Genomic DNA, 72,089 nt, shown 5'->3' with positions numbered 1-72,089 from the left:
GGGATGATTACAATGTAATATATGTTCAGATATCCTCTTAGTCTATTAACAACGTACACGCACTTACATGATCTATATAGAAATGAGGCCGCTCAATGAGTTCCAATATCTTGATATTTAAATGTGATTGATGTTAATACGAGTCTTCGAATTATATTTAAGAGCTATTTTAAGGCTTTGGAGACTTTGTGAGGCTTTAACAGCCTCGCTAAATAGCTGATGGCTAAGACTATATTGTCTGGGTTTAGTTACATGGTTTGCTCTGTCTTGGCTTAACAGTGGTCCTCCAATGATCCAGTTGTTAGTTGTTTGAAGGTTTCAGCCAAATTAAACGTGTCAGCTTCTACGAAATGATCTGTTCTCTGATCTAGACAGGACAACAATGTTACCTTTCACACTGTAGTTGGTATCTAATTTATGTCCATATTTAAATCTTTAACTGATAAGTAGCTACCTTCATTTGGCCTGCCTTTTTGTCTCATTTGTGGATTGCCAGAACATCATCAAGCCCCACTTCAAGTTACACATTCACTATCCTCTCAGCAGTTGATGAGGTTACTACTCTTTAGGTTGTGGGGAAAAATATGTGTTTCCCAAAACCCGTCATATAAATCAAAAGAAGGGTAAACGAAATCACCTTTGTGATTTGATATGTTAAAACCTTTAGATGCTATCACTTGATTTGCTTCGAATCTTTAAAAGTGTTGTCTTTTTGGAAAGACACGACCATCCGCTTCAAGTATTCACACTCAACGAACAAAGTCAATAGAAATACTAGTTCTAATTTGTTTTCTCAAAACAATTGTCACTATGAATTTAAATTCTCCATATTAAACTCCAATTCAATAATAACACTACTTGCTTCTTGTTCGATCTTAATGTGTGATCCTATAGGTTTAATTAATATTTATAGTGGGCTTAAATCACATTTGGTCTTACGTGTCATAATTGGCTTTTAACAAGTTTTTGAATAATTCTACCTAGGAGGAGGAGGTGTCAACTTCGAGTTTTTAACTATGTGATCTAGTTTTCAACTATTCAAATTAAATTAAATAAACCTCATAAACAGGGTAAAAGACTCAGCACAGCCAACCAAACGTGATAGGGTTTGGAACCTGACAAAACCAATTAAGCCAGTGGTCACAAGATTCAAACCTACAAAGTGAGTGGTCCCCTCCTTAGGGTTTGGAACCCTAAGCGCCAGTGCTTAGGGTTCTAACCTTTGTGTTTTGTTTTAGGGCAGTTATATGGTACAACAATTTAATATAAAATCAAGAAAAAAATACGACTAAAAATACTATAAAAAATATAATACTTTTTATTGAGCGTAACTTAAATTATTAATTTTTTTTAATATTTTTTGTATGCAAATTTTAATATTTTAGGTTGTAACTGAAAATATTATATTTTTATAATACTTTTAATTGAACCTAAATATTAAAAAATTAACATTTTAGATGCGTTCAACTAAAAATGTTTTACTTATTTATAATATTTTCGATTATATATTTTTTAACCTTCTATTAAGTTGCTGAACCGTAAAACCACTTTTTGGTTTTACCCAAAGTTCATTTGATAATCGGAACATGCCTTTGTTACTCTTAAGGGGGTGTTTGGTTCAAGGATTGTGGGATTCCCATGGGATGGGAATCCCACATTTCCATGTTTGGTTGGTCGGGAATCTCATTCCCGGTAATGTTTTATTACTAATAGTAGATTTTTTAGGGTATATTACCGGGAATGTCATTACCTCTCTTCCCTTAGGTATTGTAACATTACCGGTGTTTTGGACTAAAATGCCCTTAAATTTTTATTTTTTTTTCAAAAATATCATTCTTCTGTCATTGAATAATAAAAATTCTACGAATGTTAAATTATAAATTTATCCTTAAATTATTTTAGATTTACAAAAAACAAAATCTATAATTAAAATTTTATATGAAGTTCAGGGGTTAAAATTTTTTTTACCCTTTCATTAAATCTTTTTTATATTTTTAATTTTGTAAAAAAAGTATATAAATATTATGAATTTAATTTTTTAAAGAAAATATATAAATATTTGACAATTTGTAATATTATACAAATATATAATAAGGTCAATTTGGCCAAATATACATTCCAATAATCTTTTATTCATTTAACTAAGCACGGTAATCTTACATTCATGCTAAACCAACCAAACACAAAATACAACATTCACAGTAATCCTATTCCCTGATAATCTTTTATTCCCACTGATAATCTTTTATTTCCACTAATAATCTTACATTTTGTGAACCAATCGCACCTAAGTATATGTCATGTGTTTCTCTGTAAATAATAATATTATAACGCATCTATCAAAATAAACCATTTTCTATTAGAGAGCTGCCACGTTTCACCTTGGGAAATAAAGAAAAAATAAGTAAGGGCACTCTACGCTTTTTGCTCGTGGTTAGAACTTAAATTTATATAATTATTTAAACAATATTACTTAAATTATTTATTATTAATGAACCTATTAAGTGACATAAGTGATAGAAGAGAAAATTATTTTCCTTAGAGATTTCGGGCTCGAGTAACTGCATTTGTAGAGTGTGTGTACGTTGTCAATTAGTTAACAAAGTTATGAACATATATTGTATTATAATCACTCATATTATTCAAAAAAAGTTGATTTAAATTTAAATTATGGTCAAATTGATAAAATATGTAAATAATGCGGATTAAATATATAATTATATAAATTTAGTTAACTACACGTTGGCTCTTCCATAAAGTTTTAACGACAAGTTACTTGATTCGCATAATTTAAATAATAAAGTATGTGATTGATAAATCAAAAAATTAATGATCAACTTAAAATCCTCTCATAGTTAATTAGTCATAGGTATAATTTACTTAAAAAATCAGGGGCCAAGTGAAATCAAGCCTTTCCCATACGATGGTCACTCCATTAATTTATCATATATTTTTGAATCATCGGAATGATTACAATAAAATATATGATACATAGGATTACGAATTCAAAGTTTGAGTACTTATTTCATCCGAATATGTTTACTTGTTCACGTATACAAATTGAAGTATATTTTTATGTCTCTGTCAGATACAGATGTTAAATAAAAGTACACTGAATGTTCATAATGTAAATGTTTAGTGTCTTGTGTATTTTGGAGCACTTGGATTTAATTAGGCCTGACGTCCTTAACGTACACCCAAAATATGGAGTAAACTTGGTGGCATTGTTCTTCTCTCAACTCAAATAACACTCAAAAGAAATGAGTGTTTCAAAGCAAATGTTTGCTTGGGATGTCTAAAAGTGAATGAAATTATCCACTATTTATAGGCTAAATAGTGAGGGCAAAATAGTCATTTCCAAAGCACAATTTAATTATATTAAACATAGAATTAAAAGCCTTTAAAAGACATTTACTAATTGAGCATTACAAATATTCCCCCACTAATACGAAAGAATTATTTCATAAAGATGAGAGCAATGAAGTTAAAACACGAGAAGAGCAATAGCGAGATTAGTTGCTTAAGCACTAGTGAATGTATCTTGAACTAGTACATAGTGATGATGAGCAATTTTTTTCTTAGATAAGTGAAATTAGTCTTGAACTTTCTACATAAGGTTAAACTCATAACACAAGACTGACCCCTTCATCCACCAAAGTCCTCGATGCGTCTACAAAGAGTATATACAAGAGTGTATATATTTTTAGCCCTTTTTCCTCGGGATTCTAATAAGTGTACTTGTAACATCCTCCATGTCGGGTGAGTGATTGATTTGCAAAGTTTCAACATTTGGGGATTAAAGCAGAATGATTATATAGTTTAAAAATAAAGGTTAGTAAATATGAAATGAAGGTAGGGACCAAATGGTCATTGGTAAGGAAAATTTAATTAAAATAAAATGTTATGGGGTATATATGATACCCACGTGTGATTTTAGGTTCCAGAACCTCCCATTTCTTCTTCATTCTTCCTTACTTTCTCCTCTTACTCCTCCAACCGTGGGCTTGCAATTATAGGTAAGAAACTGAACTTGGTAGTTTCTTGGATTGTTAAGATTGAAAATGAAAGTTGGTATGTTATATAAGATAAAGGAAACCTTATATGACATTAAAACAACAAGATAAGTGATTTAGAGAATGATTTGGAAAATGAGTTTTTAGATGAAATATTGATAGGAATGAGTTTTGATGTTTGAATCAGATTTTTTGACTTGTCAATAAGCTAATTAAGAAGTATGAAGTAATAGAATTGAAATTAGAACAAGTTGAAATTGGAGTAAGATTCTTCAATTCTATATGGATGAGGAGTTTTCTTAGTTTTAGAGGTATTGAATGGTTAATAATTAGTTTAAGTAAGTGTATGAGAGCTAAGAGTGTTAAAGGGATTGAAATAAGTATGTTTGAGCTGAAATTAGATGATTTCCGGGCTCAAATAGGATTTCTGGGTTGGGGGAATCGGTACCCATTCAAGGGGAACCGATACCCCTTCAACGAAATGAATTTCCAGAATGCAAGAGGGGAATCGATACCCCAAGGGGGGAACCGATACCCCCTCATCGTATATGAAATTCCAGATTGCTTGAGGGGAATCGATACCCCCAGGGGGGGGAACCGATTCCCCCATGAGAAAAAGAAGAAGAAAGAAAAGAAAGCAAGACTAAGCTATAAATTCTTTAAATTAGTAAGCTATTAAAGCTTAATTGCAAGACATAGACATCTGATGATCATCTTAAAAATTATGTTTATGTAGATACCGAGCCTACTCGAGTTCGGGAACAATCTACAAGTAGGATCGATCGAGGAAAAGGCAAAGAAGTATAGGTGAGTGCATATGCATAGCATGAATATAGTAGTATATTCAGTTCTAGACTTGTGATAAGTCTAGATTTCATATTTTGACCTATGATTACATTCCATATTATGATACATGACATGAATTTGTATTAAATGTATTACATGACATGAATTCATATTATATGTATTACATGACATGATTATGCAGAAAAGTTATATGCACTATGTGATAAAGGTATGTAAATGATATGCCTATGTGTTAAAGGTATGGAAATACTATGTCTACGCGATATGAACTACGGGAAATGTATAAGCCCATGTTAGGTAGATGAGAACTATAGGTATAGTTGGCATGCCAAGGGTAGAGGGTATACTCGGTTCTTTAGGACATATGTATATCTTTTGGAACCTGTGTGAAGTCTTGAAAGACACATACTTGATCCATAGTATATGTATATGATTCTTAAGGAATTCTACGTGGTCCTTATGGACATAATTCTACGGGCACTTCGGTGCAATTCTACGGGCACTTCGGTGCAATTCTACGGGCACTTCGGTGCATTTATACGAGCTGTGGTGACAGCATAGTGCACAACCTCACATTACTCAAATACCTTAGGTTCTCAATATGCTATCATGGGCCAATAAACTTATTAATACTGAATAATGAATGTTACAGTCATACGCTTACAGGTATGGATATTGATGAAGTATACTACATTGATTAGTTACATGTTTGCATCTCATCTCATATGATCCTGACATTTTCATTACATTACATTGCCTTATTATTGTTGCCTCACTAAGTCGATGACTTAGCGTGTGAGTGTTTCACACGTAGGATCCGAGGAAAATAGAAGAGACAGGCGAAGCAGCTTGACAGTATTACTCCTGCAACCATCAGATCAGAAGCAACTTATCAGTAGGTTATTTTGTTATGTAAATAACAGTTGGCATGTAATTAAAGAGTTAAGTTGTGTATGCTCTGAATATTTTTTGTAAACTTATATTACAGTATGTATATTATTGTATTTTCTTAATACAAGTCCCAATATTTTACTATTATTTATTAAGAGTTGTGTTTTAAAGTCAATGTAGTATCTCTGACTCATATCCGGGTCGGGTATGGGTTGGGGGTGTTACATTTAATGGTATCAGAGCTATGGTTTAGCCGATTCTAGGCATAAACCAGAGTCTATGGAGTCTTTAAATGGAATACATGCCAACAAATAGTGAGAACTTCTGATCTGGTATAGTATGAGTATGCTGTTTTGTTAATAGGATAATGTGTTTATTCTTATTAGATGTCCGGACATAATAGCTCCCGAAGTGAAGCGGGAGAAGATAGGCATGCTGAAAGCAGTAATTCACCTGCCCTGGCCAGGCAAGGTGAAGAACAGGCATCTCAAGGAGTGCCTGTGCAAGATCAAGATACGTTCTTCAGAACGTTAGACTCTATTCTGACGCGTCTTCAACCTCCTGCTCCACTAACTCCAAGAATTAATGTAGCAAAAGAGTTGAGAAGTTTAGGAGCTCCCGAATTTAAGGGAGAAGCTGAGGAAGGTCCGGTGTCAGCGGATCTTTGGTTGAATGATTTGAAAATCATGTTAGATGGTCTCCACTGTTCCGAAGTGGAGAAATTAGATGGAGCTGTGTCTTTATTAAGGGGTCAGGCGAGGATATGGTGGACGAATGTCACCATGAGGATGTCAACCGACCGGTTGACTTGGTCTTTGTTTTTAGAAGAATTTAAAAACAAGTATATTGGAGATCAGTTTATCCGACAAATGAAGCAGGAATTTATGAATTTGAAGCAGATGAGCCGCTCTGTGTATGAGTACGAATGTGAGTTTAATAAGCTGAGCAGGTTTGCAGCTGAGCTTGTGCCTACTGAAAAAGATGCTTGCGAGTGGTTCGTGGAGGGCTTGCGCCCTAGACTTAAAGAAATGTTGATAGTATTAAACCTGTCCTCGTTCCAGGAGGTGATCAATCGTGCAAAAGCTCTTGAAAGGGCTCAGAATGAAAGATTTGGGGACTCGAGAGTTCAGACATCAAAGAGGACGACTACTTATTCTGGTTCAACACCAACAAAAAGGGGAAGAGACTCGGGATTTCGATCACAAACTAGATCAGAATCAGTTGCATCGTCTGCTAGGGGAGCAAGTCAGGCAAGACCTAGACAGATGCAGTCAGTAGAATCTGGTGCTGGGAGATCTACTCCGGGTCAAAGGAAACATTGTGAGCACTGCGGAAAACCCATTATGGGATTGTCGTATGGCAGCTGGGACTTGTTTTCGATGCGGGGATGCTGGACATTTTGTCCGGGATTGTCCCTTGATTGTTGGTGAGCCGGCACCATCTGGAAGAGCTGGTTCTTTCTCACAAAGGGGACGAGGAAGAGGCAGAGGAAGGAACCCGTCTGAATTCTCTGCTCAACCTGAAGTTCGATCCACTGCTCGAGTATACAACCTACAGACAAGTGAAGACCGTGATGACCCTGATATTATAGCAGGTACTTTTCAGTTGTATGATAAATTAGTATTGGTACTGATTGATCCGGGTTCTAATTATTCTTATATTACAAGTAAGTTAGTAAAGGAGTTGGGGATTCCTTAGAAGCTACGAGTAATGAGAATATAGTAACAACTCCGTTAGGCCAGAGTGCCCGGGTGAATAAAGTTTGTAAGGGTGTCCCATAAAGATTCAGGGAATTGAATTCCCTGCTAATCTGATGGAATTACCCTTTGACGAGTTTGAAGTGATTCTGGGAATGGATTGGTTGTTCCGGTATTATGGAGATGTTAGTTGCAGATTGAAAAAGGTAACTCTGAAAAGTCCAGACGGAATAGAGATAAGTGTGAACAGTGAAAAGTTTAATCCGTTAGCGAATGTAATATCAGTGATGTCTGCCAAGAAATTATTGCTACAAGGATGTCAGGGTTTTCTGGCAAATGTGATTGATTCAAGAGCTCAAGAGAAAAGGTTAGAGGAAATTCCAATAGTTCGAGAGTTCCCTGATGTTTTTCCTGCTGAATTGCCAGGATTACCTCCGGATAGAGAGGTAGAATTCCAAATAGAAATAATGCCGGGAACAGCTCCGATTGCAATGGCACCTTATCGAATGGCTCCGAAAGAATTGCAAGAGTTAAAGAATCAATTACAAGAATTGCTAGAGAAGGGATTTATCCAACCAAGTGTATCGCCTTGGGGAGCTCCGGTGTTATTTGTTAAAAAGAAGGATGGATCAATGCGTCTTTGCATTGACTATCGACAGCTCAATAAGGTGACCATCAAGAACAAGTATCCCCTTCCGCGCATTGATGACTTGTTTGATCAACTAAAAGGAGCTTCAGTATTTTCAAAGATTGATCTACGTTCGGGTTATCATCAATTGAAGATCCAGGAGAAAGATACTCCGAAGACAGCTTTCAGAACGAGATATGGTCATTATGAATTCATCGTAATGCCATTCGGAGTAACGAATGCACCTGCTGCTTTCATGGATCTTATGAACAGGATTTTTCAGCCCTACTTGGACCAGTTTGTTGTTGTCTTTATTGATGACATACTGGTGTACTCGAAATCCCCTGAAGAGCATAGCACACATCTGAGGATCGTTTTGCAAATTTTAAGAGATAAAAAAGTTGTATGCCAAATTGTCCAAATGTGAGTTCTGGTTAAAGGAAGTAATTTTCCTGGGGCATGTGATCTCGGCAGTTGGGATTAGAGTAGACCCTCAGAAAGTTAAAGCTATAATGGATTGGGAAGTTCCTAAGAATGTGTCTGAAGTTCGGAGTTTTCTTGGACTTGCCGGTTATTATCGAAGATTCGTTAAGAATTTTTCTATGATTGTGCTGCCTTTAACAAATCTAATGAGAAAGAACGTACCATTTGTTTGGACTTCTGGATGTCAAGAAAGCTTCGAAGTTTTAAAGAGAATTCTGACGGAAACTCCGATATTGGTTCAACCGGAATCTGGCAAGAATTTTTTGTAGTATATAGTGACGCATCCCATAACGGGTTGGGGTGTGTACTAATGCAAGAAGGAAAAGTGGTAGCGTACGCATCGAGACAGTTGAAACCACATGAAAGGAATTACCCCACGCATGATCTAGAAATGGCTGCTGTAGTATTCGCTCTCAGGATTTGGCGTCATTATCTTTATGGGGAGCGTTGTTACTTATATACGGATCATAAGAGCCTGAAGTACCTGATGACTCAAAAAGAATTGAATTTGAGGCAACGTAGATGGGTAGAGTTCTTAAAGGATTACGATGTGATAATTGACTATCATCCCGGAAAGGCTAATGTGGTAGCAGAGATGCTCTGAGTAGAAAGACGTTTGCAGCTTTACGAGCTATGGATGCAAGGTTATCTTTAACGGGAGACGGTGGTCTTTGTGCAGAATTAACCCTTAGACCAACATGGTTGGAACAAATAGGAGAATTGCAAGGTAAGGATGAAATGTGTTTGAAAAGAATTGAGCAAGTAAAGAACAAAGAGATTAAAGACTTTGAGATTAAGTCAGATGGAAATCTTTATTGTAAAGGAAGAATTGTAATACCCGACAATGACGACTTGAAGAAGGAGATATTAACAGAGGCTCATTGCAGTCCGTTAACGATGCACCCGGGTGGAACCAAGATGTATATGGATTTGAAGGATCGATTTTGGTGGTCAGGGATGAAGCGAAGCATCACAGAATTTATGTCTAAATGTTTGATATGTCAACAAGTCAAAGCCGAGCATCAAGTTCCATCAGGATTATTGCAACCGCTTTTCATTCCTCAATGGAAGTGGGAAAATGTTACGATGGATTTTGTTTCGGGGTTACCCTTGACTCCGAACAAAAGAGAATCAATATGGGTAATTGTTGATCGATTAACTAAGTCAGTGCATTTCCTCCCTGTTAGAACGGATTTCTCTATGGAAAAGTATGCAGAGCTGTATATTAGAGAAGTTATTAGATTGCATGGAGTACCTGTTTCCATAGTCTCTGATCGGGACCCTCGATTCACTTCTAGATTCTGGAAATCTTTGCATGGAGCGTTGGGGACTCGTTTAAACTTTAGTACGGCTTTTCATCCTCAGACTGATGGGCAATCAGAGAGAACTATTCAGATATTGGAAGATATGTTGAGAGCGTGCGTAATGGAATTTAAAGGATCATGGGAAAAGTATTTACCGCTGGCAGAGTTCGCTTACAACAATAGTTATCAGTCTAGTATAAATATGGCCCCCTATGAAGCATTATATGGAAGAAAATGTCGTACTCCATTAAATTGGTATGAACTCAAAGACCGAAGTGTTCTTGGTCCGGATTTAATTCAAGATGTAGAACAGAAAGTTCGAGAAATTCAGCATAACCTCAAGTGGCCTCTGATCGGCAAAAGTCCTATTCTGATCTTAAGAGGAAAGAAATTGAATTTCAAGTTGGAGATAAGGTGTTTTTAAAAGTGTCTCCATGGAAGAAGGTGTTGAGATTTGGTCGGAAAGGAAAATTGAGTCCTCGGTTTATTGGACCATATGAGATTGTAAAGAGTAGGACCAGTAGCATATCAGCTAATTTTACCACCTGAGATGGAAAAGATACATGATGTTTTTCACGTTTCAATGCTTCGAAGATATAGATCTGACCCTTCTCATATCGTGACCCCAGAAGAGATTGAGGTTCGTCCTGACTTGACATATGAGAAAGAACCGATTCAAATCTTAGCACATGAAGTTAAGCAATTGAGGAACAAGACCATTCCTTTGGTCAAAGTGTTGTGGAGAAATCACAAAGTAGAAGAAGCAACATGGGAGCGTGAAGAAGATATGCGACATCAATACCCTCATTTGTTCGTGCAATGAAAATTCGAGGACGAATTTTCTTAAGGGGGAGAGATTTGTAACATCCTCCATGTCGGGTGAGTGATTGATTTGCAAAGTTTCAACATTTGGGGATTAAAGCAGAATGATTATATAGTTTAAAAATAAAGGTTAGTAAATATATGAAATGAAGGTAGGGACCAAATGGTCATTGGTAAGGAAAATTTAATTAAAATAAAATGTTATGGGGTATATATGATACCCACGTGTGATTTTAGGTTCCAGAACCTCCCATTTCTTCTTCATTCTTCCTTACTTTCTCCTCTTACTCCTCCAACCGTGGGCTTGCAATTATAGGTAAGAAACTGAACTTGGTAGTTTCTTGGATTGTTAAGATTGGAAATGAAAGTTGGTATGTTATATAAGATAAAGGAAACCTTATATGACATTAAAACAACAAGATAAGTGATTTAGAGAATGATTTGGAAAATGAGTTTTTAGATGAAATATTGATAGGAATGAGTTTTGATGTTTGAATCAGATTTTTTTGACTTGTCAATAAGCTAATTAAGAAGTATGAAGTAATAGAATTGAAATTAGAACAAGTTGAAATTGGAGTAAGATTCTTCAATTCTATATGGATGAGGAGTTTTCTTAGTTTTAGAGGTATTGAATGGTTAATAATTAGTTTAAGTAAGTGTATGAGAGCTAAGAGTGTTAAAGGGATTGAAATAAGTATGTTTGAGCTGAAATTAGATGATTTCCGGGCTCAAAATAGGATTTCTGGGTTGGGGGAATCGGTACCCATTCAAGGGGAACCGATACCCCTTCAACGAAATGAATTTCCAGAATGCAAGAGGGGAATCGATACCCCCAGGGGGGAACCGATACCCCCTCATCGTATATGAAATTCCAGATTGCTTGAGGGGAATCGATACCCCCAGGGGGGGAACCGATTCCCCCATGAGAAAAAGAAGAAGAAAGAAAAGAAAGCAAGACTAAGCTATAAATTCTTTAAATTAGTAAGCTATTAAAGCTTAATTGCAAGACATAGACATCTGATGATCATCTTAAAAATTATGTTTATGTAGATACCGAGCCTACTCGAGTTCGGGAACAATCTACAAGTAGGATCGATCGAGGAAAAGGCAAAGAAGTATAGGTGAGTGCATATGCATAGCATGAATATAGTAGTATATTCAGTTCTAGACTTGTGATAAGTCTAGATTTCATATTTTGACCTATGATTACATTCCATATTATGATACATGACATGAATTTGTATTAAATGTATTACATGACATGAATTCATATTATATGTATTACATGACATGATTATGCAGAAAAGTTATATGCACTATGTGATAAAGGTATGTAAATGATATGCCTATGTGTTAAAGGTATGGAAATACTATGTCTACGCGATATGAACTACGGGAAATGTATAAGCCCATGTTAGGTAGATGAGAACTATAGGTATAGTTGGCATGCCAAGGGTAGAGGGTATACTCGGTTCTTTAGGACATATGTATATCTTTTGGAACCTGTGTGAAGTCTTGAAAGACACATACTTGATCCATAGTATATGTATATGATTCTTAAGGAATTCTACGTGGTCCTTATGGACATAATTCTACGGGCACTTCGGTGCAATTCTACGGGCACTTCGGTGCAATTCTACGGGCACTTCGGTGCATTTATACGAGCTGTGGTGACAGCATAGTGCACAACCTCACATTACTCAAATACCTTAGGTTCTCAATATGCTATCATGGGCCAATAAACTTATTAATACTGAATAATGAATGTTACAGTCATACGCTTACAGGTATGGATATTGATGAAGTATACTACATTGATTAGTTACATGTTTGCATCTCATCTCATATGATCCTGACATTTTCATTACATTACATTGCCTTATTATTGTTGCCTCACTAAGTCGATGACTTAGCGTGTGAGTGTTTCACACGTAGGATCCGAGGAAAATAGAAGAGACAGGCGAAGCAGCTTGACAGTATTACTCCTGCAACCATCAGATCAGAAGCAACTTATCAGTAGGTTATTTTGTTATGTAAAATAACAGTTGGCATGTAATTAAAGAGTTAAGTTGTGTATGCTCTGAATATTTTTTGTAAACTTATATTACAGTATGTATATTTATTGTATTTTCTTAATACAAGTCCCAATATTTTACTATTATTTATTAAGAGTTGTGTTTTAAAGTCAATGTAGTATCTCTGACTCATATCCGGGTCGGGTATGGGTTGGGGGTGTTACAGTACTAGAAAAATGGCCCAACATTTTTCATAGAATGTGGCTAATCCTTCTCACTTACGTAGGTTATTTCATCAGACCTATCTCAACATAAATCACTCAAACTGAGCTATGAAATAATTAAGAGTTTTTACAACAGCTCAACCTCGCAATAGGTAAGGTGAATTTATTCAAGTTCGTTTTAAATGAATCACCCAAACTCTGGGATAAGAAAGCATTAAGAATAAATATTCAACCTCATTATTCGGTGAATTCAATATGTCCTTCTCACTGGGAACTCTCATTCAATATGTCATTCTCACTAGGAACTCCCAAACTCTTGGGTCTGAATTCATTAAGAGTTTAATAAAACTCATCCTCTCAAGCGATAATTTCACCTAGTCCCTCGCTATTAGAACTACCCACTCAACACTGGTTATGAACTTATTAAGAATATATATTTAACCAAAATCGGTAAATTCATTAAGTCTTTCTCACTAAGACTACCCAAAGCCTGAGCTATGGATTTATTAATAGCAATTAAACTCATCTTGTTCATGTACATTATTCGTCATAGGGATAGATGGGTAGAAATGTACACTATGAATCTTTCCATGGCTTCGTTTGACCATATTGAACTTAGAAAACTAAGTTGGGTATCCACCATGAATTCCTTCACAAATGAGCTTTAAACCCATCATCCTCAACGAATCAAGAACCAATTTTTGACTTAACCCTTTTATAAGTGGACCAACTAGGTTCATCTCTAAATTTAATTATCATTTAAGATACACCCACATTTCTAACATTTTAAGATATAAATATATCCATAAGTATCTTGGATAGTGTGTAAACAAATTCTCTTGCTCATTTACTTATTCATACTTGAGTAAAATTTGTTATTAGTTTTAACTACAAAACTATACTTTAACAAACTCAAATTTTGTTCACACATTATTTTATTCTCAAACGAGTATGAAATTCCTTATATCTCATTTAGTCCTCCACGACCTTTTCTCATTCAAAAGGAATTTTTATTTTTTCCTAACTCTTCATAAGAAGTGTTTAGGAAATTATGAATATTATGAAAAAATTTATTGGGAGTTTTCAACTTTTCCTAACAACAGGAAAAATTGATCTCAAGTTTAAAACAAGAGATTTCAACACAAATTCTGAAATAGATAATTTATTTTCTTTTCTCTACTTAGGAAAATCACTCGAAGAGATTTAATAGCTACAACAAACTTTTAGTAGCAATAGAATATATCATATTCTCATTCATGATATTCAACATATTAGCCTTAAAGAGACCATCACATATTTTATTTACTATGACTAAATTTGGTATTCCACTCAACCAAATTAATCTTTACTCGTTTAACTTATGCACTAAGTTTTAAGAGTTTTTAACTTTGTCATAGTATTTTATAAAATTGGAATAGTGAGCATAGTAATGAACAGTGCACCATGTAGGTTTCAATGAAAGAGAGGTGGTGCACTAGGCACGCTTAAGTACAAAGTCTTCATAAAACCAATCCTAGACATGCACTTTCATAATTATCACACTACTTTTCAATAAATCATTTATATATTTTCTCTTTCTTTAATTAAGATCTCTTTAAAGAATTATTCTTGATACTTTTACTCATAATAGTATCTTATTAAGCATACATATTTTATACTAATTCATGCATCATTCTAACCATAAATTAATAAGTAACAAGTCTAAATAGTCTGACCTCGCAGGCAGAATCATAAATTCCAAATATAATTGTTCATCCTCACCATGCATGCAACTTCAGCCTTTGCATTAGGACCCCAAAATCTATCATGACAATCACTTCATTTGAACCATAATCTCTTTTGATTATTCTGAATTCAAATGAATATTATATATGGTTAGTCACAAAAATATTTTACTAATAGTAATAAAATTAAAATAATCTACTGATAGTAATAAGATCCATATGTTTAAGATTTTGGTTCCTTATCTTCAGTAGATTGTGAAAATCAAACCTGAATTTAACAATTATTCGGTTTGAAAAATCTTCTCGTTCAACATCATCATCTTCATGATTCTCCAAAATTACAATCGTTCTGTTATCTTTATAAATTTCTCAAAAGAAATTATTAGTACGACAATAGAGTTGACATTTATTTTCAACTTACTATTCATAAACTGAATAGTCTTACCCCCACATGAAAATAAATAGTTACCCATCTCCACATATTAACCAATCATACATGCATTATCTCACACAAAAATGTTAATCAACATTATAATCATGTCACTTCTTGATTATAGCATATAAGTTTCAAAATTGAACATTTACTAAACACCAAAATTTATATAGCTATTTAATAAATCATTCAACCTCCTATTGAAACTTAAAAACCATTTAAATATAATGGTTATAATTAACATTCATGCTTAAGATTAAAAATCATGAAACTGCAACACTAAATGCTTAAACATAAGTTTCATGTAAAAATTAATGCAAAGCTTTATTGCATTTAAAATGATTAACCTTAATGCACATTAAAGGTTTCTTTCACCATGCATATAACAAATGGGCATTTCAATAACAATTCAAAATTTATTATAAAAAATAATAATTAACCAATTTCAACATTCTTGTGAACCAAGACCCAAACGAGAACGAGTGAAACCACCATCGGCTAATACTTCAATCTGTATATTACTTTGCAAATAAACACCATTAATGCTATAATTTGCACAAGTAATGGCCAATTAAAATTATTCAACGTTTCAATTCAAACTTATTTACAAAGTAATATAAATCCAATATTTAAAGCTATAATAAATGCATATAATTGTTTCAACCCAAACGTATTAGTAAATAAAGATGCTACTCACCTTTAACTCGTGTAACAACACCCTTTATCATGCTCCTTTTAATAGAACAACATAATGATTTACAAAAACCTATATTACTATATTCTAAACTATAGCAATAAAATATAGGTATATATTCAAAAACGTCTTAAACGTTTAAACAATCATGTTCAACCCAAACGTATCAATAAATAAAGATGCTACTCACCTTTAACTAATGTAACAATACCCTTTATCATGCTCCTTCTAATAGAACAATATAATGAGTTACAAAAACCTATTTTACTATATTCTAAACTATAGCAATAAAATATAGGTATATATTCAAAAACGTCTTAAACGTTTAAACAACCATGAATTCTAAAAATCATTTCTCCTTGAATACTATTCAATGGCCTTAAAAAATGTTATTAACTTAAGCACCATAACCATAATCAATTATGGTATCTTAAACAACCAAAAAACCTTAATAAAACTTTTAATAAGGTTTGGAATGGTTCCAACGAATCCTGCAGCATTGATTCTGCCATTTCATATTGAAAATTTTCAATTTGTGAAAACCATGCGATTTAACTTATCTCACCGGTATTGCTACTGAATTTGCTTGTTCAAAGCCCACATCTGCTTTGAATTTCAACTATGTTCGAGCATAGCAGCAGTATGAATTTCGCTTCTAAATTGTTGGAAAAATAGACTGATGCAAAACAAAACGTTAGTATTGACTGAAAAATATTAAATAAAACAATCAATCAGAATGATAACCATGTTGTGGTAATCAACTACCTTAGAAACGAATTCGCACCGATGTGTGTAATCGCTACAATGGACGAATGCCCCCCGAGATTAACACAGCTCTCCAAATTCCGTACACTCGAAAGATGGAGTGAACTTGGTGGTATTGATTTTCTCTCAACACAAACAATACTCTAAAGAGAGAAGTGTTTCAAAGCAAATGTTTGCTTGGAATGTCTAAGAGTGATTGAAATTACCCACTATTTATAGGTTAAATAATGAAGACAAAATAATCACTTCCAAAGCACAATTTAACTCTATTAAACATAGAATTAAAAGCCTTTAAAAACATTTACAAATTGAGCATTTCCAACGGCTACAACCAAGGGTCATTTTCAACTTCCAACAGTCAAAAGCTTCCTACTAGTCTTTTTTGTCTTGTTCAAATAGAAGTTCAATTATTTTGTTGATTATTACCGTCAGAATTTTTTTATTAATTTAAAATAAATATAAGATAATATCTATTTAAAGATAATTTATAATCATTTAATATTAACGCTCACACTTTTGATATTTTTGATATTCGAATTTAATACTTTAAAGAATAACAATAATTTTTTAACTACTAAAATCGTTTGATTTATATATTACCGATAATTTTTTGTGGTCCGTAATTGAAGACGGAAAATATAAGAGAAAGTATTCTTAAAACCATTCGTTGGAACCAAAAATATATACTTATTAAAGTTTAAAGAAAGGTTTATTTCTCCTCCAATCCTTGTACTATTCTAAATTTTGAACTTTAGTAATCCTATTTTAACACATGGAATTTTGTACCCAATTTATCTGATTAAAAAGAATAAAACTCCAACTAATGGATATGTTAATTGAATTTCATTAAATCTGGATGTGTTAATCGATTGTATTTAAAATTTTAAATTATATTTACAAATGAGGGTTTAGCATAATTGACTAAGTTTGCGACTTCCAACACATGAACACCAGCGCTCAAGTTCATGAACGGATATATGATTAAATGTTTAAGGGTGAACATATAAAATTTTAATTGCGACAAAAAGAGATTATCAATAGAAAAATGTAAAAGATAACTAAACTATATAAAAATTTAAAATTATCATAAGAACGATTGCCCCATCAGCCTCTCAGTCTATCCCTACTTGAGTCTCATCTTCTAAGTCATGTGTGAATTTTTGAAAAGTAAAGGGATTTTGGCAAAATTATTATTATTTTATTAAGTTAAAGTGATTATAAAGTAATATCTGTTGTAAATACTTTCAACCATTTGATAATAAACGTTTAATCATCCTACTGTAATAATTGATATTCGAATCCGTGACATCTAAAAATAATAACAATTCATTTAATCAATTAAATAAATTGATCGGTGCTTGTGGCAAAATTAAAGTAGTGGATTGGGTGGGGGCGTGAAGATAAGGGAGGACGTTTACGTTATTTTGAGGTGCAGATTTGGGCACTAAGCCACGCACGTTGCACACCAATCCTTGCCTTAGCCTTTTTTCCCCTCTTTTTTTTCTTTTCATTCTTTAGCTCCCATGATAAGGTGTGACAGTCTTAATATATAGTTAAAAAACGTTATTGATTTTGTTATTATTTAAATAATAAAATTAGTAAAAAATTATCGAAAACAATATTATTTCTACCGATTTTATTATTATTGAGCGTTTTAGTTATTTTTTCTACTAGTTTTGTTATTGTTAGGCACTTTATCGAAAATGTTAAAAACATTGATATTTTAAATAGAAATAATAATGTTTTAATTAATTTTTTACCGATTTTATTATTTAAATAATAACAAAATCAATAATATATTTTTTTAATTGTATATTAAAGATGTTTTACTGTATAACTTCCCAAAACAAAAGACACATTAAAAGTGGAAAGAGATATTAATAATTTAGCAGAGGTGAACACATTAGTTTTCTTTAATATAAAATATGTCTACATTTTGGTGTATTTTCATTTCAAAATAGTTTTTCAATTTAAGAGAGTCGAAATGGTATGCATTGATGGACATGATCGATATTAATACATTAATCATTTCGATAATCATAATTATATTTTTTTATAATTTTTCAAACTAATTTACATAAAATAAATTATGGTACGTTAAAAATGATTAAACTGTGACAAAAATTAAAATATAAATATGATTCTAATATATATATAAGACTATAACTGTGTGTATTTGTATTTTGTTTCAAAAGCGTAGAACATTGGTAGCCCGAGAGTAAACAAGACATCTCCATACGTTTTTCACCCAAAAATCACCTAAATATATATTATTTACCTGTCAGGCATCGTTTCTCCAAATATTACCGATCTAGTATTCATTGGCAGTAAAGCGTGGTTGATCAAAAGCGTCTTGCACACGTAGATGGAAGGCACAGATCATCAAGCGTGCCTTCCGTCCGAGCTGGCGCCACGGGGGTAAAGCACGAATCCTTAGGCGCACCTTCGATGGGATTCTGATGCGTGCTGAAAGACACCGATAATGATCCACGCCTTCTATTATTCCCCAAAATTATTGCCCCTTCAATTATTTACCCGGGCCGACAATCGGCCATCCCCTCCCTTATAAATATGACCCCAAATGTAGATATCGAACCACGCACAAATGCAACGATATTCTTCTTCTTTCAATTCTGTTTACTAAGCTAAGTAGAAGTTTTTATAGTTTTTAAAAGGTAAAATTATTTTTTATTGTATTTTATTTATTTCATGTTGAATTGTTTGACCAAATTTTATTGTATTAATTATGTTTTATTTCTTTTTGCGATTGTAAAATGGAAGGTATGATCATATCTCAAGGTGTTTTGTCGATACTGTAACAATATTAAATTGTGTTATTTAAATTATTGTGAATATTTTAAATTTTTTTAGTATTAGTTTATATTTTAATTCGTATATTAGAAACAATTAATGTAACAACCCAAATTTTTACAAAATAATAGTTAATTGAAATTTGAGGTTAATTGTAAAAATTGGCGAAAATTTGGGGACTAAATTGAAAGATTTTAAAATTTGGAGCTTGTTTTAGAGTCAAAGAAAATTCAGGGACTAAGCCCTGAATTTAACCAAAATAATTAGGTAGATGTTGGTGTTATATGCGTGCATTTGGTTTCTGAAAACAGAAACCAAATGCTCCCAAATTATCTTCCCCCAACGCCTTTTCCGACCACGATTCCGGCGCCGTCCGAATTCCGATCGTCGTTTTGAAAACACCGTTGTGTTCATCATCAAGCGAGGAACAAACCCTTCAAATTAATTGAAGTGAAACGCTGCCAAACGTCGGGAATTTTCAGTCAAAGCATCGTCGTTTTTTTTAGCTCTATCGCCGGGAAAAACTTAAATTCACCGCCGATCGTTGTTCCGTTTACGACACCTCCTGCACCATCGTGTTCTTTGTGTCGTTGCGAGTCCGCCGGTGTCAACCTTGTTCGCCGTCGACGGCGGCGCGTGAGGAGGTAGAGCAGTCAAAGATTCGACCGAGTTGAAATACGAGCTCTCCGCCGTTCAAAAATTTGAACCGATCGTTGTAAGTATCTCGAAATCGCTCAAAATAATTTTTAGAAATTTTTCCGGGAATTTTCCGACACCGTGGCACTGTTCACGCGCCGCCGCAGGGAGAGTGAGCTGCTGGAAAACCGGTTTGACCGGTTCGAACCGGTTTGACCGGTCTGAACCGGGTTGACCCGACCCGACTGTTGACCCGACCCTACTGTTGACCCGACCCGACCGTTGACCTTGACCGTGACCGTTGACCGTTGACTTTCTTTGACTAAAACTTAAAATGGCTTTGACCGACCCTTAAACGACCGTAAATCTTTTCCGAGTATACCTATCCTGATAGTTTTCGACGTGCCAAATCCATTTCCGCAGTCCGTTTTGCCAAATTCAAACCCGAAGATCTCCAAATCGACGATCAAAGTGGTTGACTTTGACTTTGACCAAGAATCTGAATTTTCAAAAAGTCATACTTTATGTTTTTCGACGTCCTGATTTCGATTCCGCAATCCGTTTGGCCAAATTCAGACTCGAAATACCCCAAAATGATAGTCAAACCCGAAAAATGCTTATATACTTAAGAATTCTAGCTTTGAACAATTAAGTAAGATTTGGGGCTGATTAATTATTATTGTTTGAAGGTACAAGAGACTCTCTGGATCGTTCGATAGCTCGACCCAGCTCTTCTAGATCAATTAAACCACGTATACCAGTATTCACTCGTAAGACTCGTAAATTTTATGATTTTAGAGATTTATTTATGTTACCCATTAGTAATATAGTGATATTATAAATTAGGTTCGAAAACTGTAGCAAAGCGTGGTGAAACCAGCAATCAGTAGATCCACGATTTGAACCTATTATCGAGGTGTGTTCCCTATTTATTATTGAACTGTTTTATTTGTTTTAATATGTGGTACACTGAATTCTTTGGTTACCGTATTGTTGATGCACCGATTTAATGTGATGATTTATGGATTATGACTGTTATCTGATATTTGTTTTGAAATGGTATAGAATTACCATGTTTATGGTTTTATGGAATTTATAACACGGTGCAATTGAATTTTTGGAATATGAATTTATGAAGTACAGCTCTGATCAAGCTGGAAAATTTTACGGACCTAATGTGACTCTTAGGTAGGCTCTGCGGCCCTGAGATCATTCTCGGGTAGGCCCTGCGGCCTTAAGATGTGTTCTTAGGTAGGCCCCACGGCCCCAAAATTTATCTTGGGTAGGCTCTCAGGCCCTAAGATGTTCCCTTAGGGTAACGTTTTTTTTTAAAAGAGGTTTACTGCAGTATAATTTTATGAGACTTTTTGGACTATGATATGTTTAGTGTACCTATAGTGATTTTATGGTAATGTTGGGACACACTGAGCCTAGCTCACTTTTCGAAAATGTTTTCCCCCTTTCAGATACTGTTGGTTAGATACCCTGGATTGAGCACTTGGAGGATCAACATATCTCTTGAAGTATATCTGATTGTAATGTTTTTACCTTGCAAGTTGACTTTATTTTGTTGACATGGACCTTATTTTAAAGTATGGGATTTTAATATGATGACACTTTTGCTATTACTATTCGGTTTATCGTGATTTGATTTTTTTTTAAGATATGTTTTAAATTAATTTATTACTTATTGATATTATATTTACAAGTTGGGTTTTGATAGTATGATTTATTATAATTTCATGTCATTTATAATGTGATTTTACATTGATTTAATAACGGTTTCAGAAAAATGTCTTTAAGAATCATAATGTGATCCCACTAGACTTAGTCGAACGCATAGGCCGGGTCTAGGGGGTTACAATTAACGTCGTTTTTTTGCAGATATAAGACTCTCAATCTTTCAAACTCTCAAAAATGAGGCGTATTTCAGTTATTGTTTACTATAATGGAGAAATTCGGGAAGATGGAACTGGCGTTGTCTTCGCATCAAATCATTTTGTAAGCTATCTTTCAAGAGGAACATCACTCTTGAGGAGCTAATCACTAAAATTTCAAAGAATGTCCATGTTTGAAGTACTAGAAGATTGCCCTCACTTTTAGTACATATTTCCAACATCACTATTTTCGTTAACTTATACAGCATTTGAACTCTCCAACAATGACGATGTTGCTATGATGGTTGATGCTCAGAATCAAAATTCAGACGTTGTTACACAAATGTATGCCACATTTGTTGAAGTATTTACGATTCATAGTAAGTCATTATGCTCCCACTATGGGTTGGCTCAACAAGCTGATCAAGTTGACATCCCAGCTCAAGTAATATGTAAAAAAATTTACTCGTTAATGGAAAATACATCTCCTTGTATCATCCCATCAAGTTCAATGGAGAGACATTCATCAGGAACTTGTTAAGATATCTACCGAGGTGGCTCCACAAATAATATGTATATCAACACTGCTTCCAGTTCAAGGGGAAGACATTCATCTGTCAATTTATTTGACCTGAATATGGAGATGCCCTCGACGCAACAATCTGTTCAGTACTCGTTTGACACAATGCCTTCAAGTTCCAGGGGAGACATTCAACTGCGAGCTTCTTCGACCTCAATATGGAGATACGTGTGATACAACGCTCAGTTCAAAACCCGTTTGACATAATGTCTTCAAGTTCAAGGGGAAGACATTCAATTGTCAACTTGTTTGAACTAAATATCAGCATCATAGAGGAACCCTCATCTCCACTAGAAGAACCTTTTCGTGAGTTAGGTGAGGATGGTGATGAGATTGGACTATTTGTTGAGCCTGAATCATTTTAGTTCAACATGGACTCCAATGATGATGATGTAGATGAAGTTCCCACAAATACGATATACGTCGAATCTCCAGCACACATGTATGAAGTTAACTATGATGCAATGTACGAGACAAAATTTATGGATATGCCTAATGTTGGTGAGTACAGATTTAACTCATCATTCAATGATGGTGAGCGAAGTTTTCATCCAAATAAGAAGCGATGATTGCAATTAAGAATTATAACATTCATAATTCTATTCACTCCAGAGTCGACTGATCAACCAACGAAAAGTATGTTTGCCACTGCGTCCAACGTGATAACGGATGCAATTGGATGGTTTGTGTATCGAAGAGGAAGGGAAAAACAACATATGAGAACTAACAATATACAACGGTCTTTATACATATTGTGCTAGAGGGATCAACCAGGATTATCCTAACTTGGACTCTGACATTATCTACCAAGTCATCATGCTCATGGTTAAAGCAAGCTCCCATATAGCTATTGCGGTGCTGATTTAAGCTATACAGTCTCAATATGAGTACACCATCTCATGCATGAAAGTATGGAAGGAAAACCAGAATGCCATCAAAAAACTTCACGGCGAGTGGGATTCATCTTACAAAGAACTACCAAATTGGTTTAACATAGTGCACAGGCTGAATCATAGGACAATAGTCGACTTTTAAAACACTCCATGCATACCACAATGATCGAGTGCTTCACGGTCGATGTCGATTCTATCGACTTTTTATTGATGTACCTATAATTCATTAATGTTGTGAAGTATTGCAAGCCCGTAGTCCAAATTGATGGGACATTCTTGTATAGAAAATACAAGCAAGTTTTACTATTGACAATTGTCCAATATGGTAATCACAATATTATTCTAGTTGTTTTTGCCCTTGTTGAAGGTGAATATACAAATTCTTGGGCTTTTTTTCTTATAAACTTACGCTTACATGTTGTCCCGAGGGAAAAATATGCATCGTTTTATACCGCAGAGCTGGGATCAAAGCAATGATGGACTCTTTGGGTCCAATATGGCAACCGTCTCATGTCCAACATCAGTATTGTATCTGACATATTGCCACAAACTATCATGGAAAATTTAAAAAGAATGACAAACTCCAATTACTTGTACGCATGAGTAAGTCACGATGCCTAATTTCATTTCTCAATCATTTTCATTTTTTTGTGTGAACTTAACAGTAAGTACTACATTTGATGCGCAAGTTCTGAATTATTACCTCAAATGTTTGAGTTCATACTTGAAGATTTGCGATGAAAAAATGAGCAATGATACAATTATATCAGTCTCATCAATAAAGAAATATGGACAAATACATACGATGTCAAATAATGATATGATATATGACGACGAACTTGGCTGAGATAATCAATTCGACCTTAAAGGGGGCGTCATTTACTAGTAATAACTTTGGTCAAAATGATGTATTTTCATTTGAGGACACATTTTGCCAAGTTGTAACTTGGATGCAAAACAGTCATACTTATCACTCAAGATTAGTTGTAGATCTACAAAAAAGGAAATAATAAAAAATATATAATTATTATAAATAAAATATTCTAATTATATAACGATAATTAAAGGTAAATAATAAAATTTAAATGCATACCTCTGTACCAGCCTTCTGATCAATGAGTAGCCGAATTTCTTCCAATTCGTCTGATATATCACGATGATTTTTCTTTCTATATGACCACCTATTCAATGTAAAAAATATTTCATCATTATATACTCACAAAAAACTATTTATATACGAACTCAGTATTGAAATTACCTCAACAATAACGGAAAGACCAACGAGTTATTCACGACCAGACATAAAAAGGGCATGTAATACCATGCCCAAGATTGGAAAAGAATGAGACATCTGCCAATAACATTTTTTCGATAATCAGTTGGCCGACATATTTCTCTATACAGAGATGTCAAAACTATTGAGCCCCAACTGAGTGAACAGACAACATGAAAATCATCGAGGTGACACAACCACATAGAATGAACTTGGTTGTGAAATTTGTCAGACATCAAGATCCCTCCTATGAGTTGTAATATGCAAGCCTGAGCAAATCTTTTAGCTTATTGCTCAGAACATTCTTCACTCAACTTTTTAAAATTTGTAACCAATCATGCTAACGGTATTCAACCGTCGTTGAAAGTAAGCGGGATACCTCCAAGATACTCCTCGTACAAGGAATGTTAATTGTCATCCGCCATGCCAGAAATAACATCCCCATCTAATGGAAGCCCCCAAATATATAGAAACATCTTCCAGCGAAATAGTGCACTCCCCACACGGAATATGAAATGTGTGTGTTTCTGGTCTCACCACTCAATCAGTGCAAAAATAAAGGGAAGTTCAAGGTTATAGTGCCTTTCATATCTCGTTATATAACTGAATCTAACCTCAGCTAAATACGGCCAGACTTGATTTGGTATCTGTAACTTAACGTTATGAATAAATTGATCTAATATACAATTATTCTCCTAATTAAATAAATAATATATAAATTAAGATCTAAACTAATACTAAAACAAATAAATAAAACATTCACAATAATTAAAATAACACAATTTAAATTTGTTACCATATCGACAAAATGACTAGAGATATGATTTTCAACTGAATGCAGTAACCCACTTTCCATTTTTTAACTGCAAAAGCAATAAGAAAATTAGTACAATAAAATATAATAAAATAATAAACTATTAAATTATTATATTATAATAATAAAAGTTTTATCTTATAAAAACGATAAATGAACTTATTTAAAGCTTATTAGAATGATTGATAAAAGGAAGAGGAGAAAAATTTTGGTGTGGTTTGAAGGTTGTATGATGGGGTATTTATAATTGGAGGGGAGGGGACAAGTGGAATTAAAGGGGAGGGGAAGATTGGGCGGTATTAAAGGAGATATTTTGGGGAATAATGGAAGGCACATATCATTATCCGCACCTTCCAGCACGTGTCAGAATCCCATTGAAAGCGCGCCTGAGGGCGGTATTAAAGGAGATATTTTGGGGAATAATGGAAGGCACATATCATTATCCGCACCTTCCAGCACGTGTCAGAATCCCATTGAAAGCGCGCCTGAGGATTCGCACTTTACCCCCATAGCTCCAGCTCAGACAGCTTGATGATCTGTACCTTCCATCTATGTGTGCAAGGCGCGTTTGGTCAACTGCGCTTTACTGCTAAAGGATGCTAGATCGGTAATATTTAGAGAAACGGTGTCTAACAGGTAAATAATATAATATATTTGAGTGATTTTTAGGTAAAATCCCCACATCTCCCATCATTATTTTTGTTTCTTTTTCTTTTTCATTGTGGCTAACAAGCAACTTTGCTGATTTTTAGCAACTTTGCTTTTATCTACTGCAAATCTTAAACAAAAAAAACTTTACTTGATCAAAAAAATTTTAAACTTAAAATGATCTTAATAAAAAAAATCAAAATCAAAGTGACTAAAACCCAAAATAAACCAAATTTATAGTGACTTAACCTAAAAAAATATCAAAATAAAAAAAAAATTGGAACCTAAATTGTCCAGTCCATGTTAAAGTGCAAATAACTAAATCAACTTACATTGAAGAAAGGTAACCGTGATAATTACATATCACCAATCCAACTCACCTAAAAAAGTACCAAATTGGTTCATATATTTATAGATATTACACTATTTAGCAGAACTAGGTTTTTGAAGCTCAAAATCACAACCCTTTTTTTATCTTGTTAGAGTTAGAACAAGAACAACACAAAACTTTTCACAATTAATGAAACAAATCAAACAAAACCACTTCATAAAAAACAATAAAATCCACTTGATTTTTATGGATGGAAATGTAAATGAAGAAGAGTATAGAGACTCTTGAGAATTTAGAAAAAGTATAAGTGCTAAACTGGAAATGTTCCATTTAATATTCCCTCGGTCAGCAGCAACTACCGAGAGAGATAAAGGGAACATAGTGCGACTCATAAAGATTTTGCAGAAACAAGTAAACGTATTTAATTTTCACAACCTCCAAGTCCAACCCAACCTTCAATATTCTTTTACTTTCTTACCTCTGGATCTTCACCCACAAGCCTAAATTAAAAAATCCAGTGAGAAAAAGGAAAAGGAAACCAGCTTGTTGTAAATGGAATCATCTTCCATATCTTTGTAAACCAACAAAGAAAGCAAAGAACCAAGCTCAGATTTCAGCTCTATCCCGCTTAAACAATGGCAACTTTCTTCATGTCCAGCTACCTCACAGCCCTGACTTGTCTTGTTTTCTTCTTCAAAACCTTGGCTGCGGAGCAAAGTTCCTCTTTTTCTTTCAAAAGTTTTGGTAAAGATCCAAAATCTGATTCCAATATTGCTTTATATGGGGATTCACGTGTTGGTAACGATGGCTCTTGGATTCAACTCACCGACTCAGTGAGTTGGAGTGCTGGGGCAGTGATGTACAAGAAACCCATCAAGCTTGTTGAAGGTAAAGTCATGAACTTTGCTTCTTTTTCAACTTACTTTTCCTTCTCAATGTCCCATGGAAACGGTGATGGTTTGGCTTTTATTATGGTTCCTGGTAGTTTTAAAGTTGATGTATTGGGGAATTGTTCGTTTGGGGTTTCTCTTGGATTGGATAAAAGCAAAAGTGGTATCGTTGCTGTGGAATTTGATACCTTGAAAGATGAGAAGCATGGTGATTTGAGTGAGAACCATGTGGGAATTGATGTGGGTAGCTTGGCATCAGTTAAAGCCAGAAATCTATCATCTCTCAATTTGATGCTAAACAATGGGGAAAAGTTACATTGTTGGATTGATTATGAGGCAACCTCAAAGAGACTAGAGATTAGGTTGAGTCAATCTAGTAGTTCCAGGCCTAATGATCCCTTGCTTTCGTATTCGATCAACTTGTCGAAACTATGGAATGGTGAAGTGTTTGTGGGTTTAAGCTCTTCAAATGGCAACTCTTTGCAGACATGTTTTATTCATTCATGGAGTTTTAAGCTGAGGCAGGTTCCCAATTGGATGCATTCGCAGCCACTTGATCCCAACGCCGCCATTGCGAAGAACCCCAAACCTTTAACAGCCGTGCCCAAGAGTAGCAAATGTTTTTGGAAAGCGCTGGTCGTGTTCGTCTTCGGTGGTGCCTGCGGAGCCTTGACGGCTTCTTGTGTGATGTACCTATGGAACGTCTTCGGAGATAGGCGCCCCGTGGTTCCTGAAGAGTGCGGTGTGGATCCCATGGATTTCGATTACAAGAAGGTCAAAGTGGTAGTAGTCGACGATGTTGTCAAAGATGGCAAGAAGTAGATCTTTGGAGTAGGGGTTTATGATTGAAAGTTTTTATGTTGTAAAGTGATGATATCTTGTAATTGTAGTTGCAGGTTTTGTTTGTTCTTGTAGCTAATGACCAATTGTGAAAAAAAAAATGTAGCTGTCGGTTTACCTTAGAATATAAACTGAATGTTTCTTGTCTTAATCTTATAACTCTCAAATGCATAATTCTTGTGCAAGTTCTTTACTATATTACCTGGTTATTTTCTTCATTTCCCCCATGTTTCTATGAGTAAGATGAGCGTTGAATACAATCATGTATTCAACACTCATCTCGAGTCTAGGTAACATTGGTTCTTTGCAGGAAAAAAATCCGTATTTTCGACCTGATTTGAGACAGGCAATGGATATGTTACTAAAACGGTAGAACTGGGTCAAAGTATGTTTAATATTCATATTGGCATGCAAGCTTTCCAGATTAAATCTTCCTGGAATTTGTGATTTCTTGGCATTGCTTTACATTCCATGACAACATCCGATTTTGCAATTGTTTCGAATCGATGCTACGAAGTAGGTTGAATTCTTGTTCGGAGCATTTGAGCATACAGTGACCAGCTTCCTTTGTGCTTTCATTTAGAGTCTGAACATAGCCTATGACACCTTCCGTGGTGCATATCAGGTACATTTAGCTGACCAGGAAACCTGAAACAACAAGCGAAGGCAGACATTGAAGATGATATTACAAGGTTCAAATGTTTGGTCGAATGAGACGCCTGAAACAAACAGATTTCTAAGCCCTGTAGGTGGCCTCTGCAAGTCTCCCCACCACAGGAAGAAAGCATCTTAATTCAAGAATCCACTATCAAGCCATCCTCCAAAGGGAAGTTTATAATTCAACCAACTTAACGCCACTACCAAAAATACTATCTTTGGACCGAACTCGAGGTCTGATCGAACATTTGGCCGATGATTTTCTGTTCCTGAGTTCTTTTACAAATGCACCCTGGAAGGAGATTTGCATAAAAGTTCTCCTCTAGTCGTGGTGATTCTCCGGTCTGTCTCGTGTATGGACTTCCAAGCCTGTCGGAGAGCAAACTCTATACTTCGGAAGAAAACTGCTCCCACGATATCACACCTTCATCCAGCTGGTCGATGAGTTTGACGAAATTTTGTCTGGAAATAAAACGAATCATGTCATTACGGTAGTCTTAACTATTCATGCTTCAATAACGAAATTCTGATGCATACACACCTGTCGGGGTTGATGGTCTTTCGAAATCCTTCGAACTTTCGGTGCCCCTGCACTGCTTTAGCCATATTCCCATCGTGTGTATAAACAAAGACATCACTTTCACGTGCAACAATGTAATCCAACGCAGCTAAACGGTTCTGATACGGCTTAAACATTTCCAACTCTTCTTCTGTTGCCAAAGTCGAATGAGAGTATACGTTCGGGAACTCTGCATGGAAGGCAGCCATGCTATCGCTGCCATAAATCTCTCCTGCAACAATGTAGACAGGCGTGCTGGAAGGGTATCCCATGGCCTTGGGGAACACAGCCGCTTCTCTAGGGGTCATCGGGCATGCCCCCTTCCTTCGCCGTTCTTTTCTATCGATCCCTTTCTCCTTCCAGTGTCTAATATTGTATCTCATAACAGTGAGTTCATCAGCTTCTTTCACAGTAAGATTATGGATGCAGCCCGTGAATGCAAGCATATCTTTCTCATACCTGCAATCAAAATTAGCCTTATTAGGCCGACAACTTTGTTTGGAGAAATACTACCAGAAACCGGGAAAACGACAGTACCTTAAGTGTAAAGCTATATATGGTCATTATTGTTCTTTAGTCTATCAACCAAAGTTGTCCCGAGATCCTCTATCTCTTTTGTGTACCGGAGAGCCTCGTAATTGGTTCGGCACCTTAGTCTTTGAATGGAGTTCGGGTGGCCATTATTAGCAAGCCTCGAATCAGTATGTGTGAACTTGATCACCTTATGCCACTTTAGTAATGGAAGCATCTCCCTTCTGTAGTAACTAGCCTGCACACTGAAGCATCTAAGACACCTTTCCATAAACACATTCAACCAAGCTTCAATCTTTCCGTACCTTCGATCACGAAATAGGAGCCTTGACCAGAGGCTTTATCGACGAGTATTTAGCAGGAAGATACTCAACAATCTCAATGTCATCTTTCAGCACATTAAGAAAATGGCGGAAATTAGGTATTTGGTCAGAGCCACCACCACGGTCAAAAAAATTCGTCAAACCGTTCAAAAATTCATTAAGAAAGAAGGAAAAAAGAACTTCATTTCCTTGACCAAGAAACTTACGGTGATCCTCTCAAGAACGCGTTTGGGCATGGAGCGTTCGGTCTCGCTCACGACGCGTTGCGCCATGGACCAATCCTCTTTGAACGTCTGTAAGATGGGCAGCCCGTTCTCTTTCCGCCATTTACCGTGAACATCAACGTGGGTACTCAGAAGCGAGACCTTGACGAAAACGGAAACAATCGCCATTAGAAAGAGAAGACCCAGGATTTTCCGGCCAAGCTTCCGACCGGGTCTCAAGCTCACCCAACGGAACGGGCACCCGGCCCAAACGGACCACGTATCGGGCACCCAAGAAAACAACAACTTCCTTCGGAGCTGCAAATACTTTATCACGAGGTGCTGCTGCAAATAATGCCCCCCGAAAGAGACAGAACCGGAGGGAATGTAACCGTTGGGGTTGTCGGATTCTTCATCATTACAGACCGGGCTGTAATGATCCGCATCGGAAGATGAATTATTGCTGTCTGAATCAGGCACGCATCGTCTCGTGGTGGTGGGTGCACCTTGTATGGTGCTCCCGTTGGCGGTGGCCGAGTTGTTTGCGGTCCCCGATAAAGTAAACGAGGGAGTTCCCCGCAATGCAAGGCAGAAGCAGAGGTATGAAACTTGTTACGGTCTCTTTATAAGGCATGACAATTCACGATCAGAGAATGTGGACATGTTTTTTTTTTTTCCTTCTTCTGCCATGGACGTGACAACGGCCAGCTTTGTTGTTTGGTTTTATAAACAATAATTGTTACGTTGAACTTAATACTTGGACTTACCAAAATGTGTATTTTTACTTATGAAGTGAATTTATTTTCTTATTTCCGTTAAATAATTTGATGTGATTTATATTTTTTTTAAATGTCATATACATCTTAGTATTTTTGTATAAAATGTAATTTATGATCATATATTACATCAAATTATTTAACATATAAAACTCACTTTAAAAAATAAAGAGGTTATAAATATTTAAATTATGGGGTGGCAAGCAATCATGGGCGGGAGAATAGTTTTCAACGCGGCGAGAATCCACTGGCAGCTTGGAATGCTCGCACGTTGTTCCAAATCACGCCTGTCCATTTTTGTTTTAAAAAATTGAATTATTTACCTGGAAAAAATAATAATATATTTTTATTTTGTTTTAGTTTAAAGGTTTCTTCGAAGAAAAAAGATCGATGATTTCGTGTTAGATCTTATTGATAGTGGTTGGTTGTCCTTTTTTCCCATATGTAATAGGGTAAGGGGAGGTAAGATAGTAGGCTGCTCCCAACATTAGGTTGGGAACAGCTTCCGTAGGAGACCTCCAAATTATGAAATGTCCTCCATGAGACTCGATCCCACGACCTCAAGGTTAAGAACCTTGTGCTCTACCAACTCGATCACAGCTCAATTGGTAGAGTACAAGGTTCTTAACCTTGAGGTCGTGGGATCGAGTCCCACGGAGGGCATTTCATAATTCGGAGGTCTCTTACGGAAGATGTTCTCAACTTTGTGTTGGGGATAGCCTACTATCTTACCTCCTTTTACCCCATACATATGGAAAAAAGGGACAGCCATCTTATTGATAGTGATCAGTTTAATTATTTATTTAATTAAAAACAAATTTCAATATTAATATGATAATTCTGCCCCATATAATGCGGGGAAATAATTTATTCAGTTAAAACACTTTTCACATTATTTTTTTAAATGGAGTTCTTGCTAAAGTATTATCAAAAAAATAAATTTGAATCGAAAACGATGTGATGATACAAAATTCAGATATGAAGGTGATAATTTTTGTTAAAGGGACAATTTTTTAAAATGATAAGAGTTGACGAATTTATAAAATTTTAGGAGGAGAAAATAAATTTTTTTTAATAAAAAATACATAAAAAATTAAAATATATGATAATTTTAAATTTTTAAGGGGAGATCTCCGCTCGTCCTCTTTAGCCAATAATTGACAACATCTTCTGCAAAGAGACGAAACAACATAGGAGCTCGACCATGTAGGCAACGACGGAGCATAGTGTGGGGCCATGGCTTCTAAAAATTTAAAAATTTCAATTTAAGATCTTTTAATTTTTTTTAAAAATAATTTAGGTTTATAAACATTTTTTTGTCCGAGTCAAAAAAAAATATTTATTATTATTATTATTATTTACACGTGTTACATATTTTGTGTAGGCTCAAATGTAGCCCATTACAACATCAAGACCAGATACAAGTGAGGCCCAACAAGAAGACTCACACCTACAGATCCAATATAGCCAGACCCAGTTGTAGGACTCAAATCAGGATCCAGACCCGACCCGAACCGGTCCAAAGCCATCAGATCCAAACCATATTAAGGTTTTAACCTTAAATGGTTTCCAACAGCAAAATCTGAATGGTCCAGCGTGTGATACTACTATAATTAATTTATATATTTTCTTTAAAAAATTTAAATTCATAAAATTTATATACTTTTTTTTACAAAATTAAAAAGATAAATAGGTTTAATGAAAGGGTAAAATTTTATTTTAATCCCTGAACTTCAGGTAAAATTCTAATTATGAACTTTTTTTTTTTAAATCTAAAATAGTTTAAGGATAAATTTATAAGTTAACATTCGTAGAATTTTTTTATTCAACGAACAGAATAATGATATTTTTGAAGAAAAAATTAAGGGCATTTTAGTCCAAAACGTCGATAATCCAACAATACCTAAGAAAATAGGTATTCACATTCCCGATAATATACCCCAAAATACCACTATTAGAACTAAAAAATTACTAGGCGACGGAAATGTTTGCCAATGTAATCCAATATGCTGCCAACCAAACGCCCCCTTAAGGGCACTAACGTCCCAAGAAAACTCGGCGTCCCAAGACTGCACCAATCTCCCCCTCCCACAAAAGCTCAAAAACCAACCCCAAATCCTTGCTGAAAACTCGCAATCAAAGAAAAGGTGGTTCATTGATCTAGCTTCCATCCCACAAAGAACACGCTTCTCATCTACCATTAAACCCATCCTTAAAAACCTATCCTTAGTGGATAAGCGATTGAGGATGGCGATCCATGAAATCACTGCATGCTTCAGGATATGTAATGGAAACCAAACAAGTCTATGCCAGCAAACCTTCTGCCCCTGAGTCATGCTTTCCAGCCAAATATCCTTGGTACTCACAGGTGCGCTACCAATCAGCATAGCCCCTAAATGCCTAACCTCCTGCCGCGATAAACGCTTCCTAAGGCTCCAACTAAAACTCCCTTTGACTTCAACATTCCAGAAAGCATTCGACTTAATCACATAGGCTTTCACCCACGCAACCCATAAAGACCCTCATTAGCAAGCAAACGAATAAAACAAACCTTATTCCAGCATTGCAAGTTCTTTAAGCCTAGCCCTCCCTCAGATCTCGGGGAGCACACTTGCGTCCAACAAACTTTAGCTCATGTCGCAGGGATCGAGCAACAACTATCCACACCAAAAATTCACAATGCCAAACAGGATCGAGCACACCAACTAAAGCCTACCAGCAAAGCTTAGATTCCTGCTCCACCAATGCTCAAGCCTACGGCTTATACTATCAATCAAAGCCTGACAGTCGTGCTCAGACAATTTCCTAGTTACGAGCGGCACACACAAATAACGAATAGGCAAAACACCAGTCTTGAAACCAGAGCAGTCCCTTATAGCCTCCAACTCACCCTCCGACACCCCAGAAGAAAAGAGCTGTCATTTATATTATCTCATTTTTTAAATAAACAAAACAAAATAATAATAATAATAATAACATGTGTTAGTAACAACAATAAAGATGATAAATAACAAATGAATAAATACACATTCTGATGGATTAAATTTTTAGAAAGCAAGATTAAAATAAATAAATAAAACAACAAAGTCGTGCAAAGATGACTAAATTGAATAACACATAAAAACATAATAACATAAATACAATTTACACATGTCATTATCTTATTAGAAGATTAAATTTATTAAATTTAATTAAAATTTGGTCTGAATTGATAAAATATGTAAGTATCTAGGATAAAATGTGTAATTATATTAATTTTATTAACTATCATGCAAACTCTTTCGTTCAATGGTAACAATAGATGGTTTGATTGACATCATTTAAATAGATAAGCAGTTTAATTGAAAAGATAAAAAAAATTGATGATTAAATTAAAATCTCTCTATAACTAAATGGTTATAAGTGTAGTTTATCCTAAAATAGTTTATCCTTTTACTACTAAGTTAGCAATTGACCATAAAATTGTAAAAACTTATTAATAGAATAAAATTTTCAAACAAAAAATGATACAAAAAAATTCAATATTATAATTAAAAAAATAAAAAAGAAAATGGAACCCACCCTAAATCTTTTTTGTAATTAAGATAAAGTGATTTTAAAGTAATATTTATTTTAAATATTCATAATTATTTAAAATAAATATTACTTTAAATAATTATTTGACAATGAACGTTCAATCACCTGTTATAGTAGCTAGAGCTTGAATTCGTGACCTCTAAGAACAACAACGATTTTTTTAACTAGGGATGGACGTATGATATTATCTGAGGAGGCGAACTTAGACTTAAGGAGGAGGAACCAAAATTCTAGGGGGAAAACTAAAATTCTAGGGAGCGAAATAAATTTTTAACAGAAAATACATAAAAAAAATTAAAATATACGATAATTTTAAATTTTTAGGAAGTGACTACCTCTACCCGCCTGCATATCATTGATTTTAACCACCGAGATAAATCGGTTTGTGTAACCCACCCTAAATCCAAGTGATAGAAAAAGGTCCACACGTATTTGAACAACCGTTAGAAGAGTGAAAATTTCCAGAAAATCAGATATAGAAAAAATCCCTCGTAACTTCGAATAAAAAAAGGGACCGCATCTGATTAGGCCTGAGATGTAAAGACGTCCAGCCATTACTTTGGACATGGAAAGCTCCCTTTCTTGTTTGTGGACCAATTGGAATTTGTGTTCGGTCTTTAGTGTACCTAAACAGCAGAATTTATGGTACACAGAATAGGTTAATATAAATTTTTTAAAAAATTATGATCAAATTATAAATGAAAATTTTATCAAGTGTTTAACTTTTTTGGAGAAAAATAGATGATATTTTAAATTGATATTGAAAATACTACATTATTCAAAATAAATTATATAAATTGTATAATTATTTTTGTTTCAATCTAAAAATATAAATTTATATAACATTCTCGTTTGTAATTAAAATAATATGTAACTTTTTACAGTAAACAGAGTAATATTTTTTTATTAAAACTCACTATGATATAATAATATCAATTATAATCAAAATTATCATCGAGTATGTAATTTTTAAAAATAAACAAATCAATAATTTAAATTAAAACTCAACCTTTAATTTTCCCGTTGCACAGCAGTACTACCTGAGATAACACCTTCAACTCATAATTATTAGATAAGAGTGATAAAAAAAATTGATATTATTTAAAATTTAAAATATAATTATTATATATGAAAAATAGAAATAATGAGTGACCAAACTAAAAAAAATTAATAATAGTTGAGAGATTTTTTGGATTGTTAAAAAATGGAAAAATTCGGAATTAGATATCGGTACGGCTTTAGACAATTTTGTTCGGTGGATGATTGATTACCGGTTAAAAGGACATAAGAGGCGATGATGATGGTGTGGTTTTAGTTCGTCTTCACCGAGCACCATCAACCAAACCCTAATTTGTATTTTTTATAATTTTAACTGATAGAGATCTTCCATGAAAATTACTCTCAACCTGACGTTGGGAGAGCAACCTACTACCTTATCTCCACTTCATCCCATTATATATGTAAATAGGGTCAGCTAATTTTTTTGTTTATGTTATTCTATCTAATAACAATATAATATAATACAATAACAACACAAATTGTCGTAATGCAAAAAATAATTATGAAAATCGCATGGAAATTACACTGCGTAGTCTTTTGAATATCAGGAAAAGAAGCACTTCATTTATTTTGATATGGCACCCCAAGTCACGAGCAGCGATAAATAGTTGAGGAATGATGTCCAACTTGTTCTACACTTTCAGCCATTCCAGGCAAGGGCACAATCCCCAGCAAAACCTCGCGGGGGGTAGTAATCCTTGAGGTACACTTCCCGGCTGTACCCGACGATGTAGAAGCTGAACGATTGACTACGATGACGCATGGTGACACGGGTCACTGGAACAACCGAGATTGTGTGTCGCTCGCATATGACCCTGGCGGTTGGAGGCACAGAGGCCCTGTCTGCAATGACGTCGGAAGAGAACTTGTTGAGGGAGAAAGAGTCGGCGAAATAGGCTGGAGTGCATTGATATGCCTGAGTGTTGCACAACTGAACACCTTTGGCCCTGTGGAAAATCTCGTCCGGAACCGATGCTGCTCCACTCGTTGCACTTACTTTTCGCGTCGAAAGTGTCTTCCTGTCAACAACACGGATTGTTCAAATAGTCGTGATTAGTGGTCGCTATTAACTCAGCTAAGATGAATACAAATGAGAGATTATAAAGAATGTCACAGCATGGCAAGGGTCTATTGATAGAACGGATCTGATATAAATGCAGCGTATATATACATACATACATACATCCTGATTTCACAGACATAACAGTAAAATATCCCTCCAGAATTGAGTTTCAACATTAAAAGTTATCTTCAAAAGTGTCAAGATGAAGTAGCATGATATATATGCCGGAGGAGATATGGATCATCTAAGTTGGACTCGGTTGGTGGAGAAGAACATTTCGAAACAAAAGTATCTTAGAGGTAATGCCAGTTTATAACTATATTAGCAACATAGATTAGCATGCTTACCATTTAACGACGGCAATCTTGCGTGTCAACAGCGAACCGCTTCCGTGGCATGTCTCGCATTTAAGTAAGCCACGAGATCCACAAGTTGCACAAGGTAGCCTCCCCTTTCCATCGCATTTTGTGCATCTGCAGAGATATAACCACTGGTGAAAAAGAATGTGAATCATGAAGGCTCATACATCAACACTATATGTAAAAAGCTCACATGGTGTCTGATCCATCTCTGTGAGCAATTAATCCCCTTCCATAGCAAGCGGGGCATGGGGACATCTGTTTTTCTTTGTAAAATCCAGGTTCTTGGCCTGCGTTGCAGGTAGGACATGGAATATTTCCTCGTCCAGCACAATCTGCAGATAATTCTCATGCATTAAATCGAAACTAAGCACTACTTACCATGAAGATCATATATGAAACATATAACCAATAAAGCACGAAGCATAAAATCAAAACTAAGCACTACCGAACATGAAGACCATTGAATCCAAATTATTCAAGTAGTAGTAGTAGTACCTGAACATTTCTCAACGGTCTCACTACGAGGAATCTTGATTCGTGTTTCTTTATACGGCACAAAGAGAACAGGGAATTGTGATCTTAAATCCAATTCCCAAAGGCCAAGTTCAGGATTATTATCCTTTCCATCAATGTTACCACCATGGTAAGGTTCCGTTTCTCCGACCACTTCCCTTTCTTCTACGAACGATTCGAGAGTTCCCACATAAACATTGCAATCCTCAACAGCATGGATCTTCCATGTACGAGCAGGGCGACTCCCCCAACAGCATCGATGACCGATATGATCGATGAGCAACTCTCGTATCTCAACCTCATCCAACAATTGCCTACACGTAGATGATACATTTAATCAATACATACTAATACCTATTGTTTATGCCCTCACATTTTATAACTTTTTTTCCCCTCAAAACAAATGTCAATAAGTTCCAACAAGAATCGCAATATTTTTCATTCCTCTAGCCTGTTTGCTCTCCTAGTCCAAAACATATATTTTTAATTCGTTCAAAAAAAAAACACATGACAACATTGTTAACAAATAATACTGCTTCAAAAGAATATCGTTAGCATTGACTAGCAAATAATAATAAATAAAATATTAAAATAGAGAAAACAATTTACTATGCCGTAGTAGAAACCACCATCTTATAAGCAATTTCACTTGCATGGTTGTAATACTATAATAGACGTCGTCTCCTAAATTAACACGACCTTGCAAACTTCTTACACCCAAAGTTAGAAGTGGAATCTGCTTATATTACTCTCTTCGACCAGGAAATCTTTTCGAGATTAAAGGAATAGAACATCAATTACAGTAAAATGACAACTATCCACTCTAACCATACAGGAATAGATTCACTCCTACTATTCGCAATACTCACAAACATCAATTAAAGGAATAGATTCACTCCTACTTTCGTCGAGCCTTACGTTTGGTAATCATTGGAGTACGCCCCATAATCATTTGCGTAAGGACCCTGGTGGGGAATAACTTGCTCTGAGACATACAATAGAATCAGTCAATTGAAACTACTCAACAACCCATTTACTAAAATAAGCAGGCTAATAGGAGATACCGTTGGGATGGGGTTCGGGGGAGCTAATCAAAGGAGCATGAATAGATGGCGGGTAATGGGTAGAAAAAGAAGCGGCCGATCGAATCTCTTCAATGCTAACATCCGTACCGGCCAACGAAGACGTCGGAATCGCCGACCCTGTTCTGCCCACGTACTGATACGAGCTCAACCTCTCGCTCTCGTCAATTCCACTTCTTTTCTCTTCAAAACCCCAAAATTAAAGCAAGATTAGGGTCATAATTGAAACCGTCTAAAATCATGAGAAAAAAAAAAGAAAATTGGGGAACCTGAGAGAAGAGGCTGTTCCATGGTTTTTCGTTGGCAATTGAAAAGCTGGAATGGTGTGAATTGAGTGGAAGAACTGGAGATAAATGGAGATCAATTTCTTAGCAGGCAAGGAAGTAGAAGATCTTGAACTAAGATGTCAAAATTTGCACTCGTCATCAAATGAAGATAAAAGACCGAGAGACATATCTGTTTTTTTGGAAAATTACAACTTTCACTACTCAACTCTCTTCTTACTCGTATTTTAGTCACTAAAGTTTAAAGTATTTTAATTTACTCATTAAACTTTCGATTTGCTCCTATTTTTATCACTCGAGTATTTTTATTGACATAAAATACATGTGTAATTCACATCATTTTTTAATTTTATATTCTTCCTCCTAAGATGAAAGTTTTACAATTCCATCCCTATGTCATATCGGTACTACAATTAACATTATTCTATATTTCCTTCACGCTTAATATATCGATGAATTTACATCATTGTCTTCTACTAGTATAAATTTAGATTTTACCTAAATCACTATAAAACTCAACCTTAATCTTTAAACTTGTAAAACTCGAAACCACTATGATCTATAATATCCAATATTCAATCAAATTGAATCAAGATATACAACTCTCTTCTTCATTCTCTACCTCCTCACTGTTGAGATTTGGAAGATGTTTCATCATCGATAAAACCAAAGAGAATTTGATTCTGAATTAATCATTAGTATCCGATCCATTGACCGACTAATCCAGATCGGGTACTACAGAGGCGAGAGCGACTCTCTCAATCCAGTTTGCTCCATTTGTAAACGCCAGGATTCAAACCCCTGACCTTGCTTAAGAGACCTATTGTTTCATCCAACTAGACCAACTAGTTGTTGGTAATTATTCTTAAACATATTAACCTCTTAGGTATATTTAGCATAGTCATCATCTATTTATAGTTTCCTATTTTTTTTAAAAACGAATGGATTTTATTTATTAAAATTAATTCTTTTAAACCGTAAAAATGTCGATTCTGTGAAAAAAATTGACATTATTTATTTATTTTTTGATAAAATGAACTTTTATTAAAATAAAAATTAAATTGATACATCCTGCTAACAAAAACCTACCAAATATTTTTGTCGTTTTCGTAATGGCACAAAGGGTCAATGTTGCTGGCAATGACTCGGCAAGGTTCGATGATTTTGCTTAATGTTTGCCGAGAAGGAATCGACATCTTATGAGACAATACATCTTGTGGTTTTGTATCGGTTATTGTTGATGATCACACGTCACTAAAGGGACGTTTGGTTCATAGAATGTAATATTATTTCTGGGAATAAGATTATCGGAATGTTATATTACCTTACATATTACTGATAATGTTATATTATTGTGTTTGGTTTGTTTGACAGGAATGTATGATTATAGTATTTGGTTAAAAGAATAAAAGATTACTGAAATGCATATTTTACTAAATTATCCTTATGATATTTTTTTAACCAGTTGAATTTCAAATATTCAAATAAAAATGTTTATATAAAAATTCATAGAAAATATATTCTTGTATTATTTTCAATTTATATATTTTTTATTAAATTTAAATTCATAAAATATATATATATATATTTTACAAAATTTAATGGATATATTAAAAGAGTAAATATACCCTATATTCTTTTAATCTTAATTAATATTTAAAAAGTTATGATAATTTGTAAAAATAAATTTTTGAAATAAATTTGTGAAAACAAAAGACTATAGCTTTTTAAATAAAGGTAATGGTATTTTTGAAATAAATATTTTGTTTCAAGGGTATTTTAGTCCAAGTTAAAGGGAAACAAAAAATGCCTAAGCAAAACATGGGATTAGCATTTCCGGTGAAAGTATAAATTTTTTTTACTGTTGGGAATATTTTTTTACTCTCCTATTGAGAATCTTTCTCATCCAAACGTGAGTATTACAATATGGAAAAAAAATTTCCATCGAGAATCCTCAATTTCATGATCCGAACACCTCCTAAGGGTGTTTCGTGGTTATAAACGATTTATCTCTTTTCATTTAGATGAAAAATTATTATCGACAAATAAAATTGTTATTTTTATATTACATAGAGTTGAACAGAAAGAAGAAGAAAATGATGGTATATGAATCACCAATAAGATTGATTGATTTTACCATATATTTATGTAAAACAAATGCTTTTATGTTTTACACTACACGATTTGATGAACTATAAAGCTTTCAGAAACGTTAAGAGATACGTATTATGGCAAAAACAATGCTAGAGAGGAAAACTCATGGTGGGAATCGAATTAATGAAAGCAATGTTTTACTTTTTAATGAAGCAATTTTAGCTTGCAAAATATTGATTTATTGTTGTTTTTCTTATTTTTTTTAATCCTTTAATTGTTATTTTGTTAATGTTTTTATTAGAATTAAATTCCTTCATTTTTATCTTTCAATGACCTGTTAATGTTCTCAATTTTCATTTTTTTTTCTATTATTGTGGATCTTACTACTTAAAGTGTATTTTTTGAAAAGTCAAATAATATGAAAATTCATAATAACTTCATAATTAATAAAATAATATATTTATAATACAATCAACAAAAAATAATTTATATTATCTACAATTTCGATAAAAAAATATAAATGATATTAAATTCAATCATAATAAAATTATCATAATAAGTTTTCACTCATTGGTACGTCGTTCATCTCTTTTTTTTATCTTTGTTGATCGACGGCGACATCAATTTTATTGTTAGTTGTTGGCGGCCGGTATTCTTTATTATCCTTTTCTTTTCTATATTGTATCTTTATTTCCTTTTTTTTTATTTTCAATAAGTTTACACGTTTTTTTAATATTTTTTGATATGTTTTTCGGTTGTTTGGCTATTTTTTCATTTATGTTGTTTCTAAGGTTTGATTTAACATCGTCACGACTAATTAAGATGATATTTATATGATATCTTGTTAATCTTTCTGCTTTAGACCCTCGAATTGGATTTGGATACCCGATTTGCGTTCGTGGGTAGTTTTTCACGTCGTTCGAGTTTGAGTTGCGGTTTGTCGGTGGTCTTTTAATAGTTTGATCCCTTTTGTAGTTTATTTGCCGATGCGATCAAATTTGTTTGTATCTATCTTTATTCGAGTTCACGGGCTTAAAATTATCAAGTTCGATTCGAACTCAAAATAAAAATTTAAAGCTTGACTTAAACTCAAAAAAACTTAAACCCAAAATATTCTCTCAAAAACGAGCTCTAATCAAACTCGAGCTCAAATTTAAACCCTAAATACATGAAAATCTTATACTATATTTAAAAACAATAACATATAAATGTTAATATTATTAATAATTTAATTTAAAAAATTGAAATTTTAATATATTATTTTTTCGAGTTGCTCACTAGTTTTTCGAGGAATATCAAGTAGTTCATTTTGACTTGTTAAGAATTCGAGTGGAATTTAAGCTCGATTCAAGTACATTCAAATAAAATATTAACAGAAATTTAATCGAATCAAACTCGAATAAATTACAACCTACCTTTAGTATTTACACCCCTAATCCCATCACAAGTACCGGAGTTCTAGGGTAAAACAGTCTAATATAATGCTAAGGAAAGACGCAGCCTAAAATATTATAAAGTGCGGTCTAAAATGTTATAAACAACAAAACATTTTAGGTTGTGCGTAGCCTAAAAGATAATATTTTTTTAAATTCTGTACAAACTAAAATATTATGAAAAATGTAATATTTTAAATTACAACTTAAAATATTATAAAGAATATTATAAAAAAATATGAAAAAATTAATATTTTAAGTCACTTAAATAAATATACTTTAAGATAATATTAAATAATCGCGTATTTCATTAATCTTGTGTTAGATGATTCTTCCTTAGAATCACCATATAAATACACTTTAAGATAATGACTAAAGATTCAAAGAAGGCAGCAGTCCCAATTGGCAAATTGCGCAATCTGACTCATCACTTTTCCCGAAATACCTTATTTGCCCTTTTCTTCTCCATTTTTGTTTTCTATTTGCTCTTTCCCCACCTTTTCTCATAACAATATTTGCTTTCAAATTCCTGGATAAATTAATACTACCGTGCACTTCTTCTGAAAGAGAAAGAGATTGAAAATGGTGGCCGATCAAAAGGGTAAATCCGATATCTCCTTCGCCGGAACCTTCGCCAGCAGCGCCTTCGCTGCTTGTTTCGCCGAGGTAAACTTTACTTCCTTTTTTTGCTTTGAGCGCGAATTTTGTATTCTCAGTCGCTGAAATATTTATGTACCTTGTTCTTCGGTTTTGGCTACTGAAACGTGTTTAAAGAAAGTTAATATTTTGACTGGTAACGTGATTGTAAATTTGTATGCGAGGAACTTTTTTTTGTCTTCCTTTCGGTCCTGAGATTTGACGGATCAGCTGAAGATTATTGTTTGTTTGAACAAAATTTGATTAATAAAGTAGTTGATTTGTAGATTTTTCATGTTAAGATCCATTTTCTTTCAACATTTCCAACAATTTGGTTAGTTTTACAACAACTTTGACTGATGGAAATGAAAATTTTTATATGTGAAATGAATAATGTTTGACTTCCTGAATATTGAACTGCAAAACGGGCGTGATGTTTTTTACAATCTGGTCACTGTATAATTAATTGCGCTACACCAGGTTGAGATAGCTTCTTATGATTCGAATTGTTGGAAGAAATATATTTGCTTTGTTATTAAGTTCAAATTATATTATAGTGCACTTGAATTTAATGCAGATATGCACAATTCCTTTGGACACTGCTAAAGTTAGGCTTCAGCTTCAGAAGAAAGCTGTTGGTGGAGACGCTGCAGTCTTACCGAAATACAGGGGTTTGTTAGGTACAGTTGGTACTGTTGCGAAGGAAGAGGGTTTAGTTGCACTTTGGAAAGGTGTTATTCCTGGATTGCATCGTCAATGTCTTTATGGTGGCTTGAGGATCGGAATGTATGAACCGGTGAGTGTTGCATCTTCTTCTCAAATAAATGTTTTTTTTGTTGTTTTCTTGTTTAACATGATCACAGCTCACAAATAAATTTGTAATTGTGTCAGGTTAAGAATTTTTATGTTGGGAAAGATCATGTTGGAGATGTTCCTTTGACCAAGAAAATACTTGCTGCCCTTACAACTGGTAAGGAAAATGGAACATTTTGCTGGGATTACTTGTTATGCCTGGACATTTTACCAAGATAGGTGCTCTACTTGAGCTTTCTTTGAACAGGTGCTCTAGGAATAACAGTGGCAAATCCAACCGATCTTGTGAAAGTTCGACTTCAAGCTGAAGGGCGATTACCACCTGGAGTTCCTAGGCGCTATTCTGGGGCACTTAATGCTTATTCCACCATTGCTAGAACGGTTAGATATCTATCTAGATATAAATAGATGCCAAAAGTTTCCAGTTGTTACCAGCTTTTGACTCTTCTGTTTGCATCTTGATCTTTGAATTTTAGGAAGGAGTTGCAGCTCTTTGGACTGGGCTTACACCCAATATAGCACGAAATGCTATTATAAATGCTGCTGAACTTGCAAGCTACGATCAAGTAAAGCAGGTATAGTAATTAAAGCTCATAGTTACCTGAGCTTCATGTTTCAAGTGCTCCGCTTTTTTGTTTCTTTTCTAATGTGTTTGAGTGCAGACGATATTGAAACTCCCTGGATTCACCGATAATGTTGTCACTCACCTCCTTGCTGGTCTCGGGGCTGGATTTTTTGCTGTCTGTATTGGTTCTCCAGTTGATGTGGTATGTCATCAAAGTTCATATGTTGCCTCTTTTTTTCTCATTTTTAGTAGTATATCACTGTTATCTTCTGGTTATCATGAACTTAGTATTATATTGTATGAAGATGAGATCATGTAGCATGTATGTGATTACAGTGACCTCTTCACTTTTTCTGCTCAAACTGAGTATCTTTAGCTTTATATATTCCGTAATTGCTCCGGCTGTATTATAAGGGGTTTTTTAATATGCTTTGGTCTTTGTGGAAATGTAACTATAGAAAACCCTATTCAAAAACCTAAGTAATAGTGCAGTATATGTCTAGGTGATAGCATGTTTGAATTGTTTTCAAGTTCACCTAGTCAGCCAGAGGAATCTACATTTGATTCATAAGATGGTTGAATCTGCTGTTATCCTATCTTTTCTAATGACTGTTAGTCATGTCCCCCTACAGGTTAAGTCAAGAATGATGGGAGATTCAGCCTACAAGAGCACGCTCGATTGTTTCATCAAAACTTTGAAAAATGATGTATGTCTGCTTCCTTTGATCTTGTTTCTCCTTTTCTAGGAGTCATTGATATGATTATGCTTCGAAATTTGATTATTTGGCCAATATATTCATGTCTCTTAACCATTAATGCCTCCCACACTCTAAGCGGTTCACCTTAATATGACTCATTTTGATTTACTATTTGCTAGTTAAGGAGGGTACTACCTGCAGCCAGCTGGTAAAAATCTTAATGTGAACAAGCATTTAACTTAGAGCACCGTTATCATTTTCAGGGACCTTTGGCTTTTTATAAGGGTTTCATCCCGAATTTCGGACGGCTAGGATCTTGGAATGTGATCATGTTTCTTACCTTAGAACAGGTAAAGTTGCAAACTTTTCTCCCCATCTTGTGGTCGGTATTCGCTCTCCGATTAGCAGAAACAGGGGTTTTCTATTTCTCAACATCATATGTAAATTGTTCACAAATGCAGCTTTATTTGTTTATTGCAAGCTCGCTTAGTTGCTTATCTGAAAAGTACCACTTTCTGAATTCCTAATCCACAGGCAAAAAAAATTATGAGAGAGCTAGAATCAACTCGAGGAGCTTAAGAGAAATAATCCAATCCCGCAAATGCAGGAAGTGGGGAGTAAAGTTGAAATTGAAGTTTTATAGAGTAATAGATTTTTATCCAATTCCCCCCCTCATAACATTAATGTCATAAGAGGAGCTATGATTGCTTGCAAACCCTGGGGGGATCTTTTCGAAATTTCACTGAACTTTGAAGCTTTCAAATGATTTTTTTTAAAATTCTCACAACTGTTGCCATTTCATTGATACCTGATACATGGCAAGCAATAACATGGAAGAGAGAATTTATTTTGTTCAAGTACTTTTTTTATTCTATATTTTAATGGTATAAGTCTCAAAATTACATGTGAACCGTTTAGTCTGACATGCAATGTGATATGAACTTTTATCTAATTTATAATGTGGTACAAACTTTGATTTTGTGTAATTTTCTAAGGAAATGGAATTTGATTCTATTTTAACTAATTATTGTTAAATCTAACACTATTATCTAATATGTAAATAAAATGAATGCTTTTTTTTTCTATTTGAATAATTGAGTTATGATCAAAGTTTCATGTCCACATTTGAATAGGGTTGTAATGAGCCGAGATTGAATGAACAAAGTTATGTTTGTGTATGTTTGTTTACTTTTGAAATTTTTAACATTGTGTTCTTGTTCATTGGTTTATTTTTTTCATGGTGTTATGTTTCATTTAGAATTCGTCAACATATTCGTTTAGCGTTCGTCAACAAATTCATTTAATCTTTGTGAATACGTTAGTTTAACTGGTCCAATTCCCCTCGACAACCACCTTTTGTTTGCAAGTTAAAAAAATGGTGAAATTACACATTCAGACTTCAGATCCCTAAACAACGTACAGGTTTGGATTCCACTGTGCGAGTTCCTCCGAGGTCTGCCATTTCTCCTGGTTCAAACCTCCATCTCCATGATACTGAAGACAAAGCTCGTTGGCAGCAGCCCAGGGAACAACTGCCTCCAAGGCCTATAATGCAGGCAACCGGCATTTGGTCATGTTCCAAACTATCCTTCAGAGCCGCAATCAGAATATAGCCACTTCCAGGTTTGACAGGCTAGGCACCCCACAACCATAATCTATTCAGTTTTCATACAAGCAGCAGGGACATTTATCCTAGAACCAGATCAGCTTACGAGTCGACCTTTACCGTCCGAGTTAAACTTTGGGTTTGTTTCGAATTAAATTTTTACCAACATAAAATTCTATACTTCCTTGTACAAATGTTGATCAATCACAGAGATAATTTCATTGAGTGGTGGCTTACATTACATCTCTCTGCTCAATAGCTTATAAGCTCATATGCCGGAAACAATACCAGAGGGAAATATCAGCTTAAGACTAGAAAATGCTTCTCCACATCTCCAATGCTCAAAACAAGATACTTGTGCCTGTTTCTGCCACTCTCAATCGGAAGGGAAAACAAATTCTAGAGAAGAAAGAAAAAACCGAGGAAGAAACAAAAGAAATCAACTTAGCTTCTGCCTCTCCAAAATCCATTTCCGGAATCGGTTCACAAACTTGGAATCAAATTTCACATACAACTGCTGCATTTTCCTGCATCCAAGTATCATATATGGATTGATATAGTCTTCGTATCTCTCGTAGAAAGCTGGAACCGTGAGGACCACAACAAGGCCTGCCAGAAGGGAAGTGCATACACAAACAGTTATACTACAGTTACAGGATTAAGACACCAAACCTGTAAATGACATGACTACGACGACGAAGATGAAGTCAGAATTTGAACTTACTGATGTAACCCAAAGTAAGGAAATCAGTAAGGCTACCAACAATTGAAATCAGCAACAAGTATGAAGCAGCCTTGAAGAACAACCCTGAATCTTTTCCCAATGCGATATCTCGAGAAGCTGAGAGAAAATTGTTTACAGGGGCTCGGATGAAAGCTCCAACTTCATTTACCATGTCTTCTGATAGATACAATTCTGGAAGTGGTGGAGCAGGTCTATTTTATGACAACAAACAAGTGAAATTCAGTTGCTAGATCCTAATTTCCTAAAAGGGAATTTCATATCATATAATTACCAAGATTTCTACCAAGGGGTTGGTAAAAGAAACTGATAACATCTTATTAATTCCGAGTTTACGTGGCACGGCAGCAACGATTACCGGTTAAGAATTGCAGCAGATTTTGCCAGAGAAAAAGAATGACAAGTAGGAGGAGGAGAACATTAGAGACAATTGATAGCAGAGTGTAACCAGTTTTCTCAAACACAACCCAAGCTGCTAGAGTCACCAACAGGATCCCCATTGTCAAGTTCCCTCGCCTCCACAACATCACATCTGCAACTGTTCATAGAAAAGAAACAATTATCCAATTACCTCTACGGTGTAACGTCCGTAACGGCCGGATCGTAATGATTTTCAAGGTCAATGTGACACCACAACAACATCCACAATAGAAAAATATAGTTATTTTTAAGAAATAAATCACGTAGCAATGTTCACAACCGCCACCACAATTTGGTGCTATGGGTGTGCATGAGATCTTTAACTGACCGATTAATAGCATTAGATCAACGATTGTCATTGTATACTTAAAGCAACACTTGTGATCCTTAAGCAAGGGATCAAAGAAGATCCATTCCACAGTAAAAAAAGAAGAAAATAGCTAAACCAATGGAAATTCCATGGGTGATTCAATCAAATTCAACAGTGGATCAAATTGAATTCTAAAGAAAACCCAGAAATAAAAAAGTTAGAAACTTTACCTAAACCACCGCCAAGGATCTCATGAACACTTCTGCGTCTGTTAAACAGTCGATTAGATGAACCCATTCACAAGAAAAAGTAAAAGAAAAAGACCCTTCAACAGAATCAAATATCAGATCGTTTAAAACCCGGAATTTTGATGGTATCAGACTTGAAGAGGATAAGAAAAAAAAAAAGAATAAATATTATATCAAAAGTCCTATGAAAGGATGACTGGGAAGGCAAGGTTGGTGGCCACAGATTCCAGCCTAAAAGCGTCATCCTTCTCGTGCCTTTTCCAACTTTTCTTCTCACTTCGTGTTTTTCCTCTCTTCCAAATTCCAAATATTAATTTATTAATTAAACTACTAGGAATTTTAGAAATTCCCTTTACCGAATTGCTTATTTCAGGTGCCTTGTTTCCTACGGTTTTACCACTTTTTAGGGTTTTCCTAAATATATGGGTAAATTTCGGAGGTTTATAAGAATTTTAAAAACTTTGACATTCGATAGATGGAGGAATAACAGTAAGAGGAATGTCTCATGAAGAAATCTGGATGAAGTATAACAACAGTTATACTCTATTCTTCTTTCTCTTTATCCAAACATTATCTTACTTTTGGCTAGCTCGAGCTTATACATCACATTTTATTAGCAGCTAGAAGATGTTTAGTAGCAGATTTAGAAATATTTTTTTAGGATATATACACATAGGTTAATAATACAAAATTTTTAAATGGAATGGACACAAATAAAATTCCAAGAACATCATTAATAAAATAAGAAACTAATCGAAAAAATTCAAATTTTAAGGTAAGCACATATTTACTCTCAATTATATGTGACTATGCCACTTAAGATGATGACATCGACAAATGAAATCAGCAACTTCCTAACACGTCTCAGTTTGACACTTACATAGGAAAATCACTAATAACATAAATTAATCACTAAATAACGAAAATCAGATCCTACAAAGAGAATAGTTAAAAACAATTTAACTAAACAACTTAAAAGTTAGAAACACTATTAGTGATTCCGGAATCCAATACCAAAGGGATTCCGGAGGCGAGCCCAAAGAGGAGGGTCATCGAAACACTCAAGCCCATGGGCCGTTGCAGGTGCGACACGTGCGAAGGACAAGAGCAAGTCCCCTCTCTCCTTCAAACGGCCAAACCGAGAACTGTAGGCTTATTTTTAGTGATTGTTGATGATTATATGCTCGTGATTGCCTCAAATTTTGTGCTTGTTTCATTTTCAGGTGAGGAGGATGGCAAATGAAACTGGATTGGACTTTAGTGATCAGATTATATTATTGGAGAATAAAAATCAACAGGTGCACTTATTATGTTTGAGACAATTTGAGAGTACTTTAGTTGTTTCCATGCAGTGATAAAATTTCTAGTTATATGTTTATATAATCCTCTGAATCAATACCTATTCGGCCTGTTAATGAGAGTGGAATTGAGCATGTAATGTGTTTACCAGTGTTCAGTTTATCCCAACCGAATATTAGGCCAAGAAGTTATATTCTTAATTATGGCTGATAAAATGTTTCTAATGTTGCATTTGATATGACATTAATTGTTGGTTATTTAGAATTATATTTTAGCACTTGATTTTTGTTTTGGATTCATTATCTTATTGCAGAAGATCATCAATAGCTGAGAATTTTATATCTTTGCTTGAAATTCTGTAGTGTTAAAACTCCAAAATCTGTGATTCTTCTTTATCTAGAAGCCTGCTGGTAAGCCTGATACCTAAACAAGGGCTGAGCTTAATTCAATGTTTTGAAAAAGGCTTGTGCACTGTTTCATGTTGATGCGCTGTCAAATATATTGATGTGTCACCATGTTTGTGGTTTCCAGTTAATTCTTCTCATCCGTTCTGTTATTTATTTCAGGCCCTGAAGGACTTATTCACACATCTGACCCCTATACAACGTGTGAACATGGCCCTGCACCCCAACAGACCTACATTCCTTGATCATGTATTTAGCATTACCGATAAGGTTTGGTGGTTGCATGCCCTTTAACTTTCAGATATTAAATTCTGCATATTTTCATCATCTCTAATGCCCAGTGTGTGGAAAGTGAAAAATTGTTTTGATAAATGTCTTGTATATTCTCCTTTGTCCAGTTTGTGGAACTTCAAATGCGGAGTTGGAAGGTGAGGTTGAAAAAATGAACCAACAAATCTTGAAAGCCAAGGAATCATCCAGCAAGCCTCCTGAGAGGCTGAGATGGCTCTAAAGGACATGATAGAAAAATTGAAAATGGAGGTTGATCATGCATACTCTGAGGCCATCAAAGCCATGGGCTTGAAGGACAGGCTTGAGATGTTGACAGAAGAAGGTTCGAGAGTAAACTCCAGGGACCAACTAATGAATCCTGCTACAAGGGATAAGATCAAGAAACTTGATGATGAGTTCAACCAGAATCAATCAGCAGCTCCAAATTATTCGACCCTCAAATATAAGCTTGACATGTTGAAGGAGTTTTCGAAAGCCAGGAGTATCTTGGATGCGGCTACACTGAAGCAGGAAGTTAATAAGAAATTTAATGAAGTGACGAGTCGGCCTGAGATAAAGGAGATGTTTGAAGCAATAAAGGCTGAGGTTCTAAATTCTGGTTCGTTCAGCTTTGCAGATTTAGATGAAGGGATGAAGGATAAAGTTCTCAATATGTAGGAAGAGATGGAATCAGAAATGATTAGTGCACTCGAGTCCTTCGAATTAGGGATGTTAAAATTTCTTTCCCTTTGGATATTGTTTTCTGTCCAATTTATCGGTAGAGTGTGTTCTCTTTACCGTAGGCGAAGAACATGGCCTAGAATATTTGATCGCTAGAGGAAGCCGAATAGCCAATGGCATGCAGGAATAACACACACCCCTTCTTTTCTTATCCTGTTTTGTCTGTGTTGTTACATGATAATTTCTGCTAGGTTGATGGTCGAATCATGTTTCGGTTAGTAGTCGACGACGATGCAAGGTGCTGTAGTGTTCGGCTCCCCTTTGTCCAAAATGTATCATGTAGTAACAAATTGTTTGTCTATTTGTTACAGGTTTCGTAAGATGTTTTTAATTTTCAAAACTCTTTATTCTTTGTCTATGTGGTGATTACATCAAATCTTTTCAATACATAAATGAAATCACAACTTTTTGCTATTGTGATATATATATATATATATATATCATAATGGCGTTTGGGTGTTTGGTTTTCCCGAAGTTTGGGGCGTTGTTCCTTTCTTATAGCCGAGTTGTGGGCGTCTCATGACATCCTTTGGCATGCTTGGAGATTGGGTTTTCGAAATATTGAGCTTGAGACAGGACAATAATGAAGTTGTGAATATCTGCAATAGGTCGTCTAATGCTTTGCATGGTAACTCTCTAGTTAGTGCTATTCATGAGCTTTGTGGTCGGGATTGGAACGTGAGAGTTTCACATATTGCGAGGGAGCAGAATGGGATAGCAGATCGACTGGCTGCTCTTGGACGTCACGAACCAGTTGGTACGTTGCTGCACTTGAACCCGCCGGACAGTGTCGCTGATTTGCTGCTGCAAGAACGCCTGATTCTTCTTAGCTGCTTTTGTGGTTACCAAAAAAAATCATTACAGTTATCATCGTTATTTTTTTTATTAGATTATTAAATCATTAACGATAACTGACGTGATACATTCACATATAAATAACGGTTGAATTAATACCTTCATAAGTTAATAACATTTTAACTAACATATTCATATATCATTTTCTTAATAAATTAAAATCATTTGATAAAATAACACGTGTCATCATTATCTTAGTGGTAAGAATATATTAAAAATATGAAAAAATAACCTTGGGTGAGAGCATTGGGCCAAAGTTCCCATATAATGCTACAGGGAATGTTAAATTCCCAAACTAAAGTGCTCATTTGATTAATTTCTCAAATAGGGTGTTTTCTATAGTAAATTTAGAATCTCTCGGCGTCTTCAGAGTTAACCAGATTTTTTGGTGGGATCTCCCTGCGTCTTCAGGGTGTTGGATTGTTTGTGTTTTCTACGGTAGATTTGGGATCTCTCGGCGTCTTTAGGGTGAACCGGATTTTTTTTACTCTTGCTTGGATCTAGGCGTCTTTAGTTGAAATCCATGAAAAAATTTGGCATTTTTACACAAATATCACCTTAACATAAATTAATTACTTGTTAGACACTGTTTAAGAATATTTTACAGATCAAGCAAATTTTTAAATACTTTCTATAAAATTAATCATATTTTGTTAGTATTTTATTTAATTATTGTATTATTTATTTTTTATTTTTTATTTAATTATTTTATTTTTTTGCAATTATAAAATGGAAAGTGGTCCTTGAATAATTATATTCAGATTTCTCGGCTTTTAAACTTTTCTCTCGGCTATAAATACGCTCTCAACACGTGGATATCTATACTGAAGCGACGACATTCTTCTAGTTTAGAGGATTGATGTGAATGTTTACAGGTTGAGAGCGTATTTACAGTCGAGAGAAAAGTTTAAAAGCCGAGAAATACGAATATAATTATTCAAGGATCACTTTCCATTTTATAACTGTAAAAAAAGTAAAAAAATAAAATAATTAAATAATTAAAAAAATACTAACAAAATATGATTAAATTTATAGAAAGTATTTAAAAATTTGTTAGATCCGTAAAATATTCTTAAACAGTGTTTAATAAGTAATTAATTTATGTTAAGGTGATATTTGTGTAAAAAAGCCAAATTTTTTCATGAATTCCACTAAAGACGCCTAGAGATCCCAATAAACAATCCAAAAATTTGATTAACCCTGAAGACGCCGAGAGATCTCAAATTTACAGTAAAAAACATCCTATTTGAGAAATTAATCGGATTAACACTTTAGTTTGGGAATTAAACATTCCCTGTAACATTATATGGGAATTTTGGGTGAGAGCATTGAGATTCAAACCTAAGATCGTTATAAGAGAGTTCAATACTTTAAAACCAAAATTTTAATTTGGCATATGTTTCATAAAATAATATTTAAAGAATGAAATATATAAGAGTGTACTTGACCCTTTTATAAATTGTATTATATTAATAAATTTTATATTTATATCGTGCTCGCTACGACATAACATAACCAAACCCTCCGAAAGCTCCCTTTTTGGCTTTTTCCCCCACCAATTTCAGCCTTTCACGTTCACGTTGCTTTATTTATTTACTTTTACTACTGTGAATTCACATTCTTGGATTCTTAGCTTTGGTTTAGAAAAGTAAATCACGGGCTGCAATTTACCTCTCATGGCTTCCCACGTTTGACTTTGATGTTGTACAGCCATTCTTTATTTAATTCTCTAAAATTTTTAGCACGAATCAATCCGCTTTATTGGTTAAATTATTTGTTGTTATCTCTCGAGGTTTTATATTTGAGTATCGTTTTATTGGTAAGAGCGCAAGATTCTTAACCTTGTGGTGGTGGGATCGAGTCTCACGGTCGGCAATTCATAACTCTGACTGCCGGAGGTCTCCCACGGAAACTGTTTTCAACCTGGCGTTGGGACAGTCTACTATCTTACTTCCCCCTTACCCCATTACATAAGAGAATATGGTCAGCTAATTTTATATTTTAAGGATACAAGTATTCATTACCAAATGATTGAGAGTCTTTGAACATATATTACATTATACGCTCCCTAGATCGATAGGAAAAGATTTTTAAAATTTTAAAATATTTTTTTCAATTCTAAACTTAAATCAAGTGTCGTAACTCATTAGTATATTTGAGTAATCATTGTAATCAATAGATGCCACCAATTGGGTATGATTAGAGTACCCCCATTACTTGCTTCAATTTTTGTAAAGGTTGAGCACACACGAAATTACTTTAACGATTAAAATAATAGTTGTTATTCTTAAAATTTTTAGGTTGGAGTATCATCGACTGTAATAAGAGCGATTGAGCACACACGAAATTCCTTTAATGGTTAAAATAATAGTTGTTATTCTTAAAAGTTTCAGGTTAGAGTACCATCGACCGTAACGAGAGCGATTGAGCATTCATTGTCAAATGATTGAGAATATTTAAAATAAATAATATTTTATAATCACATTAGTTTAATAATAATAAAAATATCTCTGTAGAAGTTGAGAAATGAGAGATATGAAAGAATCTTAAAAAGATGCAATCGACGAATCACTATTTTTTTTTATGAATTTTGAACAATCCATTATTTGTTAATGACCGAATTTAAAAAAAAAAACACACACACACAAATCACTACACGTTATTTTATTGGCGATTTTATTAACATGTGTTACTATAAACATATATTAAATCGGGTACCCTAAAATGTCCGATTGATGCAACACATCTTTAAAAATTATATACTATATCGTATGTTTATTTATATGACATTAAAAAAGTGTTATTTTAGTAAATAAATAACATTGATTGTTATATAAATCAACTTATTTCAGTTGTTAAAAGAATCGTTATTGTTTCAAGAGATTATAGGTTCAAGCGTCAACCGTTAAAACAAGGTGAAATACTTGAGAGTAGGTAGAATATATATTATTTTATAATTTTTTTAGCTTAATAAAAGAATAAAATAAAATGTTATTTTGATGTTTATTTGTTTTTAAAAGAAATATATTTGACTCCCGGTAAATAAATTATTGAATTTAATTGAAGTGAAAATTGGAAGTCCATGACAGAATTACCCTCACCTTCCCTACTCCAGTTGTACCTTCCTTGGCATTTCCCCAAATAACTTAGATATATTATTTTTAAATCATATAAAAATGTATTATTTCATAAAATCTTTATCCCCTTTTATATAGTATTTGATTTCTTCCAAATTAGAATCTTGACATTTTTCTCTTCTCCTGCGTGCATCATTCTCTCTCGCCTGTCATGGAATCCATTTTTTAAGTTTGCTTTACTACTCTCTCTCTCTCTATGCATATATATTTATATTCTCTTTCAAAATAACCAACGACTTTCTCTCTCTAGTGTTTGGAAGGTATATTTTCAGAGAAACGGGAGTAACAACACCCCATTCTGATTGTACACTTGCTACAGCTTACTGAGCAAGTTTCTGTACTTATCGGATACGGCAGGGGGGAAACGAAAGGAAATCAGTTTAATTTTGTGGCTTCAACGGCTCTCTGGACCTTTCAGCTGTAATTCATCGTCGATTGAATGTTTCTGGTGAGTTTGAAGCTAGTTTCATGTTTCCTTTTCTATATTTTGGTCGACGGCGGTTTCGCATTTTCCCCCCTGCTTAAACTATTGTGTTGCTTGTATTTAATTTTGTTGGTTAGGGTTTTCCTATTTCGCTCACCGGTTAGGCGTAGTTTATATTTAAAAATTAAGAATGAGGCGAATTGGAAAAAATAGAGAGCAGCCATTGAATTTTTGTTTAGTACAGGTAGGGTTTGCTCTTGATTTTGGCTAGTTTATCTGGTAGGAGAGAGTAGCCATTGAATTTCTGTTTGGTACAATTTGATTCGAAAATTTGTTTGCTGAGTGTATTTTGTATGTGTTTTCATTTATTTACCTTTCGGTATAGGTTGTAAGTTTATGGTTCCGGGTAGAGGCTGAATGATTGCTAGTATGGACTTAAATGCCTTCCCGTTACCTGAAGATGACGATGAAGAGATATACGAAAGACATATAGAACCTTACACCGCACCAGAACATGTAGAATCTGCAGTTGAAATTTCGAGGAGGGTATGTCTCGAATTTTCTCTTTGGCTTTATTTTCTTTCTATTTAAAGGACGCATTTGATTGCTTTTGTTATCTATCATCGATTAGGAATGATTCAGTGGCAGATATTGGCAAAACAATTTGGGGAGCTATTTAAATTTTTTGAAGGGTTTAATTTAAAATTTTCAAAATAAAAAGGGTGGTCTAACTAAAATTTCAAAATTTGAGACAATTGAGAACTTTTAAAAATTTTAGGGGAGTAATTAAGTAAATTGTTCAATAATTTTGAAACTTAATAAGAATGGCCCCATTGCCGTCTGCCGTTGGAGCAATTCCTGCATTTTTTTTAATATTCCTAGTAATTATGATTTAGGCAATTCCTGAATGATATTTTTCTAGGCATTGATCTATCGGTGAGGTAGTGCTGTAGACAAGAGAAATATTTTTGGCTTCATGTGCATGTGACATGTTGAAGTTGTTTGTATTAATATAGTTGATATTCTGGGTATTAGTTTCTTATCGGCATGATGGAAAACTGATAAAAGGCATCGTGGCTTGTAAAGAGATAGCCATCATGCCCTTTTTCTTTTCTCTGAACATGTAAAAAAGCTTCATAATCATTAAGTTTTTAGGTTCTAAAGTTAAAAGGTGACTTGTATAACAATCGCACCATTTTCCTTAAAAGTCTAGTTAAAGAAAATAATGAAGATAAAAAACATAGAAGGTCAAAATTCAATGACCATATCAATAAAAGCCATATAATAGTTGGATTGACTTTATAGTTATGTTTGTAAATGAAAAGGACGTTTAACAAATCATTCGTAAATCATTTGTATATTGTTCGTTTTTTTTTTGATAGAAGTTGGAGGTCTTATTAAAAACTCCCTTCGTATTCGTTCACATACTAAGAAGTATGTTAACGAACATTGGAAGGAAGAAAAGAGTACCTCAAAGTTTATTAATAATAATACCCAATACAAAAGATAACACGGAATATCCTCCTATGGTGATATTCACCATTACAACAAACACCTTAAGCTCATAAAACCTCATCCAAAGTCACAATCGAATCACCTTATTTCTAAATACACCTCCAGCAATAGAATTAAAACAACGCAACAGAACATAATACAAAAGGGACGCAACACCTGCAACCATATAAACTAAATCAAAACACAATTAGAGAGACAAGATCTAATGAGATTCGTCTTCTTCAGGAGTCCAAGAGTTTGGCTTGAATGAAGGCTCTATCTCATGCACCATGATCTTGAAGGAGTTGTCACCAACCTTCAATTCCAACGTCGCATCAATTCTCGCACCAGCCTTTGCGAGGACTTGAATTTTTGCCCGATCAAAGGATGATGGTGACTGACAGCTTTCATCGATTGCTAGTAACTGACCCCAACAATCAGCAATGTTCTTGAAAGTATCTCAATTCCATACGTGAAACGGAACACCCTCGCAAACTAACCATAAACGGCGACACTCCATTACCAAACTCTCTGACCAAGCTTCGACTATGGAGAACCACTCTGCGAGAGTCTTTGATTTATCGTTCTCAACACTTCTCAATGAAGCAGAGTCTTCGAAAATCATTAATACTGCATTACCAGCAGCTCTCATTAAGGAGAAGCCAGTGAGGCCCTTTGCATGCATTTGTCTAGCGAGATGACCGATTTTGATAAATTCTTTGCACCATCCCACTAGACAATTGCTCAACGCCTGAAGTTTTTCTTCATCTATAACGCCTTCAGCTTTATAATGATTCTTCCTCGAATCATCTCCCATCTTGGACTTACGAAAAACACCTATCGAGGACTTTCTCCAATAGGAATGTCGAGGCCTGAATTTAGCGAAAGAAACTCCAATTTTGCTGCCGTCGATATGATAGCCATTCATTTTTGAGATCGCTCTCCTTGCTTCTTCGATTGATGCGAAGCGAATGAAACCAAAGCGAACTCCTTTTGAATTTCTTTTATTTGGAATAAAAGCATCAAGTACCCGACCGTGAGAGCAAAATAAAGATCCAAACCTCTTCCAATGGATCTTCTCTGGTAAATTCTCAATAAATAACGTGTAACATCCAGACTTATCATTACTGCACCCCTTTGTGGTGGACTCCCCGATTCCCTCGTGTACACCATCTACTGCAGACTTTTTAACGCAACACCCAGTTTTAACAGGCACATGAGTACTAGGAGATCCTACAGAAGCTGGATTTGACAATGGCAATACTGGATGAACAGGAAAACGTCCATTGTCAAAAGCATCAGAATCAGAAACTAATCATCTTTTAACAACAAGATTCTTCCTTGCCATCTCAATGTGCAAAAGAGACTTCAACTTAGCATCAAAAACCATTTTCTGAAGGACATCCTTGGCAGCAACCGCAAATTTTGCATTTGAGAAGAGAGCGAAACCCTTAGGCTTTTCTCCCTTGAAGTTCAATTGCGAATCTTCATAACCTGGAAGCCATCTAAGTAGATTATGTAGCTCTCTCTCTTTGATGTCTTCAGGCAGACCCATAATGAAGATAGTACGAACCTCGTCAGGATTAGAAGGGTGAGATGGCGGAGAAGGTGCAGCTGCAGAGGGTGTATGAGCATGGACCGAAGGTCTCTGCTGGAGAGAAGAGTGGATTCCAACACCCGGCATGTGATGAAAGACTGATGAAGTGAAAAACCCAGATACTTGACGAACTAATCTGGACAAAAAAAATTCCCAGAATAAGAGCTCAGAGTTGAATCGGCAGTGTCGGAGGAAATCCACCAATAAATGAGTCTGAAGACTGGGACGGCAGAGGAGAAAAGCAGAAGGTTTGGAGCAGTGAACGTATGTTCTTGCTGAAACTGCTCACTGCAAAACTGCTCACTGCGTCTGTTCTACCGGCGAAGTAAACTGAAGTCTTCGTATCACCCCTGGAAATAAAATTTCCAGAACAAGAGCTCAAAGCTAAATGGGCAGTGTCGGAGGAAATCCACCAATAGATGAGTCTGAAGACTGGGTCGGCAGAGGAGAAAAGCAGAAGGTTTGGAGTAGTGAGAGTCTGTTCTTGCTGAAACTGCTCACTAAAAAATCATGGAGAGATGCAACTATTCTCGACACTAAGAAAATGGGTTATGGTCGCAGAAAGGCTCTGAGTACGGAGGAGATGCGATGTCCGGTGTATGTTCAACGGATGGAGACGAAAACGGCCGTGAGCGGCGTTTAGATCTACAACGAATAAGAGTCTTAATCGGAAAACCAAACCCAGAATAGGAAACACCTTGTGCTGGCGATCTTCCCAGGAAAAAACGGCTTCAAAACGGTGGTCGGCGGATGACGGCTGACGGCGGCGGCGGCGGGTGGCGGACGAAGGCGGCGGACGACTGGTGGTTGTCGGTGGAGAGACGCCTAGGCTCGTGGAAATTAGAATTTTGAATTTTGAAAATGCCTAGGTTAGAGAGAAGCTGGAGCTTCTCTCACTAAAACACGTATTATATTGTTCGTTTATTAAACTATATAAACGAATGTGTTTGTTTATTAAACAAATGAGTTCAAACTATTCGTAAATCATTTGTATATTGCTCGTTCATTTATTTAAATTTAATATTTTCCAATGAAAGATATTTAAAAATATTTTTATTTTTTATTTATGATATAATTTTTAATATTTATGTTTGATTAATCTAAAAATTAGAAATATGTTCATTTATATTTTTATTATTATTATTCAATAATAGATTTTTAGTTGTTCATGAACATTTTCATTTATATGTTCTTGAACATTTTCAGCTATATGTTTGTTTAATGCTCAATTATATGTTCATGAACATGGTCGTCTATTGTTCACAAACATGAACACATAATTTTTAAATAAATGGACATGAACACAATTCTAAAATTCTTAATGATATGAATGTGAACAAGCTTAAAATTAAACGGGCAAAGATAAACAAAGATTTGTTCATTAAAGCTCGATTCATCTACGGCAATGAGATGAGCCAACAATGTGTTGTTTCAAAATACAAACGGTTGGAAATAGTGTCTTTGGAATGCATCTAATGTCATTTTCAATTATGCTTATCGTCTTGGTGGTGATTATGGTAAATATTACTCAGACAACAACTACAATGCTTGTCTTTGGAATTTATACAAGCACATTTGACCATTAGAGCAGCAATGACCTCGGGGTATCTGCTACCCTTTCAAAGTTTATTCACGTAGCATTTCCAAAGTTAACGTGCGATCTCTTTTCTAAGTTGTTTTACAGAGAGGAATATACAAACTGTTTTTCATATAATTGAACTAGGGCTGTAAGTGAATCGAGCTTGAAGGAACAAATTATCGTTCATGTACATTTGTTTATTTTTATGATTGTCATGTTCGTTGAGAATTTCAAAATTTTTGTTCATGTTCGTTCATTTAATGTTTATGAACATGTTCATTTAGGGTTCACAAGCATGTTCGTTTAGCATGTTCATAAACACTAAATGAAAATTTTCATAAACATTGAACTGATATTTTAATGAATACGTTCATAAACATATAATTTAATATGTTTTTGAACAATTAAAAATTTGCTCATAATAATAAACAAACAGTAAATGATATATATTTATTATTTTTTATGTTAAATGATCAAACACGAATATTAATAATTAAATAAAAATAAACATAAATATTTTTAAGTATCTTTTATATTGAAAGTATCAACTTTAAATAAACGAACTAATAAATGAGCTTGTTTGTGATCATAAACGAACTATACACACCTTTGGTCAACTCGATCGTTTAATAAATGAACATAAATTATTTGTTCATACTTATTTATTTAGCTTAATAAAAGTACAATATTTGAACGGTGCACGAGTAGTTCGTTGAACAGTTTGTTTGTTTACAGCCCTAAAATGAACTGATACAGCCAACCCAACTGTTTCATATGCCTTTGAGTGATATAGTCATTGGATTTTGAGCTTCTCTGTTTTTTGTCTTTATTGCTTTCTATCTTTACCTTCCCTATTGAGGAATGTGATTGGAATGTTTCCTCTTGTACAAGGCAGTTGTTTAGCTCTTCTTATGTTTAGAAGTGCAAGAGTTACAAACAATATTTTCTCTGCATTTATGAGAAATTAATGAGTTCATATAATTTAACATGCACATTTATTCCTTTTTATTTTTTCATCTTACTCTTCCCCTATATGTTTTCTAAGTTGAGCACATCATGCTGCGATGTATTTTTTATTCTCTAATAATTATTTCTGTGCATCATTATTCATTCATGCATGATAATGGAATTTACTTTCTATTAGGAGCGTGAGGAAAGACGGAAGAAGTTGAAAAAAGATGGACCAGATGACCGGCCAGTGCATGTTTCTCGGCCTGAAATACTTGATCACTTTTATCAAAATAGGAATTCCAAGATTTATGATAAAAGTAGGCTCCCTCCTGGTAAGATCCTTGGCATTGCACACTAATTGCTCAATTTTTTGGTGTTATTCTCAATGTTGATAACTTTGCTGTTCCATAACTTCCTTTTCCCAAATACTGTAGTGTTTTTTGATTGTATTAGTTATTCATCTGTATATTTTTCTTATAATAATAATTATAGTTATAATAACTGCTGTTTGTAATGGTTTTGTGTCAGAAAATTACTGAAATGGTATCTAAATGTCAATGATCAACATAACTGTATGATTGCTTCAGGCTTTCAGAAACATAAAATCTGAAAAGACAGATTTAAATTTTACTTGTTTCATTTTTGTGCTCAAGATGACTATCTGAATTTATTTGAAATTTCAAATTCATGTTGTTGGTTAAGTCACTGTATTTTTTTTTTTGCGCTTTTCAAAACTTTTTGCAGGTTGGTTGGGTTGTCCTTCGATTGGTCAGGAAATTGGCTGCATTATTCCTTCTAAGACTCCACTTGGTGAATCCTATAATGACTGTATTCCACCTGGTAAAAGATACTCTTTTAAACAAGTGATTCATCAGCAAAGAGTTTTAGGAAGAAAGGTATATAAAAAGTGTTGTATTTCTTTTCTCATTTCAGTGTTAACATCTTGTTGATTTTTCCCATTTAATGCAAAGCAGATCTCTTGTATCATTGTCTCAACCATGTAAACAGCATGTCAAAATCCTTGTGGAATGTTCTAGAAATCCTCAAATACACTTGGTCATATTAACTATGAATTGAAAAATGAATTTAGGGACTAATTTATACATGTAAGGTAATGGTCATGGTTATAACTTATACTATTCGAGATTTTACTAAGTGTTTGTTCTAAGGGCTTGAACAAATGCGCTTCTGCATGTCAGACAAACAAGTTGGATATCAGTTTCTGATAGATTAGATATTTGAAGTAAGATTTTTAATTGGAGAATAACTTTTACATTACATGTGATGTTCTGATTTCAGCTTGGTTTGGTCATTGATTTGACAAACACATCTCGTTACTATCAAACTACAGACCTGAAGAAAGAAGGCATTAAGCATGTAAAGGTGAGCATATGGTTATAGTTGAATGTTTTTCTTATCATTGGAAGCTTTGGTTTTAACTTTTCGGTTTTTGTTCTAGATTCAATGCAAGGGAAGAGATGCTGTACCTGATAACATGTCTGTAAATACTTTTTTTTATGAGGTAGATATCCCTTTATAATTGTCTATCATTGCCAGAATCTACTAGAATATCTGCCTTTATCTCTTCTTCAAATGTGATTCCTGTAATAGATTCAGTCCCAACTCCCATGCTGCATTTATCACATGCTCACTGGCATGGCTGGTATTATATGTTTCCTTATAATCTTGGCAAAACCAAAATAGTACTATGTGTAATCTCAAACATAAATTAGACATTATCCCACAATCAGTACTGTCTCCTTCGTCATATTCATCTAATTCTAGTACATTTACCGATCTACGGAGTGATGCTCATTACGGAACTCTTGAATTAATTGTTTTTTTAAATTTATTGCAACCATTATGAAAATTTTCATGTAATTTGTTTATCAGGTGTCACAATTCCTACTACGTCAGAAATCAAAGAAATATATCCTTGTCCATTGCACACATGGGCATAATCGCACTGGATACATGATTGTTCACTATCTCATGCGGTCACAATCAATGTCTGTTTCTCAGGTCAGATGTTGTTATGTTTTATCTTTTTCAATATCATTTAGATATTCATATTGGAGTAATATCTTCGTTTTGCCTTTTGTGCAGGCAATAAAAATATTTTCTGAGGCACGTCCTCCTGGAATTTACAAACCTGACTACATTGATGCCTTGTATGCATTTTATCATGAAAAAAGGCCTAAAATGGTTGAATGCCCTCCAACTCCTGAATGGAAGAGGTCTTATGATCTTGATCTCAATGGTGAAGCAGTCCCAGATGACGATGATGATGATGGGAGTCCAACTGCATTACCTGTACGGAATACTTGCAGTATTGTTTTTTCTGTTGTAAATTGTAATACGGGGAATAAAAATGGAATCTGGCATTAATAAAAGCATTTTAGTAACCATTAATTCTCTTCCATATGGAAAGGTAAGTTTTTTACTTTTTTAGCTGAAAACAATCTAACTTTATGAAAAATATCACGCATGGGGTTATTCTATTGTGTGTTATAAAGATTTTACTCGTATAAAGTTTAGCTTTAGTGTTAAGATATTGCTAATTGATACTAATATAAACTTGTTTATGTTTCTTCTAGTTTCTATATGATGTTTCAGTTTTGCTCAAATATCTGTTTAGATTTCACCTTCAATAAGCATTTGTCATTTCAGGAGAATCATGAAACAGATGTTGTGTTGACAAATGATGACATTTTGGGAGATGAAATACCTCAGGACCAGTTGACCTCACTTCGATTATTCTGCTACCATACATTGAAGTTAAATGTAGGGGTATGACTTTGAAAGTCACTTCTTTTTCCTTTGATGTTTAGCTACTTATTCCATTTTCTAGGCTATGGGTCTCGAAGATAGCAAATTTTCATAAAATTTGTGACATTATGTCGTAGCTTTTCTATCCATATTTTATTTCTCAGTTGCTTCTTTTCTTTATCTGTGATAATTTTGTAGAGGGCAATTAAATGATTAGAGGGCTTTGATTGTGTGGGAATGACTGTTGTAATGATAATATTTGAAAAATTACGGAAACATTTTCCCTTAATGATAACATTATGACGACTTATTTTCATAAAACCAGAATTTTTTAAAAGTTTGAGTACTTTTTTGTATTCAAAGTTAGTTCTTACTTTGTGTACTACTTACACAGTTTTGGTTTAATATGAGCTCTGGCATGGCCATTTCTTGAAACCAGGTTAGAGGAAACACGCAATTTCCAGGATCACATCCAGTTTCACTCAACAGGTCCTTAAAATGTTTGGTTTTATTCTATTTTCTTGGTTGAAGTGCTTATATGTCTTTTCCATATTTTAACTTATATGCTTGTTCTGATTGTTCATTTTTTGACATGGGTGATTTCTCTCTTGGAACTCTGATCGGTCTTTTAAGTTAATTTTTTAACATGCAGGGATTTTCCTTGTTAAATTTGTAAACAATAAGTGTTATGAAACATACGTATTTAAAACTTAGTTCAGGAATTTGGTTGCCACTGTGTTGGATAGGTTTGATGCAAAGGATATATTTTGAGAATATGCTTTCGTTTTCCTAAGGTCTTATGCTGATACATTGATTCTCTTTCTCCATTTTTTTCTTGGGATTAGCTTGGTCCATCATTGTGATAATTAAAGCATTTATATCCTCTATTTAAATAAAAATAAATAGTGAATAAAGATAAGGTAAAGGTGGCATTGATTCGGAAAAGGTCCTGAAGCTTGCGTGAAGAACATACCATTGTAGAGAGTAGTTATCTCTTTCTTTTTCTTTTACTTTTGATCTTTCTATTTTTATTTGCCGAATCTTTATATGAAACTGAGTTCTGTATTTTGTTCTTGCAGGGACAATTTACAACTTCTAAGGCAACGGTATTATTATGCCACTTGGAAAGCAGATGGAACACGATATATGATGTTGATAACTGTCGATGGATGTTACTTGATTGATAGGAGCTTTAATTTTCGAAGGGTTCAGATGAGGTTTCCATGCAGACAACCAGCTGAAGTATGCATTTGCATATCATCTTTTCTAAGGAAAACTTTTGGAATCTAGTGTATCATGTGTCTTATTAATTTGGCATAACTTTTTCATTTGTAAGGGTATAGGGGAAGGAACTCATCGTTTCACATTGCTCGATGGGGAAATGGTAATTGATACCCTACCAGACTCTCAAAAGCAAGAGAGAAGATATCTCATCTATGATATGATGGCATTTAACCATACATCTATCATTGAGGTTGGTCATGCTTATTAATTGAAAGTTTTTTTTCTTATATGTTGTCCTCTCTGGTGTTATCTGAACCTGATAGTAGGTATCTTTCGAAACAGTTATCCTAACATATACTAAACTGTTGGCTCTTGGAGACTATTTTCTTTTTTTGATAAGATTGGAGACTATTTTCAGAATCATCTTATCTCCACTTTCTCTTGTGAAAAAGAAAATACATGACACTCATCTAGTAATCCTATCGATCGAAACTGCTGCAGCGGCCATTCTGTGAACGATGGAAAATGCTGGAGAAAGAAGTGATTGAGCCTCGTAATTATGAACGCCATAACATCTACCAAAGCAGGAATCCTTGTTACCGATATGACCTTGAACCTTTCAGGGTATGTATTGAAGAGCATCTGTGATTGTTATATTGATCTACCTCGTACCTTTGTGTAATGGGCTTTAAGGTTTTGCTTAACCTGTTATCAGGTGCGGAGGAAGGATTTCTGGCTGCTCTCGACTGTAAATAAGGTTTTGAAGGAATTTATCCCCAAGCTCTCTCATGAGGCAGATGGCCTCATTTTTCAGGTTGCTTGAAGAGGATTATTGGATTATGAATCTCACTTTTTTCAAACTTGTTTATTTTCAACATCTCCTTTTGAATTTAAATGATCTTTCTATCTGTTATTTTGTAGCTCACCATCTATAATCGTCCAATATAATCCTGCCAATTCATGCATCTTTACATTTAACTTTGTCGTTTCACAGGCATGCTCTCTGAGGAAAGACTGTTCTTCTTTGAGGCGCAAGTGGTTCCTGATATTTTCTTTTTAATTTATTTTTCAGGGCTGGGATGATCCTTATGTACCTCGCACTCATGAAGGTCTTCTCAAGTGGAAATATGCTTCGATGAACTCGGTCGACTTTCTATTTGAGGTTGCCTTTCTCATTTCTCATTTCTTTGGTTTTTGTTGTCAAATTGGCTCTTTTTGGCTTAAAAAATGTATTAATATCCATCCTTAAACCAAAAGCTTGTGTTTTGGCAGATCGATAGCGACGATCATGAACAACTTTTTCTATTTGAACGTGGGAAAAAGAAGTTGATGGAGGAAAATAAAGTGGAATTCAGAGGTTGCTATGATTGTGTGTATTTCCTTTCATCTGTTTTATCCAAGATCCGTAGTATTTTATTTTTTGATTCAATTTCTTGAATCACTTGCAGATGCTTCAGATCCCCTTTCTTCATTCTCCGGGAAGATTATCGAGTGTGGTTGGGATCCTGATGAGCATGTGTGGGTCTATATGCGGATCAGGACGGATAAGTCGACTCCCAATGATCTCAATACTTTCAACAAGGTCTCTCTCATTTGCCAATTTGACAAATAGTAATTTTTTTCCATAGCCAACCGCATAGATTAAAAGCTGTTTTGCTTATGGAAGAACAGGTTATGCGAAGTATACAGGATAACATCACGGAGGAAATCTTATTAAACGAGATTAACGAGATCATTCGGTTGCCCATGTATGCCGATAGAATAAGGATGGACAGCATGGCACGTATGCATTCAAATGCAGCACGACGCAGGTGATCAATAGCATTCTGACTGGTGTGCAGTTGATTCGATCGAGGTATCGGACGCTCAGGCGTGCAGGTGACCAAGTTTCTTTCGGTTGCAACTTAGAGTTGGGTGCATGCCCGGTCTGTCGAACGCATCGTGTAATTAGCCGTCTCTCGTTTTTTTAAACGTTAGTGTTGTAGTGTGTGTTCTCTGCCGGTGAGTTTGTATGATCCGGGGTGGTAGGTTAGTCGAATAGTTCGGCCGCATTCATGGCCGAAACTACTTTCTTGTAGTTGTTCAGATCAGGAGGATTAGAATTAGGTTAACCGATGTATATTAGTGTATCCGTTTCTTTAGTTTCTCTCATGCACTGATGATCTCCGATTTATTTTACAAGTAACCATTTCCCGTGTTCAGGCTTCTGCATTTGTAGTTGTCGCAACCGTCTTTCGGTTGGATCCCGGAATTGGGTTTCGACTTGAAAAATGTGGATTGGGAGTCGCCACCGATCATTTACTTTACGAAAAGTGGGTTGATCGGATATCTTATTTCTTATCTGATCTGCGTCTTACCAGTGATATGTCGGATCCGGGAGTCGATTACGGTCAAGGAAGGATTAGCACCTTTGAACCGCCCTTTCGGTACTATGTAATTTCCAGTTGTCTTTAATTAAGAATGTTGAAAGTTTAAATTGAAAGGTAAAATAAAGATCCAAAACTTACATTTGATTGATTGAAAATGTATCCTTAAGAAAGTAAAAAAGTCATGTTAGATAAAATGATAATAAATTAATTAATTAAATTAAAATAAAAAGAAAACAAATTAAGTAAAATGATAAAATGAAGAAAGCAAATATAAAATAGTAAGTAAAAAAATAAATAATAAAATATATATAAAAAAGAAAAAGAAAAAAGAAAGAAATAAAACAAATAAACAAAATAATAATAACAAAGTACAAATAATATATATATATAATAAATAAAAAAGTAAATATATATAAATTAATAAATTAAATGACGAAAAGAACATATACACATATAATGGTAAAAAAAATCAAATAAAGATAATTACAATATATATATATATATATATATAGTAACAATAATAATAATTATAATAAGTAGTTAAAAAATACAATCACACCGAAAAGGGAAGAAAAAAAAGTAATGTTTGGTGAAGTATAATTGACAGGAAGAAAAAATGATGAGGGGTAGGGACAAAGTAGGTAGATATAATTAACTTGTGTAGAATATATATATATATGATAATAGTAAAATGTATATATAACAACAATATCAATAAAAAAATAAAATAAATATAATATAATGATAATAAAAAATATAGAAAATTAATAGAAAAATATATGTATAATATTATAAAATATAGCACTTAAAATAAAAAAATCAAATATTTATTAATAATATGTATAAAAACTAAAATATTTAAAAAGAACATACGCATATATATATATATATAACAAAATAAATAATATAAAAATAATACAAGTAATAATACAAAAATAATAAAAAGAAAGAGAAAGTAAAAAAATATAATAATAAAATATAAAAATATACATATATAATATAAATAAGTAGAATAAAAAGAAAATATAATAGTAAAAATAATAATAAATATAATAGTAACAATAAAAATGCAAAGAAAATAAATATATATATATGGGTAATAACGTATATAAATAGAGAAAAATTAAAAAAGTGATAAATTAAAATAAAATTAGCAAGTATATATATATAAAAAAACTAATTAAGGGATTAAAATGAAAGGAATGTAAATTAAGTGGGTAAATGTCAAAGAACATCGAAGATTAAAACCGGCAAAAATAAAAAAGTTTTCATTTTTTGATAGATTTTCGTACTCTCATTCCAAAAATGTAATTTGTTTTTGCGAAATAGCCTCTAGGGAGCGTAGATCTGAAATCAAAGTTTCGAAAAAACTCTCTCTGGGTCATCGGCTAAAAAATTTGTCTTTGGGGTTCTTCAAAAAAAACACGATTAACAACGCATGCAAGTGAAGAGTAAAGAGAAACAAACGAATGATAAAAAAAGCTTTCACCTTTATTACTTCGAATCGTTTACAATAGTTTTGCCTTTGTATTTTCCGTGTTTTCCTCTGTATTTTGTCTGTAAATCGTGTCTTACAATAGTGAGTTACAATGAATATTTATAGTGCTTGTGGATCCTATCTTTAGGAGTTTAAATCATAGTAGAACTCTATCATATTTTTAGAAGTTTAAATCCTAGCAAAATTATATCCTATTTTTAGGAGTTTGAATCATAGTAGGACAAAAAGGTGTGTTGACAGCTGCCCCTCTTTGCCCATAGTCGTTTAACGGGGATAGGGCAAAGATTAAAAGACACACTTTTCGTTCGGTGGAGTTGAAAATTGACTCTGATGTTTCAATAACTCCCTGTCGAATTGAGTTACGGATGACTCCTCCGTCGTGAAGCCGAGTTCATCTTGAAATGATATGAAATTGAAGCCGTAGTTCGGAATTTGAATCAGCACGTGGCTTCTTGTTTCCCTTTGGTCTTCTTCTCGGTTTAAAGACCTTGGATCGGAATCAAACTCATAAATCTTCATTGACAGATAGCTTTTGCTTGAAAATGGTTGCTTGTCACTAAAGCACGGTTAACCCAGGTTCTCTTCTCAACTTGAAAACCTCGACTGCAACCGGAAAGTAGTGCGATTGATGTGTCATCGAGCTGAATGAAATCGAACTCGACAATTTTGATGGCAGATAACCCTTCTAGCCTTGGGTTATGCTGTAAATGATGTGCCTTGGAGCTGAGCGTAGTCGAACTCGAAGGTCTTTGTTGACAGATACTCCTTCTTTGAGTTGGATATCCTTCGTCGTGAAGTTGAAATCCAATCTAAAGATGGATGATGCTTGTGTGCACGATTCCCTTCGTCGTGAAGTTGAAACCGCGGGTGGCCCCTTCGTCGTGAAGTTGAACCTGAAATTAGATATCCTTCGTCGTGAAGTTGAAATCCAAGTAAGTAGCATTGTTCTGAGTCCAATATCATCCGTCATGAAGTTGAAATTGGCTCTGGAACCGGGAAATTGTTTGTTGACAACCAGTCGTCCCTTCGTTGTGAAGTTGAACTTGTGCTGTCTCGAGTCCAATATCCTTCGCTGTGAAGTTGAAATTGACTCTGAATGAAATTTTGTTGACAATCAGCCGCCTCTTCGTCGTGAAGTTGAGCTTGTGTTGACTTGGGTTCAAGATCCTTCGCTGAGAAGTTGAAATTGGCTCTGAAATTGGGAAGTTGTTTATTGACAACCAGTGGTCTCTTCGTCGTGAAGTTGAACTTGCGTTGTCTTGAGTCAAATATCCTAGGCTGTGAAGTTGAAAATGGCTCTGAAATTGGGAAATTGTTTATTGACAACCAGCGGTCCCTTCGTCGTGAAGTTGAACTTGCATTGTCTGGAGTCCAATATCCTTCGTTGTGAAGTTGAAATTGGCTCTAAAATTGAGAAGTTATTTGTTAACAACCAGCGGTCCCTTCATCGTGAAGTTGAACTTGCGTTGTCTGGAGTCCAATATCCTTCGCTGTGAAGTTGAAATTGGCTCTGAAATTGGGAAGTTGTTTATTGACAACCAGCGGTCCTTTCGTCGTGAAGTTGAACTTGCGTTGTTTGGAGTCCAATATCCTTCGTTGTAAAGTTGAAATTGGCTCTGAAATTGAGAAGTTGTTTGTTGACAACCAGCGGTCCCTTCGTCGTGAAGTTGAACTTGCGTTGTCTGGAGTCCAATATCATTCGTTGTGAAGTTGAAATTGGCTCTGAAATTGAGAAGTTGTTTGTTGACAATCAGCGGTCCCTTCGTTGTGAAGTTGAACTTGTGTTGTCTGGAGTCCAATATCCTTCGCTGTGAAGTTGAAATTGGCTATGAAATTGGGAAGTTGTTTATTGACAACCAGCGGTCCCTTCGTCGTGAAGTTGAACTTGCGTTGTCTGGAGTCCAATATCCTTCGTTGTGAAGTTGAAATTGACTCTGAAATTGAGAAGTTGTTTGTTGACAACCAGCGGTCCCTTCGTCGTGAAGTTGAACTTGCGTTGTCTGGAGTCCAATATCCTTCGCTGTGAAGTTAAAATTGGCTCTGAAATTGGAAAGTTGTTTATTGACAACCAGCGGTCCCTTCGTCGTGAAGTTGAACTTGTGTTGTCTGGAGTCCAATATCCTTCGTTGTGAAGTTGAAATTAGATCTGAAATTGGGAAATTGTTTATTGACAATCAGCGGTCCCTTCGTCGTGAAGTTGAACTTGTGTTGTCTGGAGTCCAATATCATTCGCAGTGAAGTTGAAATTAGCTCCGAAATTGGAAAATTGTTGTTGACAACCAGCCGTCCCTTCGTTGTGAAGTTGAACTTGTGTTGTCTTGAGTGGTACGATATCCTCCGTCGTGGATTTGAAATCGTGGATAATTGGCTTCGAGCTAGATATCCTTCGTTGTGAAGTTGAAATCTACTCTCGAGCAAATTGTGAGTTCGAGAGAAACTTTCAATCTGTCGAGTTGGTCGAAGTGTAGCTTCTTGCTGCTGAGTTAAGCAACCAACATGAATCTTTAAAGGTGATTTTGAATCGAGCATCCTTCGTCTTGAAGTCGAAACTTGACTCTAAAAGCTGCAAAAAATTATGTATGTGGAAAATGATAAATATGATGCTCTAAAATGTATGCATAAGATGCATATAACATGAATTTGTTATATTTTATCTCCTAAAAAAGGTCTGATAATTTGCATTATGATGTTGAATCCCCAAATGATGCCCCAATATCCAAAAATGCCCCAATATTTGATGTTGAATCTCCAAAGATGCCCCAAATGTTCCTTATTTCTTGCTTCGGCATTGATTCTGAGCATAAGTTTTGTGTCTAAGAGTCACATGTCATT

General features: G+C 34.6%; 4 protein-coding genes, 1 long non-coding RNA gene and 2 pseudogenes across 5 annotated transcripts; 4 read left to right on the top strand and 3 right to left on the bottom strand.

Annotated features, from left to right (window-relative positions):
- The first annotated feature begins 26,814 nt into the window (after positions 1–26,814).
- On the top strand, positions 26,815–28,184 carry LOC120137375 (L-type lectin-domain containing receptor kinase VIII.1-like). Its single transcript, XM_039153135.1, has one exon. It carries the CDS (start codon positions 26,999–27,001, stop codon positions 28,073–28,075), a length of 1,077 nt encoding a protein of 358 aa, XP_039009066.1. The 5' UTR covers positions 26,815–26,998; the 3' UTR covers positions 28,076–28,184.
- A 324-nt stretch (positions 28,185–28,508) lies between these two features.
- LOC120137303 lies at positions 28,509–34,064 on the bottom strand (annotated as a pseudogene).
- Positions 34,065–36,259: 2,195 nt separating this feature from the next.
- LOC120137283 (protein SSUH2 homolog) lies at positions 36,260–39,204 on the bottom strand. Its single transcript, XM_039153075.1, has 7 exons — positions 39,067–39,204; positions 38,780–38,980; positions 38,634–38,700; positions 37,698–38,029; positions 37,393–37,534; positions 37,188–37,313; positions 36,260–36,796 (listed from the first exon to the last, which is right to left on the bottom strand). The coding sequence occupies exons 1-7, from the start codon at positions 39,086–39,088 to the stop codon at positions 36,418–36,420; spliced, it is 1,269 nt and encodes a 422-aa protein (XP_039009006.1). The 5' UTR covers positions 39,089–39,204; the 3' UTR covers positions 36,260–36,417.
- Positions 39,205–43,103: 3,899 nt separating this feature from the next.
- LOC120137326 (mitochondrial uncoupling protein 1-like) lies at positions 43,104–46,177 on the top strand. Its single transcript, XM_039153097.1, has 9 exons — positions 43,104–43,274; positions 43,822–44,040; positions 44,136–44,214; positions 44,305–44,438; positions 44,534–44,632; positions 44,720–44,824; positions 45,255–45,329; positions 45,584–45,670; positions 45,855–46,177. The coding sequence occupies exons 1-9, from the start codon at positions 43,191–43,193 to the stop codon at positions 45,897–45,899; spliced, it is 927 nt and encodes a 308-aa protein (XP_039009028.1). The 5' UTR covers positions 43,104–43,190; the 3' UTR covers positions 45,900–46,177.
- A 945-nt stretch (positions 46,178–47,122) lies between these two features.
- LOC120137279 lies at positions 47,123–48,817 on the bottom strand (annotated as a pseudogene).
- Positions 48,818–49,798: 981 nt separating this feature from the next.
- On the top strand, positions 49,799–50,761 carry LOC120137349. The gene is made up of 3 exons (XR_005517424.1): positions 49,799–49,869; positions 50,512–50,619; positions 50,748–50,761. It is a non-coding gene; the product is annotated as an uncharacterized LOC120137349 (long non-coding RNA).
- A 4,724-nt stretch (positions 50,762–55,485) lies between these two features.
- LOC120137378 (mRNA-capping enzyme-like) lies at positions 55,486–67,587 on the top strand. Its single transcript, XM_039153139.1, has 18 exons — positions 55,486–55,800; positions 56,162–56,322; positions 61,591–61,729; positions 62,142–62,293; positions 62,697–62,780; positions 62,857–62,919; positions 63,291–63,419; positions 63,504–63,710; positions 64,068–64,187; positions 64,606–64,655; positions 65,246–65,408; positions 65,503–65,640; positions 65,892–66,014; positions 66,106–66,204; positions 66,463–66,552; positions 66,663–66,747; positions 66,839–66,972; positions 67,062–67,587. The coding sequence occupies exons 2-18, from the start codon at positions 56,194–56,196 to the stop codon at positions 67,203–67,205; spliced, it is 2,049 nt and encodes a 682-aa protein (XP_039009070.1). The 5' UTR covers positions 55,486–55,800; positions 56,162–56,193; the 3' UTR covers positions 67,206–67,587.
- The last annotated feature ends 4,502 nt before the right edge of the window (positions 67,588–72,089 follow it).

Source organism: Hibiscus syriacus, unplaced genomic scaffold, assembly GCF_006381635.1.
Source record: "Hibiscus syriacus cultivar Baekdansim isolate YM2019G1 unplaced genomic scaffold, ASM638163v2 tig00110656_pilon, whole genome shotgun sequence".
NCBI lineage: Eukaryota > Viridiplantae > Streptophyta > Magnoliopsida > Malvales > Malvaceae > Hibiscus > Hibiscus syriacus.
The sequence above is the reverse complement of the archived record's forward strand: the minus strand, read 5'-3'. Positions and strand labels throughout refer to the sequence as shown.

Excerpts from the sequence above, each read along its gene's own strand:
- LOC120137375 (XM_039153135.1), top strand. The coding sequence starts at position 26,999 with ATGGCAACTTTCTTCATGTCCAGCTACCTCACAGCCCTGACTTGTCTT.
- LOC120137283 (XM_039153075.1), bottom strand. The coding sequence starts at position 39,088 with ATGGAACAGCCTCTTCTCTCAG. Across the intron at positions 37,535-37,697 it reads GACCGTTGAGAAATGTTCAG|ATTGTGCTGGACGAGGAAAT; the intron begins GTACTACTACTA and ends AATTATCTGCAG. Across the intron at positions 37,314-37,392 it reads AGAGATGGATCAGACACCAT|ATGCACAAAATGCGATGGAA; the intron begins GTGAGCTTTTTA and ends ATATCTCTGCAG.
- LOC120137326 (XM_039153097.1), top strand. The coding sequence starts at position 43,191 with ATGGTGGCCGATCAAAAGGGTAAATCCGATATCTCCTTCGCCGGAACC. Across the intron at positions 44,041-44,135 it reads GGATCGGAATGTATGAACCG|GTTAAGAATTTTTATGTTGG; the intron begins GTGAGTGTTGCA and ends TAATTGTGTCAG. Across the intron at positions 44,633-44,719 it reads GCTACGATCAAGTAAAGCAG|ACGATATTGAAACTCCCTGG; the intron begins GTATAGTAATTA and ends GTTTGAGTGCAG.
- LOC120137378 (XM_039153139.1), top strand. The coding sequence starts at position 56,194 with ATGATTGCTAGTATGGACTTAAATGCCTTCCCGTTACCTGAAGATGAC. Across the intron at positions 61,730-62,141 it reads TAAAAGTAGGCTCCCTCCTG|GTTGGTTGGGTTGTCCTTCG; the intron begins GTAAGATCCTTG and ends AACTTTTTGCAG. Across the intron at positions 65,409-65,502 it reads CATGCAGACAACCAGCTGAA|GGTATAGGGGAAGGAACTCA; the intron begins GTATGCATTTGC and ends TTCATTTGTAAG.